Genomic DNA, 72,089 nt, shown 5'->3' on the forward strand with positions numbered 1-72,089 from the left:
TAGTATAAGTGGAATTAAGGAAACCTTCCAAGAGTTAAGTGCTTCGCTTGTATGATCTCAAAAGTCAATATATTAACCTAAATTAGTAATTTCATGCGGAAGTTTGTTTTGTTTCTAAAATAAGGCAAAAAGCGCCGCAAAATGCAGGTTTCATAAGCTCAACTCAACATCCTTCATATTGTATGTATAAAACTTGTACAATTGGATTTGGATTTGGAAAAAAAGAAAATAACACTTAATTTTGATGATGCAACGTTCTAGCATAAACAAAGCCTCCGAAGCAGCCTCAACATCAGGCGGTACAGTTCATGTATTGAGCCAAATGTTTGTGAACGTATGGCATTTTGTAAGCTGCAAAATATACCAGTGTATTTTAATAACCAAGATCCTAAAAAATTAAGATTTTACTGGCTAACTATATATTAAAATATCTGTATTCTTACAACAAGGACGTCTGCGCCCCCATTATCAAATTAGAACATTAAAATAATGATAATAAAATGTCATCATAAAAATACACAAGAGTGTGAAGAAACACTTCTTGATTTCAAAATAAATAATCAAGTGTACTTGGTACCAAATTAAGATCTGACATAATGTTGAAGTGATCATAAACGATAAATTACCCTAATTGTAAAATGACTTATATGGACTATAAGTGTTAAAAAGCTGGTGTTGGAAACATTACAGAAACATAAAGGCTTTGAGCTATTGTCAAGAGAGGTATTTCTTTTCTATTGGTGTATGTGATGATCGTTTCTATTTTACACATTGTGACATTATAACTGCTGGCATATTTGACCTTGCTGTAAGTAACACGTTCTCTTTTGAAACAGACTGCAGTTGCTCACGCTGTAGCTGTAAATTATTTTTCGAATGTTTTGGTACATCTTCAATACATATGTACCGTTTGACTACAAGCTGATTTCATTTGATAATCTGAAGTCAAAATAGTTTTATAAGAATGAAAGCAATATATTCAATATACCGCTTCATATTTTGGCATACGTGTAGTCTTGTTCTTATATTATGTTTGCGGTTTGTTCATAAAAAATTTAATTTCTACAGTTCTTACATAACGATTGACGTACCTGTATTAACACATTTAAGACATTCTATTGAATTCAGCAGAACAGTAGGGAATTCTGAGATCATGGACAGACCTAAACAGCATGCTCTGAATGCACTTCTTTTGGCTGTAATTCTCGTCAGTTTGACAGAAGGTACGCATGAAAAAAGAATAGATTAACATGGTGTGAATTTAGTCTGAAAAACATTTTAAAGAGCTAAATAGTAGTAATTAGATTAAGTTAAAATAACCAAATAGAAACAGAATAAATTCTAGTCTCTTCACAAAAACTCCTATTTGAATAATATATATACATTTCGTTACATTGCATTGCCACTATCTTAAGGTTCATATGACTTTTTACATCTTTTTGACTTCATAGCTGAGAATGAATTGCAAATTTTACATGCTATGCTTGTAATTACTTTGGTATTACGATACAAATTTTGTAATCATATGTAATTTCTTTATTTCAGGACAACATACAATAGCCAACGTCACATTGCAAGAACTATTCTTCTCTTCGCCGGGATATATTGACAGTCTCGATTATGGAGTGTATGTACTTTCATATATGTTTGATATAGATTAATAAATTAGTTTGAGGTCAATACTTGATTGCCTTGTGCAATTAGGGTATAAAAGAAGTGTATTATTCACTTTGAGGATAATTATATATAAATACTTTAATCGCGCAGGACAAACATTAATGTCTTTAGTACCTATCTAGATGTCTAACTGTATTAGCAGTCGATTTCAGCCATGGAACCGGTTTGTTAACAGATGGCGTCATATAAATTACGTCATCAGTATATAGATATGTTGTGTATATATATGAAGTAACATGCTGTTTAGTTTGGTTCAGTTTTTCATTTGTAGAAGCACTAAGCCATTATATAGACATTTTGGCAAAAAAAGGTAAAAACCATTCGTTTTAATTTCAATGGAAGATTCGAAGAGACATGATAGATGGTTGAACTTAAGGTAGAACGCTAAGTTTTTCATTTCTATGCAAATGGTTATAAGAAACACTACATACCACTATACTGATATCCCTAAAGTAGCATTAAACAGTTCGGGGTGACGTTATGACTAAATAATACCGGGTAAGAGTCGGCAAAAGTGGATAATCACTGGACGGAATGCTGACAGAACAAGACCATTCTCAATACTATGACATTGTATAAAAAAACAGATGTTAATAGGCGACTTTATCGCTTTATCATAATCAAGCCAGTTGCTACAATGTTTAGAATTATGAGTTTATAGTGTCAGAGACAATAATACTCAGTTTGTTTCGATACTGACCACAACCTGCTTGTTTCAGCATGAACTATGATTGCTCTTTATTATGTGATATGGAAAACAAAACCACAGAAGCCATCAATGATTGTGAAAAGTTTGAATAAAAACACAGGCAATCTTCGGTGTTCTAGAGATATAACCGATTTAAGAACAACATCAAACGCAAAACAATGGATTATGCTTTTATACGCAATCGTGCTTTAGGCTTTGAAATTTCGGTAGATGACCCAATGCCATATTCCATAGAGTCTGAAAGCAAAACCGTGACACAAGCGTGTGTATTACCAGAAGGTTATACATGACATGAATGTGGGTTGAGTTGTTTCAAGAATTCTTGACTTCTATAACCTCAAGCTGCCCCGGAGTAATGGTTATCATATTAATGCTTTTATTATTTTGCTCTCGATATGATATATCGAGTGGTCATACCAAAGTAAATACTGAAATTTGTATTACAATTTTTTGTATAGCATTTTATATAAATATGATGTCGGACAACTAGTTGTGTGTAATGTGTAGGTAATGTGTAGGTGGGAGGTAAATTAGGCATGCAATTTAGGTCGGACATGCACAGAGATATGTGGAGCGACAGGCTGGTCGCTTGTAATTAAACAATATGTAGAAAGGCAAGTAGTTCAGATTAAGGTAGGGAGGGAATTGATACATATTGAGAGATGCTTAGAAAAGAGATTGTCTGTGTATTAAGGTACGACGTATTCTGTTAGTCTGGGTCGAATGCGTCAACTCTTATGTATATTTGATTTATTTCAGCAACATGACAAGGGATTACCGTTTCAGTACAAACTATCCAGGCCACACTTTAGTTCTCAGAGTTGTTGAGTTTGTGCTTGAGGCAGGAGACAAAAATGGCAAATGTTTGTACGACAAAGTACTGATATATGACGGTATACTTCGTTTGTTATCTTGTTTAGATTTTGTATTGTTATATTTTCATTACAAATGTTTTACCTGGTTTCAAAACGTTTTAAATGTTTATATCTATATTTATGACAAGAAGATAAACTAGTATCATACTATATTACTGAATTACATACAATTTTAGGGTATAATCAATCAGCGCCGGTATTACAAGAGCTTTGTGGAACGATTTCTCCGGGTACTACATACACTACATCAGATGACACGGTTTATGTAGTGTTCACATCAGATCATTCAAACAATTTTAAAGGGTTTAATATTGCCATTGTGTCTGATGGTCCAATTATCACAACGACCACAGTAAAAACAACTTTAACTGAGCAGACGTCAAGTACCAGACTGACAACTCCCAACTCTGCAACTTCTCTTACAACTAGAACAACTGGTGACAGGATATCATCAACAACAGTTTCAAACTACAGTTCTACGCCAAGCCAAACATCAGTAATATCATCAGCATCTATCAGCAGGTCAACACCCACCGGTAAAACAACTCGATCAACAACAGATATATCCAGTCATAGCACTTCTAATCCCGATTCATCTGTTTCAACTATAACAACTGTAAAACATACAACAGGGACTGATTATAATCCTATTCATAGTTATTCATCAACATCATCCACTCCTGCCACTTCACAATCACGCAGCACATCGTCAACCTCATTAACAACTACAGCTCCTATGAAACTACCCTCTACCTCAAGTTTTACAACTGATAAGACATCAACATCAAAAACTAAAACATCAGCAACATCCACAGAGGTACAAACATCATCGACACCTACCAGAAACAGTACTTCAGACAGTACAGTAACAACATCACTACAAACACTGACATCAAGTGATACAACATCCGCAACAACTGACACTAAAAGCACCACGGGATCTACAGAGATCAGCAAGATGACCACAAAAACTACTTCTGGTCCGCCAACTTCCGCCGCGTCCAGATCTACATTTAGTTACTCCTCAAGTAGAGCACTCTCTTCAAGCACAACAAGTACCAAAGCTAGTACACTTTCCAGACAAGCCAGCACGACAGTTATAAGCACCACCATGAAAACCGGTAATTACAATTAGTATTTACATCAAATGACAGGAAAACTGCTAAGGTATTAAAACATCAACAAAGCCGATTATTGTCTTTGGTGTTTTAGCGTTTAATTTTTTATTAATGAAATAAATGGTATGAAACAGAATATCAAGTTCTACCTATATTTACGAAAATATATTTTCTTTGTGTCAAAACACGTGGCTTTTTTCTTGTTCTTTTCATATTTAGGAATTATAGATCTGAAACATTTTAATATTGCTTGAACTTACATACGTATGTTCTGTTACATATTAGCGAAACTGAAAGCTTGGTTGCAATAATATAATGTTGAATTCCTCTGGTGGAATTTAAGGGACACTGGTATTTGTTATCTATACCAAATTACTCAGCCAATGAAAGGAAATAGAAACAGGTTGATTTATCTAATTCAATTTTGCTATGATAAACTCCATATGCGTTTATGTGAAGTCGCGTAAACATGTGACAAATTGCCAGATCAAATAATTTGAGCATGAAAATCTAATTGTCTTACCTTGTTCATAGTAAAACTGAATTACATTTCATAGCAATTTTCATATGTTTTGCTAAGATGGCATACGTATGTCAGGTTAGCAAAATCATGAAAAATGCGCTTATGTGTCGTGAATCTAAGAAATAATCGATCTACTGGTATTGCAGTATACTATAGAGACATTGATTCCACAATAATGTAAAGGATCTTTCGTCCGCTATTCGGCCTGTGTATCTGTTTAATAGTTCTCTACCAAATCCTTGCAGAAGTATTTCACATCCGTCTTACTGTAGTTATAGACGATATTATAATAGTAGCTTGATCTAGGATGTTGTACTCGGCTCGATTGTACAAGAGAACCGAGCGGGGTTTTATTTGTGAGCTTCTTATAGAATTGTCAAGTCATGAGCATTAATTAATAAAGTTAGTATGGCAACATGCACAATACATGATTTACAGTATAATGCAGACCTGTTTTCTGCCTGTTTGTATTTAATTTCGAAATGCAAGCCGTACGTTTTCCTGAATTTATACGCTCAAATATATCAAAATCTGATGTATTAACTGAATCTTGCACTTGTTTTACAGGGGATGATTTCCCGACAAGTGACGACACCATATGGGTGATTGTAGGCTGTTGTGCTGCAGGATTTATTCTCCTCATCATTTCCAGCGTGGCTGTATATCGCTATTTGAAGCAGAAAGGACATAGAGGAAAACCAACTAGTGTGTACCCAAGTGCTCTCTCGCATGATATTGTGGGTAAAACAGTTTTTAGAAAAGCAGACACGCTTCAGCAAAATGGCACTACACAACCCATGAACATCTTTGATTTGGATCTCCCTTCACCGAAACACAAGGCAAACATATTGCCTCCAGTGAATGTAGGCTCATCCATTGAAATGGTTTGAAGACAAAAACAACATTGAAAGTTCTGTGCATACATGTATTCTAACATGTAAATTTTCAAATTCATAACAGGCCTTCAAATCAATGTTTGGTAGCCTAACTTTTCATTTTACCGTACAGTCATCAAATTTTGTCAAAATAAATGTTTAGTTTTAGCATTTGTACTTTTAAATTTGATACTTGGTAATTTACTGATGAATAAATGTGTGGCTTCTTGATGAAATATGATTTGAAGTATGTGTGTGATGCCCTTTACGTTATTTTGTCCCACTCGTTATGGTTAGGTTTCACTACCGTAGAGCTGACTGGTCGGTTTTCAGCTAAAACTGATACTAAGTACATGATACATTTTCGCTTATGTAAAATGCATTTTATACTTGTGTGTCCATAATAAAATAGCACCACTTCCAAATGAGTCTGACGTATCAAAGAGCATTAATATATGTAATAACCACCACTTCAAATGGGAGAAGAACGTGGTGTAAGCTCCTTTGCGAAAGTGAAAATGTCCAGCCCAAAAATATGTGGGCGAAGCAAATATTCCCAATTATTAATCTGATTTCTTACATGTTTTGAGTGAATTCTCGAATTATTTTACAGAAATATATCTGGTATTTTCGTAGTGAAAAATGTCAATGTTCTTTTTTTTTTCAAAATATGAAATAAAAAGAAAATTCGTTTGTTTCACATGTAAGATCATAACACCTGTCACTCATGAACACCATACTCGTTGCCATTCGTGAAAATATTGCATCTGGTGAGAAATATCTCAATCTTACACCGAAACAAACAAATAGCATCTATAAATTCTGCATTTCTTGTTTGCTTTGGTGTATATTCAATTATGAGTGAAAGATGAAATTCTAGAATGAAGAACAATAACTCATGCACAAGGTTTTCCATCTGTTTAAATGGTAACTAGTTCAAATACATGGTATATTCAATTACATGTGCTAAAATGCTTTTTAGATAGGCGCAAGAGCTTGGATAGAGATTATGTACCATATTTCTCAACTCTACAGATATGTTGTTCAATCCAAAAGCAGTAGAAAGGATACAAAAGATATCTTTTGAGCAGATGCGGTATTTTAGTTAAATGTAGTAGATCACTGGTTGTTTTAATGTTAATTTCCTTTAAGTTTTCTGAAATTGTCTAGCTAAAACCGGGATTTGCTAGACTGGACACCTTTGCACCCCCCCCCCCCCCCCCCCCCACACACACCCCTTCTTTATCCATAACAACGTCCCTATGTCAATGGTTTATATGTGTGTATGCATTTTTTAGGATAACCTTTTAAAGAGGTATATAAGTAAATTCTATTTATCACATAACTGTTGTATAAACAGGATTTATGACTTCCTTAAATGTGAAAAGGTTACATAAGTACCGTTGCCTGAATCATACATTTTAAAAATAACTGAAAAGTCAATACAATAAATTGCCAACGTACCTTTCAAGTTTGTTATACATAAAAGTAGTACTGAACAAGTTTCGGAACATTCCTCATAAAGAATTAGGTTTCATTTAACAAGACCATGAAGAAATTTATGATTCCCTAGAGCCGGCTACGTTTGTTAAATGATTTAAGCTGCTTTTAGTTTCTTTCTGTAATTGCGGAAATAATAGCAATACTTTGATCACAGATCGGAAGGACACAATACCTATTACCTACAAAACCAATTCAGTTTAAGATTTATAATCTAAACGGATAAAACATTCATGTTATAGTATTGTTATTCAGTTAATTCATACTTTTGTTGGACTGTCTTGTTAAAGTAAAGCATAATGTATATGGGTGGTGTAAGAAACGCCTATGCAGGTTGTCTTTCGGTCAGTCAGTATATACAAACATATCTCAATATACAAACAAGAGGACCATGACGGTCCTGAATCGCTCACCTGCCCCCACATGAACTGAGTTTGACGTCGTTTTTTTCTATTATTTGACATAGTGACCTAGTTTTTGAGTTCATGTGACCTTCTTCTGAACTTGACCTAGATATCATCAAGGTAAAAATTCTGACCAATTTTCATGAAGATCCATTGAAAAATATGGCCTCTAGGGAGGTCACAAGGTTTTTCTATTATTTGACATAATAACCTAGTTTTTGAAGGCATGTGATTCAGTTTTGTACTTGGCCTAGATATCATCAAGGTGAACATTCTCACCAATTTTCATGAAGATCTCTTGAAAAATATGGCCTCCACAGAGGTAACAAGGTTTTTCTATTTTTAGACGTTCTGACCTAGTTTTGACCGCATGTGACCCAGTTTCGAACTTAACCTAGATATCATAAAGATGAACATTCTTACCAATTTCCATGAAGATCCATTGAAAAATATGGCCTCTAGAGAGGTCAAAAGGTCTTTCTATGTTGAGACCTAGTGACCTAGTTTTTGACCGCAGTTGACCCGGTTTCAAACATGACCTAGATATCATCAAGATGAACATTCAGACCAACTTTCATACAGATCCCATGAAAACTATGGCCTCTAGAGTGGTCACAAGGTTTTTCTATTATTTGACCTACTGACCTAGTTTCTGACCGCATGTGACCCAGTTTCAAACGTGACCTAGATATTATTAAGATAAACATTCTGACCAATTTTCATGCAGATCCCTTGAAAAATATGGCCTCTACAGAGGTCACAAGGTTTTTCTATTATTTGACTTAGTGACCTAGTTTTTGACCGCACGTAACCCAGTTTCAAACTTGACCTACATATCATCAAGATGAACATTCTGACCAATTTTCATATAGGTCCCATGAAAAATTTGACCTCCAGAGAGGTCACAAGGTTTTTCTATTATTTGACCTAATGACCTAGTTTTTGACGGCACCTGACCCATTTCAAACTTGACTTAGATATCGTCAAGATGAACATCCTGACCAATTTTCATGAAGATCCCATGAAAAATATGACCTCTAGGGAGGTCACAAGAATTTTCTATTTTTAGACCTGCTGACCTAGTTTTGGACCGCAGTTGACCCAATTTCAAACTTGACCTAGGTATCATCAAGATAAACATTCTGACCAATATTCATGCAGATCCCATGGAAAATATGGCCTCTACAGAGGTCACAAGGTTTTTCTATCATTTGACCTACTGACCTAGTTTTGGATCGGACGTGACCCAGTTTCGAACTTACCTAAATATCATCAAGATAAACATTCTGACCAATTTTCATGCAGATCCCATGAAAAATATGACCTCCAGAGAGGTCACAAGGTTTTTCTATTATTTGACCTAATGACCTAGTTTTTGAGGCACGTGACCCAGTTTCAAACTTTATTTAGATATCATCAAGGTGAACATTCTCACCAATTTTCATGAAGATCCCATGAAAAGTATGACCTCTATGGAGGTCACAAGAATTTTCTATTTTTAGACCTACTGACCTAGTTTTGGACCGCAGTTGACCCAATTTCAAACTTGACGTAGATATCATCAAGATGAACATTCTGACTAATTTTCATGCAGATCCCATGAAAAATATGGCCTCTACAGAGGTCACAAGGTTTTTCTATCATTTGACCTACTGACCTAGTTTTGGATCGGACGTGACCCAGTTTCGAACTTATCTAAATATCATCAAGATAAACATTCTGACCAATTTTTATGCAGATCCCATGAAAAATATGACCTCCAGAGAGGTCACAAGGATTTTCTATTATTTGACCTACTGACCTAGTTTTTGACCGCAGTTGACCCAGTTTCAAACTCGACCTAGATATCATCAAGATGAACATTTTGATCAATTTTCATGCAGATCCAATGAAAAATACGGCCTCTACAGAGGTCACAAGGTTTTTCTATTATTTGACCTACTGACCTAGTTTTGGACCGGACGTATCCCAGTTTCAAATCTGACCTAGATATCATCAAGATGAACATTCTGACCAATTTTCATGCAGATCCCATAAAACATATGACCTCCAGAGCGGTCACAAGGATTTTCTATTATTTGACCTACTGACCTAGTTTTTGATGGCACGTGACCCAGTTTCAAACTTGACCTAGATATCATCAAGATAAACATTCAGACAAATTTTCATGAAGATCTTGAGAAAAATATGGCCTCTAGAGTGGTCACAAGGTTTTTCTATTTTTAGATCTACTGACCTAGTTTTTGAGGCACGTAACCCAGTTTCGACCTTGACCTAGATATCATCAAGATGAACATTCTGACCAACTTTCATAAAGATCCCATTAAAAATGTGACCTCTAGAATGGTCACAAGCAAAAGTTTACGGACGGACGCACGGAAGCACGGACGGACGGACGACGGACGCAGCGCGATCACAAAAGCTCACCTTGTCACTTTGTGACAGGTGAGCTTAAAAAACCCTCGTGTACAATCAACCCTTGTGTACACAAGTCATCAAATACAAACCCTCATGTACAAACAGTTCTCATGTTCAAACAGGTTATAAGACTTCTAAACTACTCAACGACACTAACACTTTAAATTGCCTAAGCTGGACTGTTGAAGGGATGAAAAACAAATTTTGTGATTTAGACTTAATACGATATTTCAGGAAGTTTTCAATTATGTCATTATTAGAAACATGGTTAATTGATGTTCGTTTTTACCCGAATATGATGTTTATTTTTTGTTTCAGCAGTAACAAATGTTGTAGCCGCCAGAGGAATGATGCCAGAGGAATGGCTGGCGTAGTTGTTGTTGTAAAGCGTAACATTAGTAATTTTACTTCACGCGTGTTACAAGAATATGTTTTTAAATGTAGACAACTTTTTTTATTTATTTATTTTTTTTTTTGAAAACTTGTAAAGATTTTTTTGTGGATCTGTTTATTTACCACCCTGTTCTTCACCTTTCTATGATACTAAATATCTAAATGATGTAAAAATGTTAGAAGAGTCATTCATAAATTTAAATATAAGCAATCAAGCTGATTGAATTATTACTGGTGAACTGCTGAAAGAGCGACTGTATTTTAATGAACCACGTTTCGAATGAACTTGAAGTTTTCGATGATGATTTAATACACCAAAAGAAACGTGCGATAAAAAAGTAAATAGTTTTGGTAATGATTTATTAGAATTTTGTAAGTCGTATATTATTTGGATAGCAAATGGGCGATTATTTGGTGACAACGGTAAAGGTGATTTTACATAATAATAAGTCACCTCGGCCGTGGTGTTATTGATTATGTGTTATATTCTGAGAGTATAAGAGCTCTTATAAAAGATTACAATGCAGAAAGTAGAACCGAATCATCCCATTTACCGCTGAGAACTGTAAACAATGAAAATGACATGAAAATGACACAAAAACGAGCGAGCCAGTAGAGACAGATATATATTTAATGAAAATAATATTGATAAATATCGGGAAAACCTAAATATAACTTTGTTTGCATCTTTCATCAATAAAGTTACCTTCAAACTTGAATTGCTGACGTTTCTAAAAGTTTATCTGATATTGTAAATAAATCTAATGATCTTTTGTATTCAAGCAGAAAATGCTGCCTGAAAACAATGAAAAAGAAAACAGCGTCTCAACTATAATGGCAGAGAGCTTGAATATTTTAAGTATATATCTTCACATTTCAAGGCGCTCCAGAAGTGAGGAAAACCTAAATGCTTATATATCGGCCAGAAACGAGTTTAGAAAATAGTGTGATTCAAAACTTACAGACTATTTTAACAAGCAATTAAATGAGCTAATTGACAATGCTAGATGTCCTAAATCGTTCTGGAGGAAACTCAAATACATCTGTTCGAAAACAATGCCGAACTTGAATTCTATATCTCCGGATGAATGCAAGATATACTTTGAAAATCTTTTTGACCTGAACGCTGAAGACGATTTAAATGACCCACTTATACATGCAGGAAATTCGAAAAGTGAAATTGAAGAATATATCTTTAATTCTGAAATTACAGACGACGAAAAACTTATGGCAGTTAAAAATCTTAAAACTGGTACTAGCAGCGGAGAAGATAACATTATTCCAGATTTTTTTATAATGAAATGGAATCGATATTTTAATGTCTATAATTGATAAACTATCTAATAGACTGCATGATACTGGGACTTTCCCAGAAGAGTGGAGCAAAGCGATTATAGTAACCCTGTTCAAAAACATGGTGATATAAATATACCTGAAAATTATAGATGGTATATCACTTAAGTAAAAGTAAAGTTTCTTGTTTAACATGGGTAGTCGGCTAAAGTCCCACCGGGAATGGATGGAACAACTTATTTCCAGCCAAGCCCACAGCAGGCGTCATATTTACCTCCCCAGCATCCAGTCTAAGCTGATACTGCTGGAAACAGTACCAATTTAAGTAAATGAACCCGGCACTGACTACTACTCGGGATATCAGCCGGGAATCGAACCCGGACCGCTGGCGCTGTAATCAAACCTGCTAACCACTGCGCCACTGATTCCTTTCACTTCTAGACATTTTTGATAAAATATAGTCTAAATATAGTCTAGTATATTAACAAGGAGGCTGACATTCTTTGTTAAGCGGGATTATTTTGTACTTTACTAAGAGCCCTGGAGAATAAATAATATTAATTACTACGGGAAATAATGCTCTTTAGTTATATAACGAGAAAAATACAAGACTCATCTACATGCATTTAGGTATGAGAGATTATACCTCCTGGCTTACTGCTAACCATGCATTGTATTATGTACAGTTTTACTGTATATCCCAAGTTAATCAGTACAAAAGCAAAAATCAATTACACTTGTATTACCGGTAATTATAATGCTGTATTTGCATTTTGAAAGTCAATAATCTGCATCAAAGTGGCAACGGTTAATTGTATAACTGATTTTGTTATCGCTTAATTATGTATTATTCTGCATGACGGAGACGTGCATTATACTCGCACGCACATTGAGTGGGGTGATCATTGATTTTTCAAGAAACTTGTATTCATAACATTACAACTTTTCAAGTTACACAGTATGACGTTAATTTGCACAATAAGTTAACGAAACTCAAGTGACCCGAATTGTATTAATAGTGTTCTGAAAACTGTACAGCAACGCATCCTAACATGACATGAAAGTGACAGAAGTATGAGTTTCTATTCCTTATAATGTACAGCTTATTTAAAATCTGTTATTTTTAATGGGACACATATATTGTCATTGCACAGCACATAAAATTTGATGTAAAGGGTCAAATGTCTTCAAGGGGGACGGTGGTCCGGTGGATAAGGCGTCGGCCGCTCAATCTAAGGGTCGTGGATTCGAGCCCCACTTGGATCACGACCATCGCTTCTAATGTGACACCAGTACTGGTCTTTTTCAGGAAGCGGACTCGATTCGCAACCGAGCTAAAACAAATAAGTATAAACTTAATGTCTATTAGATGCATACGTGAAAGGTCCTTGTATGTCCTTTCTATCGTGACCTTTTACGTGGTCATGCAGACTAGCTTTATATTTCAGTCTGCACTATGCTTTTCCGAATTTAACTTTTATTTGCCAGTCTCGAAATTATTAATATCAATATTACATTTTTCATTAATAACTTAAAGTTCGATTGTTGTTTCTTAAATAATCAAGGCCTTCGAGTGGTTTATCGTCTGATTTACCACTGGTCAGAATTCAGATGCGTAGGAACTGAACCACGAGGGCGTTAGCCCGAGTGGTTAAATACTGAAGCATCTGAACAATGAACCGTAGTAAATTAGACGATAAATCAGAAGAAGGCATTGATTGTTTTCATTCTGACATGTTCATTGATATATTTTAATAAATATTATGTTGGACTTCATTTACCCGAGGAGTAATGTATCGGACGTCATGCGGCAATTCGACGTCATGATGCTCTCTTACCGGTCCGCGCGTCAACCGTTGTTCATCATAGAATATACAGAGCTTGATTTCCTCCTTTGCTTCAATGGAAATCAAATCGGGTCATGTTAGAATGATATATTTTCTAGTCCTTTTGGATCATTGAATACATTCATTTTTCCTGATGTAGAAGTCCGTTTAATCTGTAATATTTTGCTTGGTTGCCTTCTGTACTTCCAAAGAATCTTTTTATAGATTTTATTATTTTTACCTATTTGCCCATTGAACGTGTGTTGAATACAGATAAACAATGAACCGGATATCTATATAATAATGATAATTGTAGTCAGCAGTCTGAACGGCCCTCGTACACACACTGAAGAAATTATTCTTTAAATGATTGAGTATTTACTTAATGGGAAGATTTAAAAGACTTCTTACCGGATTCAATGAAGTTCTAAATCGGAACTTTTAAGGTTTTTAGGATTACTTGAATGTAAGTTCAAATTAATTGTGTCCGCATCTTTTTTTTAAAAATAACTATATCATTGTCTTTTATTTTGACTTATACTTAAAAACGTAGCGATTACCAGAAAACTGATCAAACAGTTATTGACTAGACAATAAATATGTATATAAAGGGAGATAATATGCCAATTTTCAAATATATAAAAAGGTAGAATTAAGCATACAAAAAAGATTGCAAGATACAATTTTGTTTCTTCTGTCATTGCCATTTATCATAAAACTGTTGGAAGATCAGTTTGAAGCATAGAACGCAGCCCATGAAACAATAGTACAATGTATACTCGATTTTGTTGGGGGTAATGAAATGTGCAACACTTTTCAAGCCAACTATCATCGCTTTAAGTGGAACCCTACTACATTGTGCAATAAAATTGAATGCGGGATCCCAAAGGACTAGAAAATATAACAGTTTTTAAACACAGTACGGGAAGATTTTACAGTCGTTACACGACACTTAAAGACTAAAACTACAAACTGCACGTAAGCACATTACAAGTTAGATAGAAGTACAGTTAACTGCAAGAACATTCAAAATATGGAAATGAAATGAAAGACATATTTTCTAAAGAAAGGTTACTTGAGCTGGATAAAATATTTGGGCTAAAACTTAATTGCAGGCTTAGGTACTTCTCTTCTCATTCAAACAGTGCAGTTTTTACCTATTGGAATGGAAAATGCATGCATAATTACTGTATATTAATTTGTGTACACTTTAATTAACAAGTGATGTGATTTAAAAAAGAAAAACATGTAATTTAAAAGATCAATCCATGAAATGCCCTGAGGAAGTTATCTTATTTCCTCAACAAACAGACGAGTTTTGAAACGTTAAAACACTAAGAATTTCACACGGTGGTATAATATTCATAAAGCTACTGATGGGATGCTACCTATATTATATTATGCATCGAGACAAATTCTAGAAATATGAGAAACTCAAAGAAAACAATTGGAGGACTTTTAGGTGCGAGACTGCGTTGTCCTGTTCCTGTCATTAAAATACCTCGCACCGGATTAAAGTTGGCAAACGCTGTTCACTAATTAAGTTACTCTCTATAAACATGTTATTTGTCTTGAGTAAAGAGGGCTTAGCAACTGCTTCTGTGGCAGTAAAGAAATCTTTGCAAAGATCCTTTGTTTCAAGTAAAGCTCCATTATGTTTCCTAACGCAGATGCATTTATCGTCTGTACAAAATGTGAAAATGTATGGTAAGGACCAAAACGAAAATAATTCGAAAACTATTTCAGACAGAGTTATCGTTTTTGCCCATTCACGAAATGACGTAGGGACTGCATTTCTATAGCTCTCTCCCGTTAAAGGGTGATGATAGAATGCTATTAGTTAAATGATTTCTTTTCCCCCGCATCTTGTAAGGAAATCTTAAGCATACGCAATAACTTTCTAATCTTTCTAACTAATTGAAAGCCACCACTGAAGGCCTACTTAAAGATTATATAATCCTCATTTAATACTTCCATGTAATCACTGCTGCACGCGAAAAGCAGTTCAGTTTATTCGCTCTAATAAAAACTATTTAATGTGCAGACAAAAGATTCCAGTGGATGCTTTGGCGGCAAATTAATATCTAAAACAAAACAATAATCGTTCCTGAACAGATGACATAAAACTTCCATTTATAGTTGACAACCGTTGCTAGTCTCCTCTGTCCTACAGCCAGGTTTAATACGGCTCCTTTGTTTGGCAAGAAGGATGAGATAAAATATTAAATGGGTCTTTGAAACTAATGAAAAGGTATCAAGCCATACAGACCCAGCGAAACAAATTAGTTTGACTGCAAAACTAAAGATATACCTTAGAATGATATGTTTGTCTATTAAATATTTAAATATCCTAATTGAACAAAAGGGCCTTGTAGTTAGGACTGTTTTGTTTTGTTCAAAACTTTGTTAGTAGTTCCATGAAATGTAGGAGGATTTTCTAAAGAACGCATTTAGTCGAAATGTAGTGAAAGAGGGAGTACTTTTTCGTGTTCTCTGATTAATTATAATATTATATATTAAATAGTAAATTAATCGTGCATTTTAAAGGATTTTATAGAACAGAAATTAATTAAACGTATTATCTCTCTATCCCTCACCAGGTTTGACGGACAAATGGAGTGGCCAAACTTTCTTGTCTGCAGTTCAGTCGTAGCTTGTTGTATGTTCGCCATTGTGGCAGGTAAGTGTTTTAGACTTGTCACAAGCAATTTACAAATACTTAGTCGTCACAATTGATTTGAAATAATTTTATCTTTTTTTGTGATTTTTTAATTTTATTGACTTCATTTACTTCTTTTATTTTGCTTTGTGAAAAAATAATAGCATCAAGGATACAATGTGAGTTATAAGTGTTACATAAATAGATATAATGCAATTTATCATATCTTAAACGGTCATATTATGACTATTACCCACATTATATGATTGGTGCTAGCTGTGCCTTACGGGTTAACTAGTGTTATGACTAACAAAGGAAGGGTTTTCTTGTTCGCCGAAGATATATTTTGAAAGGCATTAATATTATTATAAATTCAATGGCCAATGGATGCAAAATATCATTTAGTTGTCAGAACCTATTCCGTACTTTCGAAATGCGATCAAAATATTTTCTTTGTTGACCCGAATTACCTAAAAGTGCCCAAATCATGCTGTATACAACGGCTGTCTTTGGTATAAAACTGATTATATATATGTTTTCATAAATCGACAAGAGCACCTAAGTGTACTAACTTCTTTTCTTTAATGTTATGCTACAGACTGTTTAACCAGAAAGCTAAAATAAATTTTAGTGTGTTATTTAAGGATAATTGGCAAATACTTTATTCTGCCAAAATAGAAAGAAAACAATGCATGGGTTTATAATTTGGTTTAATGCCCCAAGTCCTTTGAGAGTTTTTTATTCATAACTTTGATATAGTTGTAACTTTATATTCAAAAATTATTTTGAAAATAATAGAAATTATTTTTCACTTTCAAAAATGATACTACTGCTACACCAAGGATAACTATAGGGATATGAAAGCCGACTGCAAGAGGGGTCACTTATAAGAAAAATGTCTAAAAACGTTACCAAAAAATAAAGTTTTGAAAAACATATATTTTTTAAATTTTATAATCTTTATAGATGTAATAACATTCAATTGAAACTGCATCTTATGCTGTAAAAGACGAAAAAGAATCAAGTGAAAATGCGACGCTCCAAGTACGGAATGTAGAATGTGGATTGTGTAAAATATTCACGTGAAGAGGGTAAATCACGTGAAAAAGTGCGAAAATTACGAAAAGTAGAAAGTAAATCAAATTTAATACTGATGCTCGAATTTCGAAAAGGAGACGTTCGAATTACAGAAAGTAGAAAGTGAATCATGCTAAGTAATGATGCTCTAATTATGGAAATAAGAAACTATTTCAAGCTTACAAGAAATGCAGTAATTACGGATGTAGAAACGGAACCACGGTTAAAATAGTGACGCTCGAATAATGGAAAGCAGAAATTGAATCACGCTAAATATTAACGGTCTAATTACAGAAAAGGAAAAGATATCAAGCGAAAAAAAATATGATTGAATGCGTCGTTTCTTGAGCTTGTTGTACACTTCTGAACGGAACTGAATCTTACATGCAACATTACAATGCTTTGTGTCAAATCCATTTATGGGTTAGATTAATCATGACATGAACTTGCTATCGAATGTAAAATTTGCGTGGAATCGAATTTGATTACTGTTGATACCTGTGCGTCTATTTCCCATGTATTGATAAGAAATCGAAGTTTAGTAATGCTTAAGAAAACCTATCAAATTAAAACGGGACAATCAAAGCTGTGCTAAAACCACCTACCCATAAAGACTACCTGGTTCGAAAAATTACTTATTTTATACTGGTTAAAACATTTGCAGTGTATTGTAACCTTCAAATAAAGACTACATTTTGGCAATACAAAGAAAACCGCCTCGATAGCCTAGTGGTAGAGCGTCCGCTTCGAGTGCGGGAGGTCGTGGGTTCGATCCCAGGCTGCGTCATACCAAAGATATGAAAAATGTACCAGTAGTTCCCTTGCGTTCCCTTGGATTCCATCAGGAATGAGGTGTCGGGACTCGAAAGTAGAACTTCCTAGAGACAGACCCTAAAATTTTTAATGATAGTAATACATTAAATAAAATCTAGAAATTGATTTCCAAGTCCTTGAAATAACCAAAAATGATTTCACAAATGTGAAGTTTATGGTAGTTTTGTTAATATCAATAACAGAAGTTATAATTTTTAATTTAAAGTTGTGATCCACAAAGAATGACAACTCTTGCCTTGGGCTAGTATTTATAAGCAGAGATATCTATTAGTTTACTTCCCTTGCAATTACACAATTGAATGGAAAATGAAAACTGTTTTAGACACAATATCATACTTTTTGCACAACAAAAACATTAAGGATTTATTCATTTGTGTTTGATTTACCCCTCAAAACATGGTTCCTACGATTCTGTCAGCTTGCACATGGTAAAAATTTAACTTTTAACAAGCCAATAATAAAATGAAGTACCAGTAAGTAAGTAATAGTGCAGATAATACAGTTTTGCTTGTATCAAAATGTCACAATATAAGCACTTTTGTAATACAGAACACCTGGTAGGATTAGTAAAGGTGCAATTATATTGATCTCTATTTCCTATGCCTAAACTTCCTTCGCAATTGAGCTAAAATAAATTATGTATAAACTAATACAAAGAATGACCTTTACTGTAAATATCATACTTTTCCATGGAATATTTCTTTGCAAGATTTTCAAAAGCTCGTTGCACATACTGTTTAAGAGCAATTTGTTGTTGTAGATCATGCGATGCAAGTAACAAAGCAAACTGTTTAAATATCATATAGCAGATGTGCATGCACACACTATATACAACCTTAACTTTCAGGCCAGAACGAGACAATCCAGGCTACTTTAACACCATACAGTTTTGTATTCGCCAGGCTACGAAAACGGTTCATATGAAGCGTAAGTAGTTTCAGTTCAAATATTTCACATGCATGCGAAATCTCATTTGATGCATTCTCTTTGACAATCTTCTTTGATTACAACAATACTTCATTCTTCCCATTAGAAGTAAAATGCAAACATTAACTTGGGAACTGCTAAAACATGCCATCATGTCAGAGCGTACAATACCTGTACCATGTCTGAGCGTACCATACCTGTATCTAGAAAATTTGTTGCTGATTCGTCTTCCTTTATGGATTTGTCAACACAATAACTGGGAAATTTGTGAGACTTTGCACAGTGACATTGGGTAGTTCAGAATGCATGATTAAGAGCTTTTTCCGAATAATTGCCTATAATTGCCCGTTCTTTTTATCAGTGTCTGTGATTTATCAGTACAGCAATATTGCAATTACTCGATAACATTTCATGACTCTTGACATTAGTGTATACTAGTAGTCACAGCTGGGATATTAGTTTTGTCCAGAAGCAGCAAAAATGCCATCATGCTTGTCAGACTTTTGATAAACCTGTTGCCTACCTCTTGTTATAAATGAGCCTATTTAATTCAATTGTGTGAAGTATGCGAGAGGTTCAACATTTGACATTGGACATTAGAATAGAGAACGACATTAGACATTCCAAGCGTGAAGTTGGTGAGAAGTTAAAAGCTCGACATTGGACATTCACATCCAGAACGACACTTGATATTCAATCTCAGAACGGTATTGGACTTTCAAACCCATAACGACATTGAACATTTGAATCCAGACCTACGTTAGAAATTCAAACCCAGAATGACATTGGACGTTTAAACCCAGAACGACATTGAACATTCGAAACAAGAACGACGTTGGGCATTCGAACCCAAAACGACCTTAGACAATCAAAACCAGAACGACATTGGACATTAGAAAAAAACGGCATTGGAAATTCGAAACTAGAACGACATTTAACATTCAAATTGAGAACGACATTGGATATTCAAACCATGAACGATAATAGACATTCGAAACAAGAACGACACTGGACATTCGAAACAAGAACGACATTAGATATTCAAACCCAGAACGACATTAGACATTAATATCCAGAACGACATTTGACATGTTTTGTGTTCTCAATGCAGGAATGTAACGTATCACTATCTTGTGTCCTCATTGCAGGAATGTAACGTATACCTATCGTGTGTCCTCACTGCAGGAATGTAACGTATCACTATCTTGTGTCCTCATTGCAGGAATGTAACGTATACCTATCGTGTGTTCTCAATGCAGGAATGTAACGTATCACTATCATTTGTCCTCATTGACAAATATGGATGTGGATGATATTGCAGGAATGTAACGTATCACTATCATTTGTCCTCATTGCAGGAATGTAACGTATACCTATCGTGTGTCCTCACTGCAGGAATGTAACGTATACCTATCGTGTGTTCTCAATGCAGGAATGTAACGTATCACTATCATTTGTCCTCACTGCAGGAATGTAACGTGTGTCTATCTTGTGTCCTCATTGCAGGAATGTAACGTATGTCTATCTTGTGGTCTCGTTGCAGGAATGTAACGTATTAATAGCTTGTGTCCTTACTGCAGTAATGTAACGTATTCATAATTCTAACATGTCCGAAACATTGTGGAATGATACCAATTGCACTTGGGTAATGATTACATTTCACTCGGACTTTATCATAGACTCATTGTGTAAAATCACAAACTTTAAACTAAAATCAAGTATTAAATCCATAAGATATTTCCACGAAACTTCGAAGTGTTGTAGCTTGTAGCATCATCTTTGGCATGTACACTCTTAAATCTAATCTGGTTTCTGAATTAGTGTGATATTTATTTCTAACGTCACTAGATCTATATGTTCATTGCAAAAACACTTTGTTTTACCCAAGTGGAAACTGGCAGGTACTTGAAAATGCAGCTCTCTGGTTATTTACTTACTTAATCCTCTTCGCTATCTTTGTCGGTCTTGTGCAGCAGCTTTAGACTCTTTCCACGACATAGAGATGGTCTTTAGCTCGCTGTCCAGGGTCCTCCTCCAATTCATGACTGGCCTTCCTCTCTTCCGTTTTCCCTGGGGGTTCCAGCCGAGAGCGTGTATGGCTATGCTGTCAGGGTCTCTGCGGAACACATGTCCGATCCACCTCCGTTTCCTTTGCCTGATGATAGTGGCTATCGGTGTTTGTTTTGTTCTCCTCCAGAGTTCCCTGTTGGAGATGGTCTCTGGCCAGCGGATTCGGAGAACTGTCTGAGGCAGATGTTCACGAATACCTGTTTGTTGTCTAGCTGTTTGGTGTGGCGCCATGTTTCAGAACCATAGAGCAGGACGGACAGTACATTGGAGTTGAATAACTTGAGCTTGGTTGAGAGGCGTATATTTCGGTTCTTTCAGATTGGCGTTAGGGTAGCGAAGGAGTGTCTAGCTTTTCCGATCCTGGATCTGATGTTCTCTTCTGTCCCCCTGTTGTGCTCACAACACTTCCCAGATACGTGAAGCTGGCAACCGCCTCCACCGGACTCACATCTACAATGTATATCTATGGGATTAGTCTGTGCTGCGTTGATTCGCATGCTTTTGGTTTTCTTGGAGCTGATGGCCAGTCCTGTAGTTAGTGCCGTCTGATTGGAACGTATGGGGCAGAAGACAGATATCATCGGCGAAGTCCAGGTCTTCAAGCTTTTTGGTGAAGGTCCATTGTATACCTCTTGGCTCGTTCGTCGTGGTCTTCAGTACCCAGTCTATAACCAGAAGGAAGATCGTGGGAGACAGCAGGCAACCCTGGCGTACTCCAGTAGTAACGTTGAATGAGGAAGTGAAGTCGGAGTTGTACAAGATGTGACAGTTCATGCCTTCGTAAACACTGCTGATGATATTGATGATCCTCCCTTGTATGCCGTAGTGCCTCATTATCTTGCAGATAACACTCCTATCGATGATGTCGAAAGCCTTCTCGAAGTCGATGACGTTTATGTACGTTGCTGTTTGCCATTCCAGGAATTGTTCAATGATGATCCGCAGTGTTGCGATTTGGTCTGTACACGATCGCACTGGCCTAAACCCTGCCTGCTATCTATGGCCTTCTTCATCCGTTCCAAGAGTGCCCTGGCAAGGACTTTAGATGGGAGGAATAGTAGTTTGGTACCTCTTCAGTTGTTGGTGTCACTAAGATCCCCCGTCTTTCACTCTATAGGAATCTTCTCTTTTTCCCAGATGTCTTGGAGTAGTTTGAGCATGACCTCAGCTGTGATTTGGTTTGTCGGCTTTCAGTGCTTCTGGTGGGATGTTGTCGATACCCGGAGTCTTTTCTGACTTGATCTTATTGACTGCACGATGTATCTCTTCTGCTGTGATGGGTCCCATGTTTATGTCTAGCTCCTCTCCATCTTCTATATCTGGAGGATCTTCAACTGGAGGGCCATTCAGGATTTCATTGAAGTGTTCCTTTCATCTATTGAGCTGATATGCTGGTGTAATTATTGGTGTCCCATCTTTCGCTTTGACTGGCTTTCCCGTATCTGTCTTTTGGTCAACTAGCTTCTTTGTGATGTCATTCAGGGTCTTCATATTATTTCTTTCCGCAGCTTCCTGGGCCTGGGTTGCCATGTTGTCGACATACGCCCTCTTGTCGTCTCTGGCCATTCTCTTCAATGTCCTCTGATTTTCTGTGTACTCGGCCCGAGTTTGTTGTTTCTGTGCTCTTGGTTTGGCGGATAACAGTTTGTTTCAAAGTGCGCCTCTCTTCTATTTTACCGATCGTTTCATCTGTAAGCCAGCTGTTATATGTCCTCTTCCGGTGGCCTACCTTTTCTTCAAAGGTGGATGATATTGCTGCTTTCACCCTATTCCATTCTGATTCTGCCGTTCCATCTTTCATGTCGGCCAAGGCCTGGAATCTATTTTTCAGGGCTAATGCAAACTTTGCTTTGTCTGCCGCTGATGTGAGCTTTGATGTATCGTGTGGTGTTGGTTTCTGTAGCGGTTTCTGTTTTTACATGGTAGGGGTGCTGGCCCTACGCAAAACCCTCCATTTTTCACATCCGGGCTTGGGACCGGCATTGGCAGTGTTTGGCTATCTGATTGTTATGTTAGAATTCCTGATGTCATGATAAAGTTATGAATAACTATCCTTTGTCCTCATTGCATGAATAGAACATATGCCTGTCATGTGTCCTCTTTGAAGGAATGTAACGTATCAATATATTGTGCCCTCACTACAGGAATGTAACGTATCACTATATTGTGTCCTCATTGTAGGAACGTAACGTATCACTATCTTGTCTCCTTATTGCAGGAATGTTATGTATGTCTTACCTTGTGTCCTCATAGTAGGAATGTAACGTATCACTATCTTGTGCCTTCACTGCAGAAATGTAACGTATCACTATCGTGTCTCCTTATTGCAGGAATGTTATGTATGTCTTACCTTGTGTCCTCATTGTAGGAATGTAACGTATCACTATCTTGTGCCTTCACTGCAGAAATGTAACGTATAACTATATTGTGTCTTCATTGCAGGAATGTAACGTATACCTGTCTTGTGTCTTATTGGAATGTAACATATGACTATCTTGTGTCTTTATTGCAGGAATGTAACCTATGACTATCTTGTGTCAACTAACATAACCAATCATACAGTGCTGCTGACGCTTACAGACTGCGAGTTGGAAATCTTTCCGGGCAAGAATGGGCCGATATGTATTGATTATGTAACTGTTTATGACGGTAGGTAACAACGATAGGCTCATACCGCTTAACGCTAATCATACTGTTTACACTGATAGATTAAAATCACACTGATTACAAGAATAGGCTCACATGTCTTAATGAATATTATGCTGTACTTAAAGATATGTTCTTATGTCTGACCGATAATCACACTGTTTATGTTTACAACGATAGGTTCACAACCTTGACAGAATATAACACCGGTAACAACGATGGGTTTACTCCTTCAAAAGAGTGTTACATTTCGGAACGAGTTTGATTCACATGTCGGAAACCTATTTCGCAACGAGTGTTCCACTATTAGCAACTATAAGTTGACATCTCAGAACGAGTGTTATATTTTTAACAAGAACAGACTCGCATGTCGGAGCAAAGTTACACTGTTAACAACGATATGTTTGAATCTTCAACCGAGTATTACACTGTTGAAAATGACAGATTCACAACTCTGACCTAATATTTCAATGTTGACACCGATAGCTGCACGTTTTTGAAGTAGTATTACAAATTGTTAATAACGAAACGTGCATATCTCGAAACTACGGTGTTCCGTTTGGACAATCGTGACTTTTTATTTAATACTAAACCGCGATGCACGATGGTACGATGACGATGACGAAAACGCGATGGCGCGAGGGCACGATGATGAAACAACGATGGTACGATGGTGAAAACGCAATGGCACGATGATGAAATCGCAATGGTGCGATGGTACGATGGTGAAATGTCGATGTAATATCGCGTTTTCATCATCGTACCATCGCGTTTTCACCATCGCACGATCGTGCCATCGCGTTTTCATCATCGTACCATCGTGTCATCGCGTTTTCATCATCGTACCATCGCGTTTTTTACCATCGTTCCATCGCGTTATCACCATCGTAACATCGCGTTAATTTATTTTCACCATCGTGCCATCGCGTTATCACCATCGTATCATCGTTTTTTCGCCATCGTGCCATCGCGTTTTCACCATCGTGCCATCGCGTTATCACCATCGTACCATCGCGGTTTCACCATCGTACCTTCGCGTCTTCACCATCGTACCATCGCGTTTTCACCATCGTACCATCGCCTTCCGGTTAGAAATGTGAAGCTCCGTGCACTTGAATTTTTGTCAACAATAGATTAATGTATCTCAATGTATTTTGTGAGAAGAAATTTACCATTTAGATTCTGCTGTTTTGCAAAATGTTTTACAAAATGTTCAGTGCTCAGCTCATTAAAACTGTGTAAAATCTTCAAGGCCTCGTCCTTTGTATTTCATGTATGCATGAAAGTAAATAAAAAGCTAGATGTAATAGATGTAATAGTCACATGTTATTATTCAAACTCTTCTTATTCTTGTTAGGATATAGAAGGTACATACCGCAATGTGAAAATGAGATTGTATAAAGGCTGTATTACTGACACATATTCTGTACCACTGCGCATGACCACCGGAAGGCGATGGTACGATGGTGAAAACGTGATGGTACGATGGTGATAATGCGATGGTGCGATGATGAAAACGCGATGGCACGATGGTGAAAACGCGATGGTACGATGATACGATGGTGAAAACGCGATGGTACGATGGTGTAAACGCGATATTACATCGACATTTCACCATCGTACCATCGCATCATCGCGATTTCATCATCGTGCCATCGCGTTTTCACCATCGTACTATCGATGTTTCATCATCGTGCCATCGCACCATTGCGTTTTCGTCATCGCACCATCGTGCATCGCGGTTTAGTATTAAATAAAAAGTCACGATTGTCCAAACGGAACACGTACGAAACGTGTGTTACACCGTTGAGAACGATAGACTCCCGTCTTTGAAAAAGCAAAACACTGCTAACAAGGATGGGTTCACGTCTCGGAACGTGTGTTACATTGTAAACAACGATATCTTGCCTCTAGGAACAAGTGTTATATTGTTAATAACGATAGGCTCCCGTCTCTGAAAGATTGTTACACTGCTAACAACGAGAGTGTTAACAGCGATAGGCTCACATCTCGAAACGAATATTGCCCTGTTAACATGTAAGAGTCTCGTCTCTGACCGACTATCATTCTGTCATGTGTTAACAAATGTGAATGAGTTTCGCTCTTATACTGAACGTACAATGTCAGGCTTGTTTTTCTTATTCCCTTTTTGTTAGGTAATAGTGCCTCAGCAACAGAGCTTGGAGAGTTTTGCTGTATTGACTCACTTTTACCGACATACGAATCAACAGGTGACACGATTTACTTTGTGTTCACCTCAGATAGCAGTTCGAACTTTAAAGGCTTTTCGATGACTGCTCAGGCTGACAGTCCCACTACCACGTCAACAACAACAACAACTACAACAACAACAACAACAACAACAACCACAACTGTCCCGCCAACAAGTGCCGCAGCGCAGGCCTCTAGTAAGTTTTCAAGCCAGTCAGACCCTGTAGTAAGCAAAATAATTTATGCATGTCCCTTTTCGTAGAGCGAATACTTTATCTGAACTTCGTGGAAAAAAACTGAGTGTTTTATACGTTTCGTATTCAAGTATTTGTTTCAAAAGTTACAGAGGTCACGTGACGTTTCTTATCAGGGTTGTTTTTTTTTTTCATTTGAGACTAGCCTTAAAGTTTGACTACTCTGTAATATTTACCGATGCTACCAAAAGGACAAACAGGTTATAATGTCGAGATCAACGTAAATTCAACGACACAGTAAACAATATTCACAAGAGTTACGTACAACACAGATTGTTTTCATAACATTAAATGTTCGGATGGAACTGTAGTAAAATAATTAGGATAGTTGATGATGCAGTTTTATTACAAGCTGTAATTACAAAACTATATCCTAGGAATCTTTTTGAATGAAACAGTAAAACAGAACACGTGAACTGGATGATTTTATTGTGTAAATACATTCGAATATGAACTATATTATAACAAATACAAAATACAGTTGTTTGTAATAACTTCTGGACATGTCGCAATAACCAACTTATTCTTACTTCATAACAAACAGCTGTCTTACTGTATCTTAATATTCTAATATTTTATTAATCTTATCTGATGCCTGATCTTTTTTTTTTTAATGCTTACCAAATAGTTTATTCACAATGATATTTATGCTCATTTATGTCATATGTCATTTAGAATGTCTTAATTTTTGTCGTATTTTTTATGTATTTGTAAAACGCCATTGAATACGTTTTGCGTAAAAATAGGCGTTTTTTCAGTTTCTATAAAATAGTTCGTGGGTAACGTAAATATAAATGTATATACATTACAAACGGCGATAATTTTATAAACCGTGAGTTCGAGTCTTACATCAGCCAAGTTGATGTTTCATTAAACTAAATTGCATAATTATTATTTTATCAAAATTATTAATGCACGGTATGCTACTACTACTCACACATATATTCAGAAGATCTTGATGCTTTAACCAATATCCGTTGTCGTTACACAGACCGTATAAGACAAAGTCATTTTCAAATGTCCTTTCGGATAAACAACTAAACTTGAGAAAATTCAGAGACGACGCAATGGAAATACTGCAGAATATCCAAATAAGTAATTAAGAGATAACACTAAGACTTAGCAATCAATTTATCTATAATAAACGCATGGCGGATGAAGGATTCGTACCCACACTTTATAAAATAATCACTATAACACGCTTCTGTTTCTCTACCTTCCCACTGTGATATTCAAGTTGGTCATTTTTTTTTTTTGAAATCTAGAACTCTTCTGCAGAACAAATTGTTGAAATAACCAAAAGAAAAAACTTCTCACCCTGGACACTGTCTGGACTTAGCTGACCTTTTATCTGTCTGATATTGGTATTGTGCTATATAAGAATTGAATCATTTGTTTTCTATTTATGCATGTCCTAAAATTTGTAAAACCACGTGCAAATTAAAATAAAAAAAAGTGCGATGAATCACTTATACAATTACACCGGTTTTATACATGCATGAAAACAACACATCAATTATAGAATACTTACATTTGTATTTGGTTTTACTTCAGAGGATTCTAAGAACTACACGTGGATTATTGTTGGCAGTGTGATAGGCGGTGTTAATCTCGTCATTATCATAGTCATCATTTTCGTCTGCTTCGTGAAGAAACCGGACAGGGCAAAAACACCGGGTAGTGCTAATGTGACCAACCGAATTCTGTGGAGTAGGGCTAACACAATGGTTGAACCTATATCAACAAAAGACGTCCCACCTGGGGAGGTGGTCCAAACAAACATCTTCGACATGGACCTACCCGCTGCAGACGCCAAAGCCAACCAACTTCCGCCACTCAGCCAGACCCTTAAAACTGGACAGAAAGAAAACAGCTTTATAATGAGTTAAATTTTTAACTACCGATTTTCACTAAAATGTTTGTTTCTTCTACATATTAGTGAATTTGTGTAATAATCATGGCAAGAAGATTATACTGTGATGTAATACATGTACATAAGAACGTAATCTAAAGTACATCTGTGGGTGCCAACGTATGAACGAAAGGATTTCTAGCTCATTATAGTATATATTATATATGTATATAATATGACGTCAGAAAGGGCGCCAGAAGTGACAAGATTCCTTCGTTTTGTTCTCTCTGAAAATTTACTTATGTTTGTAATCATGTGTATGTATTTCGTGTTTCCATAAATGCAACAACACATAAAGTTATTTATGTCGTATGCTATTCTTTAACAGAACTTCATTTTGAAGATGGTCAGTTTTCATATGGCGACTCACAAGATCGTTATCCGGAGTAAACTGTGTCTCTATGTAGCGGGTACTAGAAATGTCCTTTTTACAGGAATTCAAAGATATTTCGCATCTTTTTGTCGCGAAAGAGATCTGACAGAAAATGAAAAATAAAATCTAATGGAGTGTAGGAAAAAGCACATTTGATGAAACATGTGACAGACAATCTTAAATATGAATAATTTTGAATAAAATAACTTTTTTAATAAGTTTTATCAGCAATCAAATGTTGATACTGGTTTATGTTGTATAGACATGAATCATGCCTGACATGTATCTTGCCATTTTTGTGGCTGTGTTTTGTCGGCGCATTTTAGTACAAAGACAGTGTTGTTTATATAATGTCAGACAATTAACTTTGTATTGATAAGACAGTATCTCCACTCAAATTATTTAGTATTCAATCATAAAAAGAAAGTTTTTTTTAACTTCTAGCAGATATGTATACATGTAATCAATTTGGTCAGGTTCGCGCCATTTTTCGTCTGAACAGGTATTGTATTCAAGCGGTCTTAACATAAAATTTAGCCTGAAAAAAAAACAGGAAAAAAGATCTATAAAACAGTTTTTTTCCAAATTAAAAAAAAATATCTTCACTATGGGTATTTATCATTCAAAAAAAGTTCACACAATGAATATGAAACAAGACTTTTTGTTTCATTTTTACCCATTATTGTAATGATATAGTGTTACGGCTGCTGCATGTCATGTCGTCAACAAAAGTACAAACAGAGCTTTAATTCAAAGTCTAGGTTCTACTTTCAAAAGATTTTTGTAATATTGAAGTCTGAAAACTATAGTAGTGAATATCTGATCAAAGATGATTGTCACTGTAACATTCTTATATAGTTCCCACGGGTATTTGTTCCTGTATTGTATCTTTCTTTTATAGCAAAACCCGGTATTTGACACTGTACCGTCACATTCTTGTATATTACATTTGGTTATTTGACACTGCGCACTGTTACATTATTTTATAGCACTCAGTAACATTTGTATAGTACCCCTGGTATTTGACTGTTACATTCTTGTATAGCAAACTTGGTATTTGACATTCACATTGTCACATACTTGTGTATTACACCTGGTATTAAGACTCTCATGTCACATTTTTGTTTAGTCCCCCCCCCCCCCCGACCCACCCCCTCCCTGGATGATCGTGACATGTACTATCATATTCTTGCTTATTACCCCTAGCATTTGAAAGTTGTAATGTCACATTCTAGCGTAGTATCCCTGTATTTACCACTGTACTATCACATTCTTGTACAGTATCCCCTGGTATATGTCTCTGCACAATAACAGCCTTTTGTAGTATTCCTGGGTGTTTACGTCCTATATAACGTTACTGTATTTGTATTTTAACATTATACTGTCACTTTCGTGTATAGTACCACATGGTATTTGACACTGTACTGTCACATTCTTGCAGAGCAAACCTTGGTATTTGACACTGTAATGTCACATTTTTGCAGTGTACAACTTGGTATTTGACACTGTACTGTCATATTCTTGCAGAGTAAACCTTGGTATTTGACACTGTACTGTCACAGTCTTGCAGTGTACAACTTGGTATTTGACACTGTACTGTCACATTCTTGCAGTGTACAACTTGGTATTTGACACTGTACTTTCACAGTCTTGCAGTGTACAACTTGGTATTTGACACTGTACACTCACATTAGTACGCCCCTGGTATTCAATACTATACTGTACTGTAACACTTTTTGTACAGTAAAACTTGTCGCAGACAGAGATACATAGATTATACTTACGCGCCCTTATAATTCTGCTAAGAATTAACTATTTCAAAAAACATTGATGAAACAAAAAAGGGCCTAATGTCAGTGTCGCTGGTCTTGAGCTTTGAATACTGTGTCCGTCTCGTCTCTACTAACACTTTTTAGGGCTGTCATGAAATTTGAGTCAAGTTCATTCCTACCCATTTCCGCTCACATAGCAAGGATCGCGTGAAAAATTTAAAATATGCCTGGCATTTAACTTAAAAGTTATTCATGCAGTATATTTGGCCGGGGAAGTCAACTTATCATAGACTACATAGTTGTGTCTTTGTTTATTGCAGTACAGGCTGTGCAGGTATTTAACATTTTTCTGTTTAAATTGTTGATACCTGTACCAAGTTATTATTATCAGTTGTTCATTAGTGTTTTGTTGTTGTTGCTGTTGTTGTTATTAGCTCAATAGTGTGGTCTAGGTAACATCTTTTATTTTATTTAGAAAATATAGCAAATTTGACCCTTATTGTATTTCTATGTAGTCAAACGCAAAATTCTATTTTAGCTCACCTGAGCCAAAGGCTCATGGTGAGCTTTTGTGACCGCTCAATATCCGACGTCAGTTTCCCGTCATCATTTTCTAAAAAAATCTTCTTGAAAACCACTGGACAGAATTACGCCAAACTTCACAGGAATGATCCTTGGGTAACCCCCTTTCAAAACTGTTGAAATAATTGAATTCCATGCAGGACTCTGGTTGACCTGGCAACCGAAAGGAAAATCTTCTTGTCCAAAACCGCAAGGCGCAGAGCCTTGGTATTTTATGTTTAAAATACCATATTTTTTATATATGAAGAGTGTTCAATATGTGCCTCTGGGGTTAAAAAAGGACCCATCCTGGGGGTCCAAAGTTTTACAAAGACTTATAAAGGAGAAAAGTTAAAAACTGTTCTTGTCTGAAACCACAAGACCTAGGCCTTTGGTATTTGGTATGTAGCATTGACTTTTGGTCCTCTACCAAAATTGTTCAAATTATTAACCTGGGGTGAAAAGAGGCCCTGCCCCGGGGGTCTCAAGTTTTACATAGACTTATATAGGAAAAAAACTTTAAATCTTCTTGTCTGAATCTGCAAGGAATAGGCTTTTGATATTTGGAATGTTGCCTTGCCTAGTGTTCCTCTACCATAATTGTTCAAATTATGCCCCTGGGGTGAAAAGAGGCCCTGCACTGGGGGTCCCTAGTTTAAAATAGACTTACATAGGGAAAAAATCTTCTTGTATGAAAGTTCAAGGCTTATGCCTTTGATATTTAGTATGAAGCATAGCTTAGTGGACCTCTAACCCGCTTGCTCAAATTATGTCCCTGTGGTGAAAAGAGGCCCCGCCCTGGGGGTCACTTGTTATATGAGTTATATAGGAAAAATACTTCAAACATTATCAGATCATATTTCCTAGACTGTTTAATCATAATTAGCTGATGACCCCAAGTGATCAGGGGTCACCTTACTATGTCCTTGACCTACTGACCTACTTTCTTGTTTTTAAGATACAGCCACATGTACAGTTTTGCACACCGATCTTAAAACTGACTTTCAGTGACCATGAATGTGACCTACTGACCTACTTTTTTAAAAATATTTTAGCATCAGTTTGCCATTTGAAACATGCGGCTCATATTACACAGGTGAGTGATTCAGGATCATCATGACCCTCTTGTTATTAAATGTCAACATTATGTTTTGAAATGAGTGGAGGAGGTATGAGGGTGCTTATCACTTACACTGTTACGCGTATCATTAGTTGTTATCACTCCCTATGTTAGGCTGTAAATGTTAATAATTTTAAAGTATTGTTTCCTTATCATCAGTGATTATTCCTGGCTACCTGTCCAAAGGTTTCGATATATTAATTTAGTATTAAAGAAACATTGATCAAGTATAAAACCGATCTGATCAAAGTATTGTTATGACAAAATAATTTTCTCATGAAAAGTTTAGGTTTTGTTGCTAAGATCCGATGTCTAAATATGAACGTTTTCGGATTGTAATGTAACTTAATATTTATGAAAGAAACACTGTTTGTAAATTCATTTAAACTGTTCTTACATGTAACCGGTTTTCAGCACGATAAATTTATAATTAACATGAAACATAAATCAACAATAGGAACATTCACGTTCTAAAATACACAGCCTCCCTAACACGAACACCTACAGCAGGCAACGTGTTTAATAGAGAATCTTCCCTTCCGTAGTTTCTGCCAAAGACTGGATATATTTCAGTCAGTAATATAATGAAAAGTAAATTGGTATAGCTGAAATGTGTTGATCTTATCCTAATATTGTCCTATTTATTTAGATTGTTTTTACTATGTTTTACTTGATAGTAACATTATTTTAAATTTAAAGTTTGTACTCTTTTATGTTCTTTTGGAATCACTCCTTTGACTATTCCTTGATAATTGAGCCGCACCATGAGAAAACCAACACAGTGCGTTTGCGACGAGCATGGATCCAGACCAGCCTGCGTATCCGCGCAGTCTGGTCAGGATCCATGCTGTTCGCTAACGGTTTCTCTAATTGCAATAGTTGCAAATGCACTATGTTTGTTTTCTTATGGTGCGGCTCATATATTTGTACATATTTCAGGATGCAGTATTCGTGTGCATGCAACTTGTGATAATTTGCTTTGCTTTTGAATAAAACTTTTTTTTGTGTTAACATCTTCATTATTGTGTTCAAAACCGTTATGTGGTAAACCCTAAATGGTTAAATTTATTGACAATCAGTCCATTTAACTCAATAGAGAAAATTTCTCAACACACTCAACACATAAAATTTCTTTACTATACCTATATAGTGAAATTATTAAATGGCCATAATTCTAGAAAAAAAGCCAAAGAAAAAATGCATTATTAGTCCCCTACTGTTGAAAAACCATTTCGGGATTAAAGGAATAACTTTCCGTAATCCGTCCGTCCTCCAGTCCGTCTGTCCGTCCGTCCGTCCTCCGCAATTTCGTGTCCGGTCCATAACTCTGTCATCCATGAAGGATTTTAATATTACTTGGCACAATGTTCCCATGATGAGACGACGTGTCATGCGCAAAACCCGACCCTAGCTCAAAGGTCAAGTCTCACATTGGGTCAAAGGTCAACAGGTTTTTTTTCCTGTCCGGTCTACAAAATCTTCCATCTGAAGGATTTAGTATTATTGGCACAAATGTTCCCTGATGGTGATTGTCTGCGCAAATCCCGATCCCCTACTTAAAGGTCAAGGTCACAATTGAGGTCAAAGGTCAACAGGCTTTTTTCCTGTCCTGTCCATAACTCTCCATCATGAAGAATTTTTTAATATTGCTTGGCACAAATGTTCCCATGAGGAGACGATTGTTCATGCGCTAAACCTGGACCCTACTTAAGGTCAAGGTCACAATTGGAGGTCAAAGGTCAACAAGGCTTTTTCCTGTCGTCCATAACCTCCATCTATGAAGGGATTTTAATATACTTGCACAAATGTACTCAATAATAAGACGATTGTGTCATGCACAACTTTCAGACCCCTAGCTCAAAGGTCAAGGTCACAACTTAGCAGTCAAATGTTAACAAGCATGAACAGGTCTGTTTCGTGTCCGTCCATAACACTGCATTCATTTAGGATTTTTAATATCACTTAGCACCAACGTGTTCCCCATGATGAGACGACATGTCATGCGCAAATCCAGACACCTAGCTCAAAGGTCAAGGTCACATTGGGGTCAAAGGTCAATAAGGTTTTTTTCCTGTCCGATCCAGAACTCTGTCATCCATCAAGGGATTACATATTATTGGCATAAATGTTTCCCAGATGAGACGACATGTCATGCCAACACACAGTACCTAGCTTAAGGTCAGGTCACACTTTGAGTCAAAGGTCAAGAGTTTTTTTCCTGTACGTCTTACTTGTCATGCAAAGCAGGATTTAGATATCAGTTGGCCAAATATTCCCCTGGTGAGACATACGTGTCATGCGCAAGAACAGGTCCCTAGGTCTAAGGTCAAGGTCATATTTAGAGGTCAAAGGTCAAATTCAAGAATGACTTGTACGAAATTTCTTCTTCATGCATGAGGGATTTTGATGTAACTTGGATCAAATGTTCACCACCATGAGCACCTTGTTTTTAGAATACGTCCCTTTGTTAGTTACTATAAATAGATTTTATGTAACTTTTTTATTACTGGCCGGTAGAGAAAAAAAGACCACTTTTCTGTGGTACAGCATGCATGTTACATCCAATTTTTAGGTGTATTTTGACCTATCTCTACCTGGTAAAGAGTTTCTTGTGGACTTAATTATAAGATTTTTTTTTTTTCTTTTTTTTAAAGATAATTTCCTTTGTGTTACCTATAAATAACTTACATGATAACATTTTATAATCAGCCAAAAAATTCAATATGAAAACAACTATAGGTTTTTATATATATAAATTTAATCCAATGTGTTTTGTTATAACATATTGTATATATAGTACAATATTGTTATGCATCATTGAAGATATCAGTTCATTAGTATACGCGTAAGAAAATAGGTGCCTTCCAGTAGGGACTTTGATTGCATGCAATACTCATTCACTTGTTAATGGTCTCTTCATAGCAAAACTATCAAAGGGCCATAACTGCGGTAAAAATAGTAACAACAAGTTCGTTCCTTTATGGTCATCTGCACATCAAACATGTTCATCTGTTAAAGTTTGAAGCAAATCAAGCTAATAGTGTGGGAGGAGTTGGACACACTATATTTCGGGACGTACGTGCGGACGGGCGGACGTACGGACAACAGCAACGTCATGTGCCCCAACGCAAATGTAGGGCATAAAAAGCCAAAAGAACAACTGTGATCTATGACTGAAGTTATGCATGTTGGTGGTTCTACATCACTTTGGACCCCCTTATTATGCTTCCACTCTCCTTTTATGCTCCCCAATCTCTTGTTACTTACCCTCACCCCATGTTTATGTCTTTCATATAATCAAAATGTACCTATTGATTGTTGTTTAAATAAACCTGTCAGCTGCTTTTTCAACTACAAATTCTATTTGAGGTTGGCCAGCTTTGCGATATGTGTTTACGACTATGTTTACTGTGTTTATCGCTTCCAGGGAATCTACTTTTGTCGATGTGAAATTACAAGCCCCCTCCCCCTCACACACACACACACACACACACACACACACACACACACACACCAAACCCCTACACAAGCAGTGGCATACTTAAAACAAGTGTCCGTGAAGTCATAATGATGCATCATGCTCACGGTGTGAAGGGACAATTATTACATGAGAGGCAAAGTTCAACACTTCCTGTCGTAAACCATTGAAACAACGAGCTACATGATGAAAAGAAGGATCATGCAGCTGACTGATAGCAGAACGTCATTTGCTGCTGTGTTTCAGTGATTTTGTAGAATGAAGTCGTACAGAAATTTGAAGCAGAAGGCCAGATTAGAAAAGCAAAACTTTAATGAAGTTATTGCCTGCACTAAGGTCAATCCAAGAGGCATCACAAATATCATGGTATATAGTGCCAGCAGATGTGACAGTCTACAAAATATAACCCAGGTCCAATGACAAGTTTAGGACGTGGCCAAGCTCATTTTTTGGTATAACCCAGCGGAAATGCAATGAGTCTTAGTCACTTCCATGGCCTCCAGCAGCTAATGTCATTGAATGAACTCTGTCCTACTGACTTCATTAAGTTCCTTACGTTCATCAAACGTTGCTGATAAGATAAAGACGTTGAAAAAAGTGAGAAAACAATGCGAATCGTACTCTCTATAGGCTATGTAAATCTTATATCCCATTCTGACACTTTTCCGTCAAAATGTGCAATACTCCAAGTAATTTGTAATAGTTTTGTATAGAATGATTTGTATTTCAAGACCTTTGTCAAGCTGTGGCGAATGGAGAGTGGAATGTGCCGAAATATATCATCCTCAGCAACGCCATATGACACCTCATTAATACAAAAACTTTTCAGAAGACTGATTCACAGCCAGACAAATGACATTGGCTTGGAACTTGAAGGAGCATGGTGTAAGGCTCGCGGTGAAGTTTCATACAATCTCAGGTAGATAGCATTGTTGGGATCATGATACAGGATATGAAAAAAAGCAAAACCATCCACAGTCACTTCCTCTCTACGAACAATGCAAGACAAGCTTCTTTACGATGAATACACGAATCTGGCATGGTCGTATTAGATCCAAAGTTCTGAAGTTTATCCACTGTTAAATGAAAAGTTATACAGGTGCATAAATGAATATATTGTATGGTCACTTGCATGAGTGTAGGGAAGATACGAAGATGATCAACCTGTTTAGTTGTTTGATGGCTTCATTTTAGCTACCGGCATCAAGTTATGTTAACAGTCAGCTGTAGATCATTCCACCCCAATTTACAAACTCTTTAACGAATTTACAGTTATCAAGAAGCTGCAATTTATTTCGAAATATAACAGGGGTATATTATACAGTTATTGACATATGTTGAGACGGGTCATATAAACTGTGCCACATGTTAATATAGTGTGACCTTGTGCAAAATGCTCTGCAATACAGTCAAACCTGTCTACATAGACCACCATAGGGAGAGCCAAAATGTGGTCTTTGTTGGGAGGGAGGTGGCATTTAACATTGATACTGTCAACCCATGAAACGATATTTATATGATATATCCCTGTAATATTTCGAAAGAAGTTTCACTCAACAGTGATTACTTCACACCGTGTCAGATTGTAAACGTAAAAATGATATTTTTTTTTCAATAATGATACATTACAAAGAAGTTTGTTGCCTTTCTTTTAAAAGGAGATTTCATACCCTTTGTAGGTAGAGCCAAGTTGTAAGTACATTATAAATATGTCTGTCAATTAACCCTTATCATGCTAAACACGAATGATTCTGCCTTTGCGACCAGTGTAGATCATGATCAGCCTGCGCATCTGTGCAGTCTGATCATGATCTGCACTGTTCGCCATTCAGTGTGTATTTTTTTTGTAAGCACCCCTTTAACAGTTAATGGTACTGTCAAAATTGAAAGATGGACACGTTCACTATAGAAATTTAGCAGAGTAAGGGTTAATATATGTAACTCAGTAAATATCAACGGTGTTTGAATGCATCGCTATTTGCAGGCAACAATGACAGATCTTTCAACGTATGTTCACGACTAGTCGGTGTATTGCCCAATTATGTTATTTGATTCTTCTTGCATAATATGAGTTTCAAAACCATACTAAAGGCATTGCTCCTAATGAGACCCTTATATAATTCAACGGCAAAGGGATTACACCTACAAACCCTTATAGACACTCTGAGAAGGTAGGAAGGTGCATACTGTCCTAGTTCCAACTACAAAGCCTGGAGATTGAGTCACAGTCTGGAGTATTTGAATGTGTATCGCTTCAAGCTTATTGGAACCTCTCTCAAATCCGCTAAACTATATTTCATGCTCTAATTAACCTGGCTAAAAGAAATAAACGGATACGTTATTTCAACGATAAAACTGTGAATCACTTTGTCCATTTTCTCAGACAAAGACGTACCAACCCATATACAGCTATATAGATTAAATCAGGTCCCTGTGACTTTCAACAGATATTCCAGTAGTGATACTTAGTCATTGTGCAAAGTTGGAAAAATTTACAACATACAATCAGCTTACTTTGACCTGTTACTGTGGCTATTTGCACCAAACAATATGGATCATCTTCTAGCGGGTAAAGTTGTGTGACTTAGAGCCCGGAAGCGACGAAAATGCTAGAAAATGTGGGATCCTTATGACCTTGACCTTTGAGCGACTGACCCCTAAATCATTATGATCTTCCTCAAGTAGTGCAAACTTTTCAAGAAAAGGAGGTATTTGGTGATATATTAGGGGATGATTATCCCATATATATGCAATAATATCATAATTAGACATTATTCAAAACACTCTCAACTAAAGGGAAATAGTTGGTTATATAAATTCATAGATAAACCTTTTACAATTACTTCCCATGTAAAATGTAAACAAGTCTGGGTATAAGAAAAGCAACATTTACTATATAGTATGGTGTGTCTATATAGATATATTGTTGAAAATACAATGTATATAACAAACGTAAATGTTGAATACCAAATAACGCCGAAACCGACAGCAGTAATATTCAAGAAACGGTCGTAAGCTATAAGTGTGATTACTAATTGATATTTAGATCATTACCTGTACAATGATCATAGTTTCAATCAAAATTTGAAAAAAAAGTTGTGTTCGAAATTTTCGTTAAGGAGAGCAAAATCATATTACAATGAAAAATTGTAGAGGAGACATGATTATTTGGAATTATTAAAAGGATTCGAATATTTTTGAGGCTTAAGTCAATGTGCGCATTCGAACACCAGAAAAATATAATTTAATCATATGATGATATAAAACCAGTTACAGTACCAGCTTATAACTTACCTCAGTTTCTTCCATTTGAGCCGCACCGTGAGAAAACCAACATAGTGCATTTGCGAGCAGCATGGATCCAGACCAGCCTGCGCATCCGCGCAGCCTGGTCAGGATCCATGCTGTTCGCTAACGGTTTCTATAATTGTAATAGGCGTTGAAAGCGAACATCATGGATCCTTACCAGACTGCGCGGATGCGCAGACTGGTCTGGAACCATGCTGGTCGCAAATGCGCTATGTTGGTTTTCTCACGGTGCGGCTCATTTCTCTCACAGCACTGATGAAAGAATGATAAAAATGCATTGGTCATTGTTTTGCAGTTACACTAGGTGAACATCAAACTTATTTCTCCCTAAATCTTTAAAGATGTAGCTCTTATTTTTATCCAATTACTTCACCAACAGACAGATTTGTTTTTAAATATTTATTATTCATCAGTGTTCTAATTGTTTATTAGTTAAAGTACAACATCCAACCAAATAACCAACAACATAAAGCATATGTATGGATAGATTTATTTCCGAAAGATGAGTAATTTTCATCAACAATGGAAAAAGAGGTTTTCAGTTTAGGGCTACTTACGTAGCCAACACGGGAGTATTATGTTATAAATAGGTACGGATCAGTACGAGAGACCTCGAGACGAATGGCTTCGAGTCCATTGTAGAACCATTACATGAACATGGTATGTTTATTAACATTACAATACTGCTTTAAATTAAACAGACGGCCAGCAATCCTGAATATTAATCAGTTTCCAAATGAAAAAGAAACTGAATAAAAAGAAAACGACGACGTGTGACAAAAAGGCAATTGTGACGTCTTGACGCCGATGACGTAAAGCGACGTCAAATCTGGCATAACGTTTCTGTTACCAGGACGCTTATGCAGGGAATAAAAAGGTAAGAATTTTAAACAGCCTGTTTTCATTATTTTACTTCACCAACATTTAGAGACGCTAATGCAGGGAATAAAAAGGTATGAATTTTAAACAGCCTGTTTTCATTATTTTACTTCACAAACATTTAGATACACCGCATCCAGATAAAATATGAATTAGTTTTACATTATATTTGCGTTCAGTTGGAGAGATCGATCCCCGTGTTTAATGTCAGTTCCATGCCGATGGTCTCTCAGGAATCATTCTGTATCTATCGGCTCGTTTGTTCTCATGATTAATTAATGAAGCAACAATTAAATCAAGCCTTTGTCAGGTAAATATACCTTGGCAACAAGAATAGTAAAGTAGCATCTGAGAAACTGCTGTTTACAATAGGTTTTAATGTGAAAAGCTTTATAACATAAATAAATCAATTTCGGCTGTTAGTTTATAAGTTTTAGAATTACATAGGGTAAGTGTTTTCTTTTTTAACATTAAAACATTATACATGTAATATATGTTTTAGACAATTAGTGAAATGCAACAATGTGAACATATGTCAAAGAAAAAAGTATCAAATAGGGTAAGTTTTCGAAATACAAGACTAGGTATTGAAATAGTAAAATCATGTGACTAAGACTGTCGAAGACGTGAAGTAAACTGAAAAAATTGTTTGGTTTAACGAAGGATATGATTAATATCTTTCACTTTTTAACAGCGGAAGCAGCACTTATTGGTGCACAATTCGTTAAAATAATGATGTTCATTTATTGAAAGATTTTACGTTTTCAAATTTTAATAAATAGGGACTTGTATTGAAATTGTTGTTGCATCTTAAACGAAACGATCTTTCTCTCTTCTAGAGTATGAAAATTCTTTGTAAATGATATGTTCATTCAGAAATATTCAGCTTCGATGTAGATACTCGCCAAAGTCTACAAGCGAGGGGGAATATTTGCATGCGTGTAGCGAGCGCAACTGGTTCCGCAAAAAAAAAAAAAATTTAAAAAATGTTCAAGTTTTGAAAGTCAACATATATGATACACTGTACACGCATCCCTCACTTCATAGAATGCTTTAGCTTGCACTTGCTGGAGAGTTGACTTTAGTCCCTCCAGGCATACAATGGATGAAACCGTCAAACACGTATACATACTTGTTTAAGCTGTACTATAAGTATAAATCATAAATCAAGTTTTCATTAATACATAGTATTATTATTAACTTTATCAAGATTGTGTCCGTCGATCCAGCTGTAAACTGGTAGCACGTGCTGTATGTGTGTGGGGAGGGGGTGGGGGGGGGGGGGGGGGGGGGGGAGGAGAGAGTCTCTCAAAAGATGTACATAGCTTACGTTAATTGTTTCAAAAAAAAACCGTGGTAAATGAAACACCGTTAAGTGTGTAAATGAGTTGCAAGTATATATAGAAGTAAAATGGCCAGAAAGGGTATGTTTATAGATTCGGCTTGTATGTGTTTGATATACTACTTTATTTCAACCCCACCTCCATTCCCCACAAATTTCTGTCAAGGTGGAGCTTTGAAGGTACCGTATACCGAATAAAGAATAAAAAAAAAAGCCCAGCCAGAACTCCCAACCCTCACCGACTCGCACTATTTTCTTTCATAATTTGTTGATGAAATTCTCCCCTACATCCAGTTCCCTCTATTTCTTTCCCTTTGACTTTAACAAAAAACACTTTAATGAAGTTTGGAATTTTGCTTTTGTACTTGAATGATATCAATTAACAAAAAATTTCTTAAAAGTAAATGTCTTCTCACCCTAAGTTCTAATATTAAGAGCATATCCCACAGCTTTTAGATCGAGCTTTGATATTAAATAAAAAAAAATCTGAAAGAGTAGGCAACGATTGCCTTATTCTTTTTTTAAACAGTCGTGGGTAACGTTTTAGTAAGAAACTGTATGATTAAAAAAAATATATGGCAGCGGTGGGATTCGAACCCACGCCTCCGAAGAGACTGGTGCCTAAAACCAGCGCCTTAGACCGCTCGGCCACGCTACCTCTTGTTCACTTTTTCGCATAAAATGTATAGTGGTTTAAGATACTTATTTAAACCCAAAAGTAATCTATATATCGTGAATTTTATCTACATGCTTTACACACAGTAAGTACTTTCTTCACGTTTATACATATAAAAAGAAATACATCACATTATGGTAAATTTAGACGCTCTCAGGACCCAGCAGGTTAATGTAAATAAACAGTGACTTATTAATTACTAAATAGCACGTATGTTGAACTAAAGCTTTTCAAACACATGAAAGCATTACTACACTAACAAAAGACCTTTTACAGCCACTATAACATGTCTAAAGAAAGCGACATTCGTTCGTAACTTAATTATTTAAGATATGTCATCTGCTGTCATTAATTCGATTCGCGTCTTTATCAAAAGTCGATAACTAGTCCTTGACAACCAGCATGACAACTATAAACTTATGAATAGTCACGTGGACAAAATTAGCTAATCAAAACTTCAGTAAATAAAGGTCAAGGGTTAAAGCAAAAATGGCGGCCGCCGTAATGACTGGCCCTGTAAATTATACAATGTTAAATACAGAAACAAGGGTAAGAATTATTAAGCCATAATTCTAGAATGAAATGTACTACGCGCTGAAATGACAATCTAAATCATCCGTGTTTTTACCAAATCGATTCTATTTTAGCTCGGAGAGGACACTATTGGACCGGGTTTAACAGAAGACTTGCAAAAGTTCTATGAAAGGGCAGATTCATTTAATGACAAGGCGAAATGTTTGGAATTATTAAATTCAATAACTTTAGGGGATACTGCTCAAAGAAGTACAGTGAAACGGCCGTATACAGCCGCCCCAGTATTCGGTAAGATTGTTTTTAAACCAGTCAATATTTCAGTCTTCCTATTTAAACATCAACAAAACGAAATATTTATTCAAGTTGTTAGTGGAGTGCAATACACTAAACCATTAATACTTAAAGCCCTGTACAATATGTAAACTAACTCTTTTGAAAAGCATTTTGGGATAGATCTTAATCTCATTGTCAAATATGATTAAGCTTTCATTTTTAAACAGCAATTAAAGACTCGATATCTAACAATGTATAAAGACACCAAACGATGATATTCATGAATAAATTTCATTGTGGATTTAAATATCTCAAGCATGTAGTAATAGGTCTTAAACATTTTAATGTTTAAAGTCATATCTAGAATTTGATACATAGATAGTGCAAAACAATGGAGAGTCTAAACAGAGGTATGACTTTCTTGTAATAAAAATAACTCATGATAAACATTTTTAAATTATGCGTCTTTCGGGCGTTTAACTGAAATTCAAAACAGTAAAAGCATATTTTGCGAAGAGTTAATGAAATAGACGATAACTAAGTGAAGCAGCAACAGCCTTGTTATGTTCTGTTAATTAAGCAGGTATTGATCATTTTGAATCATAAATATATTGCGTCTAGCCATCGCATTGACAAATCAATCGTATAGTATTGCATAAATCCTCTTACATTACAGTCTGTCGTATTGATATCACAAGATAAAATAAAATACACGGTTTATCTAACTAATTATTACGGATGCATTTTACAGTGGATTAATTTTAATAGTAACACAATGTTAAAATTTGATTATTAAAGTCTGTACGAATATAACTGGGTCTATTGGCGCCAAAAATGTTTATATATCTATAAAGAAGTAATCTGTTTATAGCGGATTAATCGGCTCAAGTCTTATTGGTTTGTGCAAATTGAAAATATTCAGCAGTAGAAACATAAACTCCAAGTATTTGTAAATATCTTTTACTCTCTTTCACAAAATTTACGACAACATAAAAGAGCTGCAAGAGAGCCTTGACGATGAATCATGCAGCTGTTCCGAAACGTGTTTGTCATGTCAGAATTTATGTGTTTTAAAAGAACTTAAATGTGTGTTAATGTAAACATTTTGTTTACACCCCAACGTTTACTTTCTTTTTCAGGCGCGGTATTTATAATAGCTCATTAATCTTCTTATCTGTGCTTAAATTCGCATAACTCAATCACATATACAGCTAGATAGATTGTAGTTCAAATTCCTGAAGTCTAGAGATAAAACCCATGCATTCAATTAAGCCATTAGCTAATGAAGAAAATCAAGCCTGTACAATGAAGGTAAACGCGGGGACGAAGTCTAGACCTGAAATGTATGAAACAATTTATTTACAAGCGAACATATAACCTGTGTTATGATAACACCCTTCCCACCCCACTACCTCTCCTACACCCAATCCGATACCGCGTTAAAGTTACCATCCAACACTTGACACAAATTGAGATTTTTGTCCAAACCGAGAATCGAACCCAGATCACAAGATCCGTAGTCCATCTTCTAACCATTGCGCCACAGACTTTATGAACCATAGAGATACAGTTGGTTGATCAGAGACTGGCAACGTTCATTGTTACGATCGGTCTCTCATGTATTCTGATCTTGATGGATGTCATAGATATTATTCATAAATGTGGGCGGTCCTTTGTTCATAGTGTGTTTTTGCAAATTATTATGTACAATCATTGAGTTCCGATTTTAGGAGACATAAATATATTACTTTTAGGTTTAAATCATTAAGTTCTCGGACTGTGATGTTTGAAATCAAAATTTAAAAGTAGTACTACATCTTGTTTAAGTTGGGACTATCACTTTTAATTAACGCAAGTTTTCTGTTAATGGAGAAATCTACGCAAACATGTCGGGAGTTATTCCTACCACAAAACAAAACTGCTCCGCGCGTTTCGACGTCGGAATATTTATACCATGTTCTTGCTTCGGCATATCTTCTGTCATTGCTTATACAGTAGCTTTGGTTGGGCGCCGAGCGTTTGTTTAAAGCACGTCTTCAGAAATGTTTTTCCTGATGTGAGCTTAATATAGAAAAGCATTGCTATAAACGTACCGTGACGTTCTACCGGCGATGTCAAAGAAATACGTGTTATTGTTTTTTTTTAGTGTAGTCTTAAATATTTTTGTTTTAAAGTCAACAGTCTGTGAATGTAATGAACGCCCCTTGAAGATCCTAGTAGTAAGTGCGTATACGGGTTGTCTGCACGTGACGTTTACACTCACGTGAATGTATGGAAATACAATAACATGATAAGCTCCGCCGCTTTTCAGTTCTCCTCTTATGAAACGGCGGTCAGTTAAGTTTATCTGGATTTAGAATCACAGCAAATACAGTTAAACCTGCTCACATAGACCTCAGGTGAATGATGGATGACCTTTTCTGTAATTCTTTCCGGAGAACATTCGTCTCGCGCACTAATCGAACTCGCGACATATACATCTACTGCGCCTGATCCCATGTATTGTTAGAGGCAGGCCCGGTAACACATTAAAAACAAAATACCTAAACAAAATTAACCTTCACATCTTTTAACTCATTATGGAATTTACATAGACTTACATTATATTAAAATGCATAAAAAAGAAACATTACTGACACTCGTATTCTTAATGGAAGAAATTCATAATAGAAATTGGAAACTTTAGATTTTTTTCTTAGCCGAACTTTTTTATTTTCGCTAAATTTGTCACAACCTGTGTACAATGTTTATACCAGACATACATTCTTTTATAACAAACCAATTTCGGTATTGTATATAATTGAATCTGTTATAGTCTTGCAATTAGAATTGATAAAAATGCACTTTTACTTTTAGAAGACTGCATAACACGGGACGATAAATTTGCGATAAACTGCGCTTTTTAGTATTATATATGGATGTCCTATTTAAATGAAATAAAACGTGTGTAAATATATACAGATTGTAATTTATTCATGTAAATGCGAGAGAAGGTAAGTGTTTATTCTGTACTTGGCCACGATGAAAACTTAATGAGATTTTTAGGTTAGAATTTTTACATTATGTATTGTGTTACAGGTGGAGATCATTCGAAAAATTTCCTTAGTCCATACCAAACGTCTTACAACCGAGACTACCCACTGAAACAGCCCATAGACACTGTAGCTCTCAGGTAAGACATTTTTATATCATTTCTGTATCAACGTGGTAAGATTAGAAAAAAGTACTGACTGATTTATTTTAGCTCAATTTTGGTTAAAGAAAGAAGAAGCTATTTGAATTATTCTCGGGTTTATTTCCCTATAAAACCAGGATTGGTGCCAGATGAGGGTGTTCGCAATCCTAGTAAGGCTCGAACCCACAACCTCCCGGTTGAGCGGTTGATGCCTTAATCTCTAGAGCTTCGCTCCTCTTTTTTTATTATGTATTGAAATAACCACAATAAACACGAACAATGTAGTTATTTCTTTAAATGCAATTTAGATGACTGACCCTGTTAACGTCTGGATGAGCGTCCCTGTGAACGTTTTAATGATTCGTTATCGTCTAGATGTGTCTCTGTTACATTAACATCTAAATGAGTATCTATGGTAACGTCTAAATGAGTGTCTGTGTAAACGTCTAGAGTGAATGTCTCTGTTAACGTCTAAATGAGTGTTGAGTGTCTCTATAAACGCCTAGATAAATGTCTCTGTAAATGTTTAGATGAGTGTCTCTGCTAAAGTCTACACGAGTGTCCTAGTTAACCTATTGAGGAGTGTCTCTGTTAGTGTCTAGATGAATGTCTTTCTGAAGTCTTGATGGGTGTCTCTGCTATTGGCTTGGTGGGTGTCTCTGCTATTGTCTTGGTGGGTGTCTCTGCTAATGTTTTAATGGGTGTCTCTGCTAACGTCTTAATGGGTGTCTCTGCTAACGTCTTGATGGGTGTCTCTGCTAAAGTCTAGATGGGTGTCTCTGCTAACGTTTTGATGGGTGTCTCTGCAAAAGTCTTGATGAATGTCTCTGCTAACGTCTTGATGGATGTCTCTGCTAACGTCTTGATGGGTGTCTATGGGTGTCTCTGCTAACGTCTTGATGGATGTCTCTGCTAACGTCTTGATGGATGTCTCTGCTAGCGTCTTGATGAGTGTCTCTGCTAACGTCTTGATGGATGTCCCTGCTAACGTCTTGATGGGTGTCTCTGAAAACGTCTTGATAGATATTGATTGTTGTCTCTGCTAACGTCTTAATGGGTGTCTCTGCTAACGTCGTAATGGGTGACTCTGCTTAAGTCTTGATGGGTGTCTCTGCTTAGTTTGATGGATGTCTCTGCTAACGCTCAGTCTTGATGGATGTCTCTGCTATACTTTTTAGTGTCCTCTGCTAACGTCCTGCTAACGTCTTGATGAGTGTCTCTTCTAACGCCTTAATGGGTATCTCTGCTAACATCTTGATAGTGTCTCTGCTAATGTATTGATGGGTGTATCTGCTAACGTCTTGATGGGTGTTTCTGCTAACGTCTTGATAGGTGTCTCTGCTAATGTATTGTTGGGTGTCTCTGCTAACGTCTTGATGGGTGTTTCTGCTAACGTCTTAATGGGTGTCTCTGCTAAAGTCTTGATGGATGTCTCTGCTAACGTCTTGATGGGTGTCTCTGCTAACGTCTTGATGGATGTTGATGGGTTGTCTCTATGAAAACTGTACTTGCTAGTTGGATACTGTAATGTTGTCTCTCTGCTAACGTCTTAATGGGTGCTCTACTAACGTTGTAATGGGTGTCTCTTCTAAGTCTTAATGGGTATCTCTGCTAAATCTTGATAGGATGTCTTGCTAAAGTATTGATGGTTTTATCTGCTAACGTCTTGATGGATGTTCTACGTCTTAAGGTGTCTTGCAATCTGAGATGTCTCTGCTAACGTCTTTGTTCTTCAATAGGTCTCTGCTAACACTTGATAGGTGCCTCTGCTAAGTCTTGATGGGTGTCTCTGCTAACGTCTTGATGGGTGTCTCTTCTAACGCCTTAATGGGTATCTCTGCTAACATCTTGATAGGTGTCTCTGCTAATGTATTGATGGGTGTCTCTGCTAAAGTCTTGATGGATGTCTCTGCTAACGTCTTGATGGGTGTTTCTGCTAACGTCTTAATGGGTGTCTCTGCTAAAGTCTTGATGGATGGTCTCTGCTAAGCGTTCTTGATGGGTGTCTCTGCTAACGTCTTGATGGTGTCTTGTATATGGTGTACCTCTGCTAACGTCTTGTTTCATATCCCTGTCTTGATGGGTGTCTCTGCGGCCTTGATGGATGTCTCTGCTAACGTCTTGATGGGTGTCTCTGCTAACGCCTTGATGGATGTCTCTGCTTACGTCTTGATGGGTGTCTCGGCTAATGTCTTGATGGGTGTCTCTGCTAACGTCTTGATGAGTGTCTCTGCTAACGTCTTGATGGGTGTCGCTGCTAACGTCTTGATGGGTGTCTCTGAAAACTTCTTGGCTGTGTCTGTGAACGTCTAAATGACGGTATCTTTTAACGCCTGGATGTGTGTCACTGTAAATGTCTAGATTAATATCTCTGTTAACTTCTATATGAGCGTCTTTGTAAACGTGTAACTGAGTTTCTGCGCTAACATCTAACTGAGTGTACTTTTCGGTGTCTTGATAAGTGTCTCTATTACCGCTTAAATGAGTGTCTTTGTTAACGTCTAAGTGAGTGTTGTCTCGGTAAACGTTTAAACGAGTATCTCTGTTTATTAACGTCTGAATGAGTGTCTCTATAAACGTCTAGATGATGATCACTGTTACGACTTATAAAGACGTGATTGTTTATAAACTAACATCATCAACTGCTTTAAAAAAGAACGCTTGTATTTGATAGCGGCCCGAACGTTGTGTTAGTTTTAAGAAAGCGTCATGTATAGAGTAGCATTTGAATTACCCATATAAGAAGTTTTATTTTCTAGACCGATGACTTCACAAGGATTTGCACCTCAGATGGGTCCCGGACCGGACACCCACTATGAAAACGAGTTCAAAAATAAGCCGATAAGATCAACAACTCCACTGAGGCCCGGTTCATCTACAGGAAATAGGGCCAACAATCCACATCCGCCACAGGTAACATTACTGTTTAAAGTTTTCTACTTCATTTCGTTTGTAATTAATATGCAAAGTATACTAATTTTGTACTTGATGTCATTGAAACAAAAAAAAGACAGGCTTTAACTAACTTTTTGAGAGGAAAAACTAGTTTTGCTTTGCGAAATGCATATTTCTTAGCTAAGGAGGAGGCATCAGTGGTGCCAAGATGATATCAGTTATGCAGTTACCAGGAACGTTGTACCTTTAGATTCGGAAATCCTTATGAATACGACATTGATTTCAACCTGATTAATGAAAAGAATTGTACTGGCTTGTTCAATAATGATAAACAACAAAAATGTGATCCCGACGAGACTCGAACTCGCAATCTTCTGATTCGAAGTCAGACGCCTTATCCATTAGGCCACGGGACCGATATATTATCTTCGAATTCTTTAAGTTCAATGACTGGTAAGGAAAACAACCTGAAGTGGGTTTTTTATTGTTTCATATTCGTATCCTTTTGTAAAACGTTTAGCTTTAAACATTATTATACATGTATATACTAATCCCTTATGATAACGTGGTTCTCTCGCAAACGCGAGAACGCGTCCATTTCATGATAATTGATAAAATGATAGTTCCTATTGCTTGTGCAATACGTGACAAGTAAATATCATTATTTGTTTCATTTCAATAAGTATATGGCAAAATACCTCAGACGGATAAAATGCAGGTACCAATAGCAAATTATCAACTCGTTTTCCACGAGTTCGAATCCTCATGAGGTTTCCCTATCCGTCTTCAATTCATTTCCCCTATTGTTCGATTCTTTCTTGTATTGTTTGTATTTGCGTTTGTTTTTATATAACATACGTTCATTATTTACTTTCTATTTATATATGTTTAGTACATGAATTTAACTAATATCATCTTTGATATGATATTAAACTTTTCTAATCTGCCAAGTCGGCTTCAGATATTTCTCTGTCGTTGTGTCATAGAGAAAATGAAAAACTCTGTTTTTATACTAAAATAAAATGAAAATTAACTGCCGTTGCTGAGTTTTGAACCCATGCGGCAAAAGATCTGATGAGAATAAGCAGTATGCTTTACATCTGAACTAATTTGTAATTGGTACGAAAGCGTGAAATGTTTAAATATTGGCAAAGTTACAAAAATGTTGAATTCCCTATGAGCCTATGAGGGCATAGTACTTTAGTAGTAACTTCAACTTAGTTTTTTCCCATTGTTTTGTTTTCAGTCATTTCTAGTTTGGAAATTCCCTCGAGGAGGATGGAAGAACACGGAGGGTGGCCGCTGGTCAGAGGAAATGACGGATGAAAAAATCAAGCAGGTGCATAGAAGACTATGCCAGTCCACGTACCAGTCCGACTATTTAGGTTCTCCACAAGGTTGGTGTCTGTCCTGTTAAATCTTAATAACAATGTAGAGACCCCGGGAAAAGTAGACATCTATCTTCTGTTGATATCTATCTTTGGCGGTTTCAAAATATGTCCCATCTATGTATGCAAATGTCAGTTGTGGCTTGTAATAAAACTTGTAAACAATTGAACGATAAACAAAAAGCGTTATCATTTGTTTTATCAAGGAATTAAGGAAGAAAAAGTCGCTGTCAAATATAAAATATAACAGCCACCAACTGTGTTAATTTTACCACACAGTGTGTAAAAATAAGAAATATTGCAATAAAAACCTTGAGTAATCTCTTTGCCACATAAGGTCATAAATTAAAAAACAATGTATCGAATTATATGAATGGCTTTTGTTACCAGGTTTTGAGCTAAAATCCGCGTACTCACTACCGCCAGACTGGAAAGAGAACGTTCCTTACACACTTGATTCAGTACAGAGGTATTGCTACCAGAAAACGACCAACCCGGAGGAGCTTCAACTGCCAGTTAACAGATATGGCAGCAACAGAAAGAAGCATATTGCTGCCAGTGGCACTAGTAAGTATTCACTACATGCTACATGCAGATTGCTGCTGTCTGCGCTAGAAGGTATCCATAACGTACTGTATGTAGATTCCTTCCAGTGGCATAATTAGGGATCCATACCATACTTTATGTTGACTGTTGCTAGTGCAATGAGTAGTTATGTATAACGCATTATACACAGATTGCTGCCAGTCATCACACTATGTGCAGATTGCTAGTGGCACTAGTATGTATCTTTTCCGCACTGTGTGCAAACTGCTGTCAGTCATCACACTATGTGCAGATTGCCAGTGGCACTAGTATGTATCTGTAACGCACTTTGTGCAGACTGCTGCAAGTCATCACACTATGTGCAGATTTTCAGTGGAACTAGTACGTATCTGTACCGCACTGTGTGCAGACTGCTACCAGTCATCACACTATGTGCAAATTGCCAGTGGCACTAGTATATATCTGTAACGCACTGTGTGCAGATTGCTGGCAGTAATCACACTATGTGCAGATTGCCAGTGGCACTAGTATAGTATGTATCTGTAACGCACTGTGTGCAGACTGCTTCCAGTCATTACACTATGTTCAGATTGCCAGTGGCACTAGTATGTATCTGTAACGCACTGTGTGCAGATTGCTGGCAGTAATCACACTATGTGCAGATTGCCAGTGGCACTAGTATGTATCTGTACTATGTGCAGATTGCCAGTGGCACTAGTATGTATCTATAACGCAATTTGTGCAGACTGCTGCCAGTCATCACACTATGTGCAAATTGCCAGTGGCACTAGAATGTATCTGTACCGCACTGTGTGCAGACTGCTACCAGTCATCACACTATGTGCAGATTGCCAGTGGCACTAGTATGTATCTGTAACGCATTTTGTGCAGATTGCTGCCAGTCATCACACTATGTGCAGATTGCCAGTAGCACTAGTATGTATCTGTAATGCACTGTGTGCAGACTGCTACCAGTCATCACACTATGTGCAGATTGCCAGTGGCACTAGTATGTACCTGTAACGCACTGTGTGCAGACTGCTACCAGTCATCACACTATGTGCAGATTGCCAGTGGCACTAGTATGTATCTGTAACGCACGGTGTGCAGATTGCTGGCAGTAATCACACTATGTGCAGATTGTCAGTGGCACTAGTATGTATCTTACTATGTGTATCTGTAACGCACTGTGTGCAGACTGCTGCCAGTCATCACACTATCTGCAGATTGCCAGTGGCACTAGTGTGTATCTGTACCGCACTGTGTGCAGACTTCCGCCAGTCATCACACTATGTGCAGATTGCCAGTGGCACTAGTGTGTATCTGTACCGCACTGTGTGCAGACTGCCGCCACTCATCACACTATGTGCAGATTGCCAGTGGCACTAGTGTGTATCTGTACCGCACTGTGTGCAGGCTGCCGCCAGTCATCACACTATGTGCAGATTGCCAGTGGCACTAGTGTGTATCTGTACCGCACTGTGTGCAGGCTGCCGCCAGTCATCACACTATGTGCAGATTGCCAGTGGCACTAGTGTGTATCTGTACCGCACTGTGTGCAGACTGCCGCCAGTCATCACACTATGTGCAGATTACCAGTGGCACTAGTATGTATCTGTACCGCACTGTGTGCAGACTGCCGCCAGTCATCACACCATGTGCAGATTACCAGTGGCACTAGTATGTATTTATAACGCACTGTGTGCAGATTGCTGACTATGGCTGTAGTACGTATCATCATATCAAATTGCTGCAAGTAATAATATTAGGAGATATTAACGCGCTATTAGCAGATTGCTGCCAATGGCGATATAAAGTATCATCACATTATGTGCAGATGACTACCAGTGGCACTAGGGCACCGGTAGATATCGCATACTGCTGCCAGTGGCACTAAGAGGTTTCATCACACTATGTGCAGATTACTGTTAGCAGCACTAGTTGGTATCGTTAATCTATGTTCGTATTGCTGCCAGTGGCAATAGTTATCCATAATGCACTATGTTCAGATTGCTGCCACTGACGCTAGTTGGTATCATTAGCTTACTTATCTGTACTTTCCCGACTCGCTCATTGCACAAGTGTATAATTCTATTTTATTGACCTGTCAAAATGCATATTGATTACATGGTCGGTGCACAGAATATTTAATCTTCGGTTTATTTTCGGTACATTCCGTACAGTGTACGGAAAGTAACATGCATTTAAAATGGTTTATATTTAAAGCGTGTATACGAAGGTTTGATAGTCACGATAGCTCAGTGGTCAATGCCAGTAGCATGAAACCTCGAGCTCTTAAGATCGAATCCGTGCAGTATCTGTATTTTCTTTTCACAAACACTTTGTACATGTACATTTTATCTAATATTTCCTCCATTGTATTTTTACAACTTTTTAAAAAATATTTTTATCTCTTTTTTAATTTCTTTTCTTTAATATCATTTTTATTCACGGTTTATTTCAGTATATTACAATTTCATAGATATTAATTAAAACAAGCCATATTCATGATTCAGTTTCGATCGCTATAAATAAACCAATAAACAATTAAAAATGAAAATAAAAAAATGTTCTTACTTATGGGCTCGAACTAGCAATTTCCCGCATAAAAGCCATGTATTGTAACCACTGAGCCATCGATACGAACGACAAATAAGGGTTTCACTTACAATACTAATAATGGCATTTAGACACATAACCAAAATTTATTTCCGTAAAACATACGGATAGCACCGAAGTTGGGCCGAATATTATAATATCGAACGCACAGAGCGTATAATGTATGCACATTTGACAGGTTAAAAAAATAGCACAATACGTTTCAGTACACCCTGAATGTTTCAGGCTCTTATTCTGTCGGCTTAGGAGAAAATACCATACCTAAACACAAGAAAATTATAATCAGTGCGTAGTGAAATATTTTGAATGAAATGATGAAAATGAAACCAAAACAATTGCACAGTCGTCTACAGCTAAATTAGGTAACACAATTTAACAGGAGCTACACTAGATTGCCAGAATGCCAGAATAAGCATTACACCAAAAAATTAGGAAGCTACACATGGTATGCATGTAGCAGATTCGACAAAAGAATGATATCAGTTTCATAGGTGCATACATTGCGGAGCTGGGAACATTAATTCATACATTGTTAACATTATGATAATAGAAACCTAAGCAAATAAAAAAAACTTGGCAAAGAAAATAAAATGCTCATAGAACAGCGTACAATACAACGTTGGAAGTGCAGAAGCTGCAATTGTCCGACAGTAACTTAATACAACAGGGAAAACCCAATTCCATGTATACTTCAGTTTATTATTACATTCTCTTGAATTATATTTTCAGTTCCCACAGCATCTAGTCGGCACAAGCATATACGTAACAGAACAACGTATGATCGCCACTACAATGATAATTCCGACGCTGTAACGCAACAAATACGAGACGTCGGACATAAACTTGGAGCCGAGGCTCTCCGAAAATACTACGAGGCAGCTTCCGGCGACGGTAAATAAAGCACATCACGCACTTAATATCTAATTTTACTAAATATTGTGAAGCTTTTGCTGCATAATTTTCATAAAGTTCTGCACCTAATTTGCTAAATGACCAGTAATTCCATATTGTGAATAAAAAAGACAGCATTTCGGGACAATGTAAGTATGCACTTGCACCATAAAAGTCTTTATTGTTTCATTTGAACATTTTGCATGATTTTTCAGAATTGTGAAGTTGTATGTATTTAAAAAATTAAACTTTGCTTAAAATTGTGTAAATATTTTAATACTGACTGTTAAACACTCGTTTACTTATGTCATATTAACTGTTGACAACTGGGCTGGTAATATTGACTGGTAAAATGCTGCATAGTAGGTTTAAACAATAGTTTGCAGCTAATTAAGCATTTCTGATGGAAACCATTATTGATTAATTAGTAGCTACAAGCAAGATTCTTGCCCTGCAGTTTTAAGCATATTTCCTTCTGTTCAGTTTTAAAATTTAAAATTTATATGCAGACATATTTCTTGATGCGGAGAGCTAAAAATACTCGAAACAATGCAGATAAATTAATTTACAGTACTAAATTTACATTTACTCCTTCATAAATACAAACACGCTGTAAATTGGCGAAATTGTCAAATTAAAGAAACTTTAAGAAGCATTACAGACATTGTGTTCATTGTGTGAACCATCTTGTACCAGTCAGTATTGCCCGCCCCTACTTCTCACTGCAGCTGACTGTTCTCTGGCTTGCATGACGTGTTTATTGTTGTTTTGTACTCATATTTTACTTTCAGATCGAGTCATGGCTAAACATCTTCTAGAGGCTTACGGCGGGCGTCGGTTACCGCCGACGCCTGTCCAAACACCACCACAGGCTCCCTTAGTCGCCCGTCCGCCGTCGGCAAGACCGCCGACAAGAATTTCACATAGGTCAAATACGCCGGCTAGCACTCCAGTTACCCCACCATATGTGCCTCTGCCCCCGGCTAAAGACCCAAATGCTACTAGAATGTCTTTCAATGTTTATTCTCCACCGCAGGCGTTACATTGATAACTGTTGTTAGAATTTCACATTGTGCTTAGATCTTAGTCAATCTCGAAGATGTTGTTCAATCTATTTATCATTTATTTCTTAATGATAAAAGAAAAATATTAAAAAATATTATTTTTTGGACATGTTATCTTTGTGGTATAATTTGTAATGTCTAAACGAATACTTTAAGTATTGAATAGCAAAGTTATTGTCATTTATTGTCAGTACTTTTTAATAACAATGTGATGTAATAAATTATTGAATTGTTAAGTATTAGGTATTTGCATTTTCTTTCAAATGTGTTTAAACGTGTGTTTTTTTTACAAAGATCTGACTTTTTTACAATACAGAGAAGATTATATTGTACAATAAATTAGAAGTGCTGCTTTTATAGTTGATAGCCCTTAAGAGTTATTCTAAAGATAGGTAAATAATATTTGTTCAATATGAATTCAAATTTCATATACTGATATAAAAGACCGCTTTATATTGTAAAACCCTGTATTAGATTTTCGACTTTTATTCGTATTCATATAACTTATGTTATAATGTGTGTATAAAAGACGTATTATTCAACATTACATATAGGCAATTATTCAAGTACACTGTATTATAATAAATATTACACACTTTGACCCTTGTATCTATCGAATGTTGAATCTCATTTGTAAACTGAATGATATGAACACTTTCAATTTCACTATCAGAGCGCGTTGCTAAGCGACCAAGGACTTCGTCATTCCTACCACCAATAGAGACCACCGTGAAGCGACCGCACCTGGTGAATGCTGACCTGTGCCGTGTGTCTCAGTGGGCGGGGCCAGAATAAAACTATAACTCGAGCAGAACTGTGTTACGTTGGGATGACAGTTAATGTTCCTGCAATATTATCTTCATTGTGTGCATTAATACATCATTCATGTATAAAACTTGATTGTATAGGGGATAGTAAAATATTCTTAGATGAAACCGATCCTGACACACTCTATTTCGATTTCTAAGGCAGAAGTCTCCCTAAATGGAACAGTCTGGTTTCACTATGTTAGAAATATATTTATATTTATATTTAGCCAAGTATTTAAACATTATAATATTGAAGTGAACTGTTAAAGTGATCTATCATTACCTTAATTCATAAACTATTATAATAGTACCTTCATTTAATATGACATCCAAGTGGCTACTATTTTTTCTAGAACAATTGCATTTTCGACTTTAACGTCAATATCATAATTGCAAATATTTTCCTATATAGATTTTGTGTGGCTAGACACCAACTTACCTGCCCGACAGACTGTTTACCTTCCTGATAGATAGCCTGTCCTATAGATGGCAGAAAGTTTCCGTGTACTCCCGATCATGATGCTTTTCATTGTAGTGTTTGATTGAAAGAGCGGTTGTCTCTATACACAGTGAAGATTTGGAACACACATACGTGCCTTGCAATATATGTCTTAACTGGTCAACTGATCCTATGTATTTTGTTTCGTGTAGGATCAGACAGACTATTAACATTTAAATTTTTATTTGGAAGATCACACAGATAAACTTTCTAGGCTACTTTAGATCAATTGTTAGTTTTATTGTGCAAAACATCACTGAGAAGTTGCTATAGGTGACAAAGAGGATATGCTTTAGCCTGTATACCACACTGCTATTCTAGGTTTGGAAAATTGTCCTTTGGTGAATTAAATAAAAGGAAGATAAATCAAGATAAACAGATTGGACATATGGCTATCCGATAATTCATATTGTGAGAAAAAAAATTACTACTAAAAGAGACTAATTGTGGCCAATTTTACCCAGTATTTTGTGTATTCTGTGATATTTACCCTTTGGTATTGTTAAATTCCATTGTTTTATTATGTTTCAGATGTATTTATACCTGTGTAGCGCATTTCAAATAAAACTAGCATTTTAATAACTGTATATTACGTTCTCTAACTCTTCCTTTCCTATACAATGTGGCTGCGTTGATTACTTCCCGTGTCGGATAAATGCATTTCGCTACATTTTCATAATGTCAGGAGTTGTGTTACGGGAGAGAATAGTTTTCAATTATCAACATGCGTCTCGTCCACTAAATAAAGGACCGGTGCTATTTCCCTGAAAATCGAGATATTTCTCTGTGTAGAACTGCTGTCTGCAAGCAAACAATACATATTCTATGGACATCTTACCTGCTGATTGGACTGAAATGTACAATGTTTACATGCTTTAAATTAAAAATTCTTAACTCGTTTGGAAGACTGATCTCAAAAATGACACATAATGAAGAGGAAATTAGGGATCACAGGCGCACATAAACACTAAGGTAGTCCAACAAAATCTGCACACAAACACTCAGTTTACATCATAAGGCTGACATACCTCAAGCGGTTTCTAGATAGTAACATACAAAATTCATGCCAGTGACATTATTTGATATACAAATAGATATGAATAACCTAACAGCATTTAGATACACATTACTGATCGTGGTAAGGCAATAATAATAAAAGAATCTGGTTAGGAGAACACATATATCTTCTAACATATGGACTTTGCGAATGCAGTATGAGAAAGTGTTTACAATAAAAATGCTGTACAAAAATAGCTTGAAAACCAGCAAATGTCATTTAGTTAAATCCATTCAATTACGCCTTTGCTTGAAAGTGAACTTAATGCGTCTTACCTGAAAATTCATTTACTATTCCAAACAATGACGACAAGACTTGTTAACCGTAGTCCAAACAGACGAACATAATAAAGCTTGCCGGCTTAGGCTTTCTGGATATTCTACAAGAGAAGAATGTATTATAAATTAGCACCGGTTTCTTTGAAAAATGATTTGTATCATTCAAATTGGCTATATTCTTTTATACCATGATCAGAAACAGTATTTATCGGTGACAGTTTTTTTATATTTTTTTCTGATATTACCCAAGGATAAAACTCGCGAATCTACTATGTCACACCATGTACGGAATCTTCACTATATTCTACCCTTCAGTGGATATTATGACCGTGTCCCTATGCTTTGCAAACCCTGAGACGTAAGTTAGCTTTCTCAAGAATGTAATTGTGAAATAAGAGAAAATAAGAAAAAAGCTTTTAAAAAATCGGCAGCCATACTATCTTTCTATGTTATTTAATTTGTTGTTTTACATGCGTATCAGTAATGGATTAGTCATATGGAATGATTTTATTGCGAATTGAGGATGGGTATAATTTGTGACGAGTAGACTACTTGAACCAGTCAGCACCAAGTGGTTGTACTATTACAAGAAGGGGCTTCCTTGAAGAAGAAAATAATTTGTGTGACGTGTGTTGTATATCCTATAACCTCAATGTTAAGAAAGCGTCTGGCCGCTTTATTCTCTTTAGAAGCTATTAAGATGTCATTTGTACTGTGTTGTCTTAACAGAAACTTGGATAACCGGCGGTTTAAGCATCTTATGTTAAAAAGACCCAAATGCTTTGATTTGAAAGTGGAAGACAGATTATTGTTATAACATACAATTTCTGGGAGTTATAATACAGTAACTGCAATACAGTCACTTTGAGATACATTTTCCACGAAATGCAAGTTGTTCCCCCTTTTTATCAATTATAGCAAGTGCAATACTTTCAGGATTGTTGAAAATAAAACTTAAAGACAGTGTAATAACAAACGTGAGAACTTAAAAATCTTTGAGATACTGTTGAAAAGGCACAGAAACTTGTCATTTACTCTTTTTCTTCGTGTATATAGTGGATTAAATGAATATAAAATATTATTTTTTACCTATTCTTCTGTTCTAATCAGCGATTCGGCGTACTTGTACCACATGATTGTCCAATATATTTCCATATTGTATACAATATATTCCATACAGAAACTTTTAACTTGTTTTAATAAGTCCCATGTTAATGAAATGACAAGAAACGTTGAATGATAAAAGTGTCTACATCAGTAAACGTTTGACTAACTTTTTTTTCTGTACTTAATGATTTTTTTTTTCCGGATAGGATCGGCAAATCCATAAAATCGCGATTAATGTTGAATTTGCCGATCTTATTCTGTAGTTCATTTTGCATCAACTCCGAAAAAATCATTTGTTATATTTGCTTTCCATTTGTAAACATGAGGATGTTCGTATCGAAATATATCTTCACCGATAAGGGAGACAATTCAGTATTTTCAAGAAGGTGGAGCATTTTTCCTTATAAATCTACCTCCGGTAAAAGGAGGTAATCCCAAAGCAAAAAAGTATGTTTTAATTTCAAATTCTGAATTTAAAACTCCCAAATGAGTGTTATCTTCTAGGGTTTTTGCTGTTATAAAATAGTTTTGCTAATTTGTATGTATATTTAAATTATTAAAACAACAGCTATTATACAGTTAAACAAATACTGAAATGCAATCCATTAATGTTTTACACAAAGAAATATCTTTACATAGATTTTGGTAATTTGCTAAGTGTCCCAATGAAGACAATTTCCGAGCCCATTTTCCCAATTCCACTGGTGTTGGTGACATTCCCAAAATTATGAAAAAAGGCCTAAGGAAGATAACTTTTCCTGAAAAAAAGTTCGGCATTGTGAGTAATAAAGAGAAATATCGAACTGATGGAGTATTTCACCTGTTAGCATGAAATATAAGATTATATTTAAACTGCACATATTTTGTTGCATTTAACATTAAAATCAGCTTCCCGGCCATTCTACCAGACGGAACAACTGTGACGCCATAGAAGGAATGTTCTCTCTGACTAGACGCGGACGTCGTCAAAACAGCGGCTCGTTATCACTAAGCAGTGCTGTCATAACTTTGGTGCCTTTCCTTTTGATGTTCATACAAAATGTCGATATCATAATTTTCAAAGGAAAAGAATAGGGCGGATGTAGATATTTTTCGATCACTTGAAGTAAAGATAGAATCATGCGCCTCTGTATTGTTTTTCATTTCTGACAGAACAAAATAAGCAAAGAATTAAATAAAAATTAAAAAAATCAAATTTTCCTGCACAGAACGGATATATTTAGACTAGTACCGTCCAAAAAAAAAATTCAAATTGGAACTCTTCCAAAGATATCACCTCATTATACTGAAAAATGTTAGATTACCTAATAATATTTACATTGTTCTAAAACCTGTAATATGTTTGAACTTTTACTGGAAGTTTATCCTGGAAATTTTAATTTCAAGACACTGGTTTTAATTATGGGAAAACCAAAATAGTAAGTTTTTGTCCAAAATCTATACCAGTTGTCTAGGTGTGCAGGAATAAATTAACAGTTAGCTTTTCTGTAAAACAATTACTCCTCAAGAAGTCTCTCTCAAGCGCAGATTGTCATATTTGTCATTCTTTCCTTGAACTGTCTTCGTTACCAACTGATACATACTCTATAGTGGCATAATGCTAAGTTTTTAAAGTATTATATTTGGAACTAACGACGCAATGGTACGCCTTTAGAACTATGCAGGCCAAAGGCTCGGACTGGTAAAAGCACTGAAAGCTATTACACAAGAATCGGTAGTGGAAAAACGATTTCATTGAGAGTAAGATTTTTAGTCAATGACATGTAGATGGCTATTTAAATAAATAAAGTAAATTTCCTTTCGCCTCCAAATATTTATAATGCAAATACATTCCTTTGATGAAGCTCTATACCGTGGTATACAGATATAAAAAAAAACGAAACAAGAACGTCGTTATAAACTTTATTATTTTTTTCTTTGATAACATAAGTAAAAATTATTTGAATTTATTTTCTAATTCAGAATTACACACCAAGACCCTGATAATTACAAAATTCTTTGTTTGTTAATTTTTCATCAAAACATTATTATATATAAATAGGTATAAAGTTGATTTTGTTACAAAAAATGTAGATACTGGATTCATTAATCTTCTAGAAGAAAATTATACTATAATAGGGTTATTATAACAGTAGCTTGATCTTGGATGCTGTATTCGGCTCGAGTGGATTTTTGTCAGATCGGATCTCACGAGGCACGCAAGCGCCGAGTGTGATCCGACCTTGCAAAATCCACGAGAGCCGAATACAAAATCCATTTTGTTTGTTGTTATTGAACGAAATCTTCAATGTTTATCGATATTAAAATGGAACTAAGTAAAGTCTATGTGCGCTATTTATAGAACTGTCATGCATATTAAGGTACTGGACCCTAATAGTAATGTTAAAAATGGAATTTGCTTGGTATATTTTTTAAGTTGACCGTGTTTCGCACTGTGTTGCAATTTTTAAACAACTTTTACCGTGGCGTTTTTTTTTTTTATAAATTTTGTATAATTTATGGTATTTCCTCAAGCTCAAGTAGAGACAAATTTCAAAGTGATGGCCACTATCCAAAACATTTGCAGAGAATTCATTTTACCATTAATTTTGATAAAAGAAACATCAAACTACTGGTTAACAATTATAAAACACAAAATATAACTGTCAATATCATTTTTTCTAGGGTACCTCAAGTAAACGGATTTAAAGAGACAGAATTCTAACTCCAACATTGAAAAAAGAAGGGCGAATCCTGCGGGTGTGTTTTGAATTTTGCTCACTTCATTAAGAAATAACCTTGGGACAGAAGTAAAACCTACCTACATTTCTTCCACAATATGTAATCTGTAAGTAATTCATTGATGTAACGAACTGCCTTAAGCCTCACGTTTGAATTAAAGAGGTCAATTAAAATTCTTATGTTTCATGTATATATCAAAGTCTATAAATAGACGATCTCTGTCGAAAGAAGTTTGTTTTGAAGATTTATCTAACATATACCGATTCTTTCTTTCAGCAAATATTTATGTAAATAAACGAATATTTTTTTTCTATTTCATAAACAAAGATAAAGTAGACCAGAAACATTTCCCCAAAAACCTTAAACTTTTTTTACTCTGGGTTTATGGATATGGGTGTAAGTGAGCATGAACAGACCTTACTTACATCTCTCAGCAGTAGGTGATTGTATTTGGACGATATTTAGGTTTAGCGGAACCTTCTTCAAGAGTAATAGAAATCAGTCAATTGTGTTTGTTTAGCATAATATAATGCTGTTGCAGTTTTTACATGAATTATGTGACTAAAACAACACTACGAAGACTTTAATCAAATCGTGTTAATATTTTAATTTTATAAGGGACTGTCTAACAATTTTAAGCCTTTAATATAATTTTAACGGCCAAGACCACGGATGAAACATGTTTCAGAATTTACAGTAACGTAATGGATATCATGGACGACATGACCACAAAATCGCAAGGACATCGAAAAAGCATACTGCTAAATTTCTATTATGAACTTGTCCATCTTTTTAAAAGGGGTGCTTACCAAAAAGATACTGACTGAATGGCGAACAGTGCAGACCATGATTACCGGTCTTGATCTGCACTGGTCGTGTCCAGCATGATAAGGGTTAAGTGCAGGTTCTAATAACAGGATAGTATTATTTTCAAATTGTGTTTCTGTTTGATACATATCAAGCCAAATATCTAAAGCAAAAATGTTCCTCTCTTATTTGACTCTGCACTTGGTATGAACACAGGCATCTGAAATTCTATCAATAAAACTCCAGACGTCTGTTTCTAAAAATACCTACTCTATTATATAAAACAAAGACGAGGAACGAAACGTCAAAACCCAGGGTCACCTGAAGATACGAACGGAACCAAGATGGATCGTAATCTAGCAAGCATGCTCAAGACAGAACACCAAAATACACCTACCGCCTTCAACATTCTTCGAATTTGATACACTTTACGAGAATATTTAGACATTTTCTACAGTTTTCGGATTTTCTTCCATCGCCGAATCCATTTACTGACGTCACAATAATAAGATAGAAAAACTGTTACACTCTGTCTTTATATGTTGGATATTCAAACGTTAAAAGTTCCTCCGAGCTTTCTTTTCTGTAGAGGATATAACAGTTTAGCACACAAACGCATGCTATTTTATATTCTGCATAAGAACTCATTGACAACTTAGTTTCAAGAAGAGATTGGAAGTTTTCCTGATCATCAATGGCAAACAAAGCATTTCACTGCTTACAGTGAGACAGGGAACTAGAGACAGGTCAAGTTTGGCTTTGATTGAGATTTCTTTAATCTTTAGTATCTGGTTTACAGACAGAGACAATATACAGTGTACAACCGATGACTGAGACGTGGGAAGTCAGATGTCAGAACGAACGGCATTGTCATGTGAATAAACATAATATGGTGCGTAACTAATTCTTTAAAGACCCACCACAACCTAGTGACCTATTTTTTCCTCCCACAGGAACTTCGTGAAAATCATGCTGATAATACCGGTATAATACAGCTATATTGCAAGATGAAAGGTGGACAATTTAGGCTCTCCATGATTTAATGTCTTTTCACAACGACATCTGCAAGTTTATCCAGTCAATCTCTTTTCAGTATACTATAATCCGTTTTATTCGACCTGGCGGGGCGGAGTTAATCTCTGATTTATGCAAATAATGGTAATCTCAAAAATCGAGCAAAATAGGTTGAGCAATACAACTGTTTAATTCTGTAATCTTCGGTAACTAACGACTAAATTTCAACGCTACATTGGTTACATGTACTACATACCCTGCACAATGATGTAGTGGACCGTCGCGAAACCACGCCCCGCCAGGTCAAATAAAATGCACTATAGTAGTTTGGCCTAAAATATATATCACTGTCACGAGATACTTGTAACTCCCTTTTTGTTTTCATGCAAATCGTTTATAATTACCATCATGGAAATACAAATGAATACAGTTATTCTTTGGCGCGTCTTTAAGTAGATTTGAGTCAGTAAGTTTCTGAACTGTTCATATATTGTTTCTATTAATCTGTGTTTTTCTCCTGAAAGTAATGAAAGTTTACATAATGAATCCCTTTTCTTCTACACACATTTATAATCAGACCTGAGATGGAATTTTTTGCTGAGCTAGTTAAATTGAAAAAATAGAAATTAAGAAATGTTTAATTAATCAACAATGATTTCCTAGCCGCTATGTGGTATCGATATTTTTGTTTTGTATAAATATCAATAGTGGATGAGACAAATTTCTTCAAAATATACCTGATCTGGGTTTATTGCGAATTGAGGATGGGTATAATTTATGACGAGTAGACCACTTCAACGAGTCAGCATGAAGTGGTTGTACTATTACAAGAGGGGGATTACTCATTAATTGATTTTTCTTGAAGAGTATTATAAACCAGTCATTTATAAATGAAAAAAAATGTCAGAATTATGTCATTATGTTTTATTGAAACTCGGGTAGCGGGCGATAAATGTTTTTTTTTTGTTGTTGTTGTTGTTGTTTTTTCTTTGAGGATTTGATTGAAACTTTTAAGATTCAAGGATAAAAACGTTTTTAAAGCGGAAAGCTTTTTATTGTAACATTTAATTAAAACATGACACAATCACGAACTGACTACAATACAATAAATGGTTATCACATATTATGTCTCCCACATGTTGAGGGAGACATACTGACTAAGTGTTGTCCGCCTGTCTGTCTGTCTGCGAGTCCAGTCGGACTGTAACAAAGTTTGTACGCACAACTCCTTCGACACCATCAGGCGGCATTTCACCAAATTTTACAAAAGTGATTATTCCTGAGCCTAGTTGCGCATATCGCTGGGCATGTTACGGTTTGCTGATTTTCATTGGAATTATGGCACTTGACTTGATTCGTCAAAAAGTTTTAAGCACTTCACTTATAGCGTTGCTGCTATCAGTACATCCGTACATTCGTCCGTCCGTCCACGGGTACATCCCGAAATAGTGTGACTCCTCCCACACTATTGTGACTCCTCCCACACTATTAGCCTGATTTGCTTCAAGCTTCCACAGCTGAATAAGCTTGGCGATGACAATAAAGGAAGGAACTTGTGCTGTGTCTATTTTTACGCAGTTACGACCTTTTGATAGTTTTGCTATATAGAATATGGAAAAAAAAACTCCTCCAACACTTTTAGCCTGATTTGCTACAAGCTTTTACAGATGAATATGCATGGTGTGCCACCGGTTGGAATTTCACCAAACTTTACAAGAGAGATCAGTGCTAAGCCTAGTTGTGTATATCATTGGAATATTATCGTTCAGTGATTTTCAATGGAGTTATGGCCCTTAATTTGTGACGTTTCAAAATATCTGCATGGTAAGTAGTGTGAGACATACGCTTTTCGTAACAAACAAGCTAGTTTTAGACACATTTAGATTTCATTTGCAACATTTTTAATATATAAGTACAAGTTTGGCATTATACCAATACAGTTTAGTTAAGTTCCTATAGATTGTGCAAAAAAGGCCAAGTATATGAAAACAAAACTTGCAGATAATGTATATAGTATATTCTAATATACTTGTCTCTGTTAAAACACTCTTACGCTAAAATGACGTCACGTTAACGTGCGATGACGTCAAAGCTTTTGTTGCGACCAAGAAAGAGCGCTTCTATATTTTATCTACTGTTTTAGATTAAGGGCATATTAGAATCGAAATAATTTATAGCAAAAGAGTGTTTTAACACTATTTATACACACGGGAGGTAATACGTCGTACAAATAATTTCACTCGGGCTGCGCCCTCGTGCAATTATTACGCCCGACGTATAACGGCCCATCGTGCATAAATAGTGTTAAAGCACTCTTTTGCTATAAATTATTTCTTAAATATCAAACGAAAGACATGAAACAAAATCAGAATTTTCGTATGTTTGTTTGAAACATTGCTAAAAATAACAAATACTTAACAGTGCTCATTTGTTGTTAAATTGGTACATATCAACCGACGAATACAAACTAAAAGTACTTAGTTCTATAACCCGTACTTAGTATGAACTTTTACTGGTAAAATTATCCTGGAAAAACTAATGTCAAGACATTACTCTCAATTACGAGAAAACAGAAATAGTAAAACTTCTTCAGAAAGTTGTTTAGGTATGTAGGACCTTCATTAGATTGACGAATAAACATTTATCTTTTCTAGGTAACAATTATTCTCTCAAGTTCCTATTATCTTTTTACCTTGAACTTTACCAGATAGTATTTTGTCATGATCAGCACATGAACAATCATCTTCTGAGGTAACAGAAGCTTGAGGGCGATAACATGCATTTAGCAGCCTGCTATATCAACATAGTTCTTGAAACAAAGATGACTTCCACTGACCATCGCGTGTCACGTATCATTACTATAAAAATGGCCAAGCATCCTGTCCGTGCATCTATATTTCTGACAAGCCTCTTTTTTCCACATCAACAAGTAGTGGCTGTACTATATCTATGAAGAAGATGTGTTTCAGCATACAAAGGAAATTTTTTTTCACTTCCAAATATTTACAGTCCTAATGCATCCCGTCGATGAAGCTTTATTCTAATTCCCCTGAAATTTATTTATATCCCATGAAAATGACATCTTTCGTCTGGACACGTTTGTTTGCATACGTTACGTAGTCCTATGTTTTTTTACCGGAACATGGACAATCGTTACAGGTTGGACAATAGACAAATAATGATAAAACTAAATTCATAAACATATGTCGATCGTTCAAATATTTAAGAAGAGATGTTTACAACGGAACACTACGAAACCTGTTCATGTCATTCATTACACAATCTTCATAACTATTGCTGTACATGTGGGTATCCGTAGTGCGTTTCTCTTACAAATCTTGGCATCAAAATATATGAACAAAGATGTTAACATTGCATGAACAGGGTCTGTTTCGTGTTCGGTCCAGAACTCTATCATCCATCAAGGGATTACAATATTACTAGGCATAAATGTTCCCTATAATCAAACAACGTGCTATGCACAACACTCAGGACCCTGGTTTAATGGTCAAGGTCACACTTGGAAATCAAACTTCCATAGGTATTTTCTTCATTCCTGTCCATAACTTTGTCATGCGAAAAGGATTTGAATATTAGTTAACACAAATATTTCCTTGGATTAGACGACATGTCATGCGCGAAATCCAGACCCTTAACTCAAATTTCAATGTCAATAAGAAGTCAAAGAACGAGAGAGTTTTTAAACTGTCCTGCCTGTACCTCTATAATCCTTATAGGGATTTTTAATATTACTTGGCACACATGCTTACCATAATACGATGATGTTCCATACGCAACACCGAGTCCCCTATCTCAAAGATCAAGGCCACACTTAGAGATCAAAGTTCAATAGGGCCTTTTTTCCTGCCCGGTCCAGAACTCTGTCATCCATCAAAGGCCAAGGTCACATTTGAAGGTCAAAGATCAAGAGGGTTTTTTTCCTTGTTCGGTGTGTAACTCAACACTCCATAAAGGGAATTTAATATATTACTTTGCAAAAATGTTTTCCATAAAAAGATGATGTGTCGTACGTAACACCCAAACCACAATCTCAAAGGTCAAGGTAACTTGGAGATCAAAAGGCAATAGGTTCTCTTTCCTGTCCGGTCCGTAACTTTGTCATACAAAACAGGATTTATATATGAATTGGCACAAATATTTCAATGGATGAGACGATGTGTGATGCGCAAACCCAGACTCCTAGCTCAAAGTTCAAGGTCAGAATAGGAGGTTAAATATTAAGAAGGTAATTAACCTGTCCTGTCTGTTAATATGAATATTGTCAAAGATCAATATGACACCCTTTCCTGCCCGGTCCAGAACTCTATCATCCATTAAAGGATTTTAAATATTACTTGCTGGGGGTTTCGTTTTGAGGAGGCTACGTTTTTGGTGCGTGGCATTCCCTGTTTGATATTTTTCTTTGTTTTTTTTTGACACAATGTTTCCCATAATGAGACAACATGTCTTGCGCAAAACCCAATTCCTTAACTCAAAGGTCAAAGTCACAGTCGGAGGTCGAAGGTCAATAGGTTCTTTTTCCTATCTGGTTCATAACTATGTTGTCCATTAAGTTACTGTATTAATACTTGACTCAAATGTTCCCAATAATGAGACTATGTGTTATGCGCAATACACAGACCCCTTGCTCAAAGGTCAAGGTCACAGTTGAAGGTCAAAAGTCAACATTGATCTGTTGCTGTCCGGTCTGTAAAATATTTTAATATAAGCCTATGTATCATATGGACTCAATTAAAAAATGTCTGTGTATTTACTTCAGAATGACTTTCCTTAGATAAGATGATATCTCACAGTTTTCTCGTATTTTCCTACCAGCTTAAAAATGAATATTATCAACATTGAAATGCAATACTTCTTTTATATTGATAGATGTTATAAACAATCAACCACTGGAGATTTATATGTGCAAAAGTTAATCAAAACTTTGTGTTATAACTTATTGTATTGTACAATATTGTTTATACATCATTGACAGATATTGCAATAGAGAAAATTAGTTGCCTTCCAGTAGGGGACCTTTTTGGTATGGCAATACTTTATTCACTTGTTTGTCAGGGGTTTTCTACTGATATTAAATTCAACTTCCCAGTTATTCTACCAGACGGAACTACTGCGACGTCATCTAAGAAACGTTCTCTCTGACTAGACGCGGACGTCGTAAAAACAGCGACCCGTTATCACTAAGCAGCGTTGTCGTAACTTTGGCGCCTTTCCTTTTGATGTTCATACAAAATGAACATCACAAGTTTCAATTGAAAAATAGGGCGAATTTAGATCTATATATAAGTTTTTCGATCACTTGAAATAAAGATAAAATCGTGCGCGTCCGTACTGATTTTCATTTTTAACCGAACATAATAAGCAAAGAATTACAATATTATTTGAAATATTCCTGCACAGAATGGGATATATTTAGACTAGTACCGTCCAAAAAAATTCAAATTGATTCTCTTCCAAATATATCACCTTATTATACTGAAAAATGATAAATTACCTAATAACATTGTTCTATAACCTATTAGTTGATTTATGGATCTATCTGGAAATTTTATTTCAAGACATGGTTTAATATGAAAACCAAATAGTAAATTTTGTCCAAATCTTACCAATGTACTAGTATGCAGGAATGAATTAAAGTTTCTTCTATAAACAATTATCTTCAAGAATTCTTAGTGCAGATGTCATATTTGTCATTCCTTACTTAAAGTTCATTACAACAATACATCTCTGTTTAAGCATAAATTGAACTAACGCGGATTTACCCCTTTATGACTATAGCAAGAAAAATAGAGCTCGGACGGGAAACACTTAAGTATAGAATATCGTACGAAACTATATTGATACATTTTTGTCATTAAGTCATTCGTTAAAAACATAAATACATATCTTTTATGTCATATATATGGTCTGAATATGGATCTACCTTTATACAATGTAGATTTCAAACAAGCGAAAACGCATATGATGTCGTTGGTACATAGACCAAACGACTAAGTTTGAGAAATTATAAATTCGGACGACCGGTGTTAAAACTGAGTAAATTTCTTGTCTAGTTAAGAGATTTTTGTCATTACAGTCAATTACTTTTAAGCAAACATTTTTACAATTAATAGGTTGTGAAATATTGATAGTTTGTTGATTGGGGGACGTCCCCGTGTTTGTATGTGAGGTTGATAGTGTCAGTGTTGCAGACGTCTCTCCTATCACATCATGTTGCATCTTCATTTCCATATCAATCTTAAGTGCAGGTTCTAATAACATAGTAATACTATTGTAAACTTTTGTTTCTGCATGGTACATACCAAACCAAACATCTAAAACAAAAATGCATCTATCTTATTTGACTCTGCATTTGGTATGAACACAGCAATTTGAAATTCTATCAATAAGACTCCAGAAGTCTACCACTATACAAAGCAAAGATCAGGAACGGCACGTAAAAAAAACCCAGAGGGACCTGAAAATACGAACGGAACACCGAGTAATCGCAATCTAGGAAGCGTGCTCAAGAAAGAACACCAAAACATACCTACCAACCTCAACATTCTTCGAGAGTAATCAGACATTTTCTATAGTTTTTGGAGATTTCTTCCATCGCCGAAACCATTCGCTGACGTCACAATAATAAGCAAAAGTTTGTTCAAAAACTGTTACACTCTGTCTTTATATGTTGGATATTCAAACGTGGAAAGTTTCCACCGAAGTTTCTTTTCTATAGAGGATATAACAGTATGGCACACAAACGCATGCTATTTCATATTCTACATAAGACATCGTCGAAAACCCATCATTGACAACTTAGTTTCAAGAAGAGATTGGAAGTTTTCCTGATCATCAGTGGCAAACAAAGCATTTCACTGCTTACCTAGAGACAGATCAATGTTCGCTTTGATTACGATTTCTTTAATGGCTCATAAAAGTCTTCAGTAGAGACAATATACAGTGTATTTCTAATGGCTGAGACGTGGGATGTCTGACGTCAAAATGAATGTCATTGTCATGTGAACAAAGATAATTTGGTGCGTAACTAGTTCTTTAAGCAGATTTGAGTCAGTAACATTCTGACCTGATTCATACATTGTTCCTATTAATCTGTGTTTTACTCTTGAAACTAATGAAATTCTATATATGAATATAATGAATCCCTTTTCTTCTACACACATTTATAATCAGACCTTTTTTTTTGTCTGAGCTAGTTAAACTGAAAAATTAGAAATTAAGATTAATTAATCAAAAATTATTTCCTAGCCGTTATGTGGTATCTATATTGTTGTTTTGTATAATATCAATAGTGGATGAGACAAATTTCTTCAAAATATACCTGAGATGGTTTTATTGCGAATTGAGGAATGGTATAGTTTGTGACGAGTAGACCACTTCAACGAGTCAGCATCAAGTGGTTGAACTATTACAAGAGGAGGATTACTCATAAATTGAACTTTCTTGAAGAATAAAATAAATCAGTCATTTATAAATGAAAAATGCCAGAAAATATGTCATTATGTTTTATTGAAACTCGGGTAATGGGCGATAATTTTTTTTGAGGATTTGTTTGAAACTTTTAAGATGCAATGATCAAATACGTTTTAAAGTGGAAGACTTTGCTATTTATTGTAACATGTTATGATTTGGTTTGAATAAAAATATGATAAATCATGAGTTGACCACTACAATAAATGGTTATCACATATTCTGTCTCCCACATGTTGGGGGAATACATATTGACTAAGTGCTGTCCACCTGTCTGTCTGTCAGTCTGTTAGTCCAGTCTGTCACAAAGTTTGTCCCCACAGCTCCTTCGACACCATCAGGCGGCATTTCACCAGATTTCACAAAAGTTATTATTCCCAAGCCTAGTTCCGCATATCGCTGGGCATGTTACGGTTCGCTGATTTACAACGCTCGTACATCTCGAAATCTTGTGTGAGTCCTCCCACACTATCAGCCTGATTTGCTTCAAACTTTCATAAATGAATAAGCTTGAAGTGCAGATGACCATAAAGGAAGGAACTTGTGCTGTGTCTATTTTGACGCAATTACGACATTTTGATAGTTGTGCCAGATAGAATATAGAATACAGAGAAAACATTTTAGTCTGATTTGCTACACACTTCCACAGATGAATAAGCTTGGTGTGCAGATGCCCAAAAAGGAAGGAACCTTTGCTGTGAATATGTTTACCGCAGTTATTGCCCTTTGATGGTTTTGCTAAATAAAATTGTGTGTCCAACTCCTCAAACACTATTGAAAGGATGTACTTGAAAGTTTCACAGACGAAGGATCTTGGTGTGAAGATAACCAGCGGAGTTATGACCCTTGATTTTTGAAATTCTACGATGTCTCTGCTACTTCTCCTGTTTGGAATTTCACCAAATTTTACCTATAGATAATTAATAATTAATTTGTGACATTTTAAAATGTCAGCATGGTAAGTAGTGTACGCTTTTGGTAACAAACAAACACATTTAGATTTCATTTGCAACATTTTTAATAAGTAAGTTTGGCATTATACATATACAGTTTAGTTAATGTTAGGTTCCTATAGATTGTGCAAAAAGTCCAAATATATGTGAAAACAAAATTTGCAGAGATATATATATGTAGTAAAATAACAAACGAAAGACGTGGAACAAAATCAGAATTTTTGCATATTTGTTTGAAAATTACAAATACCTAAAAG

The 72,089-nt window shown here is 36.0% G+C and overlaps 3 protein-coding genes and 2 non-coding genes across 7 annotated transcripts; 3 read left to right on the top strand and 2 right to left on the bottom strand.

The window, feature by feature from the left end:
• The first annotated feature begins 1,153 nt into the window (after positions 1-1,153).
• LOC123558857 (uncharacterized protein DDB_G0271670-like) lies at positions 1,154-5,792 on the top strand. Its single transcript, XM_045350704.2, has 5 exons — positions 1,154-1,223; positions 1,546-1,627; positions 3,146-3,279; positions 3,438-4,382; positions 5,470-5,792. Exons 1-5 carry the CDS (start codon positions 1,154-1,156, stop codon positions 5,790-5,792), a joined length of 1,554 nt encoding a protein of 517 aa, XP_045206639.2.
• Positions 5,793-22,977: 17,185 nt separating this feature from the next.
• LOC123558856 (uncharacterized) lies at positions 22,978-30,937 on the top strand. Its single transcript, XM_053544497.1, has 4 exons — positions 22,978-23,189; positions 23,691-23,827; positions 25,981-26,232; positions 27,844-30,937. The coding sequence occupies exons 1-4, from the start codon at positions 22,978-22,980 to the stop codon at positions 28,176-28,178; spliced, it is 936 nt and encodes a 311-aa protein (XP_053400472.1). The 3' UTR covers positions 28,179-30,937.
• A 10,674-nt stretch (positions 30,938-41,611) lies between these two features.
• Trnal-uag (transfer RNA leucine (anticodon UAG)) lies at positions 41,612-41,693 on the bottom strand. The gene has a single exon. It is a non-coding gene; the product is annotated as a tRNA-Leu (tRNA).
• A 454-nt stretch (positions 41,694-42,147) lies between these two features.
• Positions 42,148-56,991, top strand: LOC128556941 (testis-expressed protein 26-like). Of its 3 annotated transcripts, none has more exons than XM_053543002.1 (8): positions 42,148-42,260; positions 42,359-42,533; positions 45,597-45,690; positions 48,453-48,606; positions 49,835-49,985; positions 50,367-50,543; positions 53,871-54,032; positions 54,824-56,991. In XM_053543002.1, exons 1-8 carry the CDS (start codon positions 42,201-42,203, stop codon positions 55,078-55,080), a joined length of 1,230 nt encoding a protein of 409 aa, XP_053398977.1. In that variant the 5' UTR covers positions 42,148-42,200; the 3' UTR covers positions 55,081-56,991. The 3 variants fall into 3 exon arrangements, with proteins under 3 accessions (XP_053398977.1, XP_053398978.1, XP_053398979.1); XM_053543003.1 differs by having other exon boundaries at positions 42,194-42,260; positions 55,770-56,991; XM_053543004.1 differs by lacking the exons at positions 42,148-42,260; positions 42,359-42,533 and adding an exon at positions 42,895-42,928.
• Positions 48,932-49,004, bottom strand: Trnar-ucg (transfer RNA arginine (anticodon UCG)). Its single transcript has one exon. It is a non-coding gene; the product is annotated as a tRNA-Arg (tRNA).
• Positions 56,992-72,089: the final 15,098 nt, after the last annotated feature.

This window comes from Mercenaria mercenaria, chromosome 5 (genome assembly GCF_021730395.1).
Source record: "Mercenaria mercenaria strain notata chromosome 5, MADL_Memer_1, whole genome shotgun sequence".
Lineage (NCBI taxonomy): Eukaryota > Metazoa > Mollusca > Bivalvia > Venerida > Veneridae > Mercenaria > Mercenaria mercenaria.

Coding starts and splice junctions, on each gene's coding strand:
- LOC123558857 (XM_045350704.2), top strand. CDS start 1,154: ATGGACAGACCTAAACAGCATGCTCTGAATGCACTTCTTTTGGCTGTA. Junction 3,280..3,437: donor CAAAGTACTGATATATGACG/GTATACTTCGTT, acceptor ATACAATTTTAG/GGTATAATCAATCAGCGCCG. Junction 4,383..5,469: donor AAGCACCACCATGAAAACCG/GTAATTACAATT, acceptor CTTGTTTTACAG/GGGATGATTTCCCGACAAGT.
- LOC123558856 (XM_053544497.1), top strand. CDS start 22,978: ATGTCGGCCAAGGCCTGGAATCTATTTTTCAGGGCTAATGCAAACTTT. Junction 23,190..23,690: donor TTTGGCTATCTGATTGTTAT/GTTAGAATTCCT, acceptor TCTTTATTGCAG/GAATGTAACCTATGACTATC. Junction 26,233..27,843: donor TGCCGCAGCGCAGGCCTCTA/GTAAGTTTTCAA, acceptor GTTTTACTTCAG/AGGATTCTAAGAACTACACG.
- LOC128556941 (XM_053543002.1), top strand. CDS start 42,201: ATGGCGGCCGCCGTAATGACTGGCCCTGTAAATTATACAATGTTAAAT. Junction 42,534..45,596: donor TACAGCCGCCCCAGTATTCG/GTAAGATTGTTT, acceptor ATTGTGTTACAG/GTGGAGATCATTCGAAAAAT. Junction 49,986..50,366: donor CTATTTAGGTTCTCCACAAG/GTTGGTGTCTGT, acceptor TTTTGTTACCAG/GTTTTGAGCTAAAATCCGCG.